The 60,938-nt window shown below is 42.1% G+C and overlaps 1 protein-coding gene across 1 annotated transcript; it reads left to right on the top strand.

Moving 5' to 3' along the window:
* Positions 1 to 39,320: 39,320 nt before the first annotated feature.
* LOC139367611 (voltage-gated potassium channel regulatory subunit KCNG1-like) lies at positions 39,321 to 60,729 on the top strand. Its single transcript, XM_071105876.1, has 4 exons — positions 39,321 to 39,506; positions 40,198 to 40,268; positions 55,404 to 56,297; positions 57,602 to 60,729. Exons 3-4 carry the CDS (start codon positions 55,485 to 55,487, stop codon positions 58,373 to 58,375), a joined length of 1,587 nt encoding a protein of 528 aa, XP_070961977.1. The 5' UTR covers positions 39,321 to 39,506; positions 40,198 to 40,268; positions 55,404 to 55,484; the 3' UTR covers positions 58,376 to 60,729.
* The last annotated feature ends 209 nt before the right edge of the window (positions 60,730 to 60,938 follow it).

Raw genomic sequence — 60,938 nt, 5'->3', positions numbered from 1 at the left:
ACAGCGAAATGCTTACTTACAAGCCCCCAACCAACAATGCAGTTTAAAAAATACAAATAAGAATAAGAAATAAAAGTAACAAGTAGTTAAAGAGCAGCAGTAAAATAACAATAGTGAGACTATATACAGGGGGTACTGGTACAGAGTCAATGTGCCGGTTAGTCGAGGTAATTCAGGTAATATGTACATGTAGGTAGAGTTATTAAAGTAACTATGCATAGATAATAACAGAGAGTACCAGCGGCGTAAATGGGGGGTGGGGGGGGGGCAATGCAAATAGTCTGGGTAGCCATTTGATTAGATGTTCAGGAGTCTTATGGCTTGGGGGTAGAAGCTGTTTAGAAGCCTCTTGAACCTAGACTTGGTGCTCCGGTACTGCTTGCCATGTGATAGTAGAGAGAACAGTCTATGATTAGGGTGGCTGGAGTCTTTGACAATTTTTAGGGCCTTCCTCTGACACCGCCTGGTATAGAGGTCCTGGATGGCAGGAAGCTTGGTCCAGTGATGTACTGGGCCGTACACACTACCCTCTGTAGTGCCTTGCGGTCGGAGACTGAGCAGTTGCCATACCAGGCAGTCATGCAACCAGTCAGGATGTTCTCGATGGTGCAGCTGTAAAACCGTTTGAGGATCTGAGGACCCACGCCAAATATTTGTGGCTACTTGAGTTTGTTGCTTTTTAAAAATATATTTGTAATTGATTACCAGATGCCATAGAGGCGGTGCAGGGGAAACGGAAGTGTGGTGAATAAATGTGTCTGTTTGCCAATAAGTTTTGTCATCCTCCAAGTAGTGCACAGTAATTCTGGCATGCACTGTAATAAGGAAAGTGGCGTCGGCATGAATACAGATGTGGGATCTTAATTTGAGCCAAATTCTTTAGCAAGAATATCATTCTGCATGAACAGGAAATGTGAATTATTATGTGCATTAATGTCACGGGCGTCGTAAGAAGTGGACCAAAGTGCAGCGTGGTGAGCGTACATTTTCCTTTTTATTAGAATGTCGCCAACAGAAACCATACAAAACTACCGTGAAGCTTACCAGGGCTATGATGCCTCTAACAAAGTTAACTACCCACACTGAAAGGAAGGAAAAATGGCTACCTAAGTATGTGTCACGAGTCCGACCGAGGGTGGTTTCCCTTCCCGGGCGGGTGGCGCTCGGCGGTCGTCGTCACCGGCCTATTAGCTGCCACTGATTGTCTTTCCTCCCCCTCCTTGTATGTTTATTGGTAGCACCTGTTTATGAATGATTAGTTTGTCTTTATTAGACAGCCGACCCGCCTGGTTGTTGTGCGGAATTATTCATTGTAAACCTTCGGCTCTGTTGTAGAGGTACGTGTTAGTGCCTGGTCGTGCATTTTCAGTTGTACATTTTCATTCCCTGTGTTTGGGGCCGTTACTATTGTGAGCACCCTGTGGTGCGTTGGTGCTATTAAAGAAGCACATCATTGCACTCTCTGTCTCCTGCGTTTGACTCCACACCCGGAGCATTACAGAATCCCGCACCAGCAAATTGAATGGAGTCCGCAGGAGCAGCAGCCAACCCTCTCCCATCGATGGAGGAACGGGTTCTCCACCACACCACCGTCCTCCATCGGATCGGATCCGCGATCAAGTGATGGAGAGAATGGACCAATGGGAGAGGAGTGGTCTCCTCTCTCCACCTTCGGCACCCCCGGCTCCGGACTCCCCATCTCCCGACTCCAGCACCCTCCGTCTGACGCTACCGAGGGCTTATGATGGAGCGGCATCGGGTTGCCAGGGTTTTTTGCTTCAGCTGGAGCTATACCTAGCCACCGTCAGACCCACTCCCTCGGGAGGGGAGAGGGTGAGTGTCCTCATCTCCTGCCTCACGGATCGTGCTCTGGAGTGGGCGAACGCAGTCTGGAATGGCCCAGACTCAGCGCGGGAGCACTACCCAGAGTTTTCCCGCCGCTTCCGTGCTGTGTTTGATCACCCTCTAGACAGCCGAGCGGTGGGAGAACGACTATTTCATCTCAGACAGGAGAGGAGGAGCGCCCAGGATTACGCGCTGGAGTTCCGGACCTTGGCAGCAGGGTCTGGGTGGAACGACAGGGCCCTTATGGACCACTACAGGTGTAGTCTCCGAGAGGACGTCCGCCGGGAGTTAGCGTGTCGGGACACCGCTCTGTCACTGGATCAGCTGATTGACATGTCCATTCGACTGGACAATCTGCTGGCTGCCCGCGGGCGTTCAGAGAGGGTCCTGTGCGTTCCACCACCCAGCCCCTCCGCTCCCATTCCGATGGAGTTGGGAGTGGCTGTGCCGAGGGGTACCGGAGAAAGAGGCCTCCACTGCACCAACTGTGGTCGGAGAGGACACACGTCTGATCGGTGCTGGGGGGGTCCGTCTGGGAGTAGAGATGGCAGGCGGAACGCTTCTCGGTCACCCCAGGTGAGTCAGCATCAAACTCACCCAGAACCCCCTGTTGGCCACATGTTTGTCTTAACCTTTTTTCTTCACTTTTTTCCCTCTTCCCAGCATAGGGCGCTAGTCGATTCAGGCGCAGCTGGGAACTTTATGGATCGCAGACTCGCCCTTAAGTTAGGGGTTCCGCTGGTGCCGATAGATTCTCCTTTCCCCGTGCACTCCCTAGATAGCCGGCCATTAGGGTCAGGGATGGTCAGGGAGACAACGGTCCCACTGGACATGGTGACGCAGGGGAATCATAGGGAGCGTATCAGTTTTTTTTTTATTGATTCGCCTGCGTTTCCAGTGGTGCTGGGGATTCCCTGGCTGGCCCGGCACAATCCTAAAATTTCGTGGAGACAGGGGGTTCTCCAGGGGTGGTCAGAGGAGTGTTCTGGAAGGTGTTTGGGAGTTTCCATCGGTGCCACGTCGGTGGAGAGTCCAGACCAGGGTTCCACGGTGTGCATTCCCCCGAGTATGCCGATTTGGCAATCGCTTTCAGTAAAGTGAAAGCGACTAAATTACCACCTTATCGACCGGGAAGGGATTGTACGATAGATCTCCAGGTAGACGCTGCGCTTCCCAAGAGTCACGTGTACCCGCTGTCCCAGGAGGAGACGTTGGCAATGGAGACATATGTCACGGAGTCGCTGGGACAGGGGTACATTCGGCCCTCCATCTCACCCGTCTCCTCGAGTTTCTTTTTTGTGAGGAAAAAGGAGGGAGGTTTGCGTCCGTGTATTGATTATAGAGGTCTAAACGCCATCACAGTGGGGTATAGTTACCCTCTACCTCTCATCACTACGGCGGTGGAATCATTCCACGGAGCGCAGTTCTTCACAAAACTGGATCTCAGGAGCGCGTATAGTCTGGTGCGTATTCGGAAGGGAGACGAGTGGAAAACCGCATTTAGTACCACATCCGACCACTATGACTACCTCGTCATGCCGTATGGGTTAAAGAATGCTCCAGCCGTTTTCTATCCTTTGTAGACGAGATTCTCAGGGACCTGTGCGGGCAGGGAGTGGTTGTTTATATCGATGACATTCTGATCTACTCGGCGCATGTGTCTCTGGTGCGCAAGGTGCTTGGTAGACTGCTGGAGCATGACCTATACGTCAAGGCTGAGAAATGCGTGTTCTCTAAACGAGCCGTCTCTTTTCTGGGTTATCGCATTTCCACCTCGGGGGTAGTGATGGAGGGCGACCGCATTAGGGCCGTGCGTAATTGGCCGACTCCGACCACGGTAAAGGAAGTGCAGTGGTTTTTGGGTTTTGCCAACTACTACCGGAGGTTTATCCGGGGTTTTGGCCAGATAGCGGCTCCCATTACCTCACTGCTGAAGGGGGGCCCGGTGCGGTTGCAGTGGTCAGCAGAGGCGGACGGAGCATTCAACAAGTTGAAGGCGCTGTTCACTGATGCACCCGTGTTGGCGCATCCGGACCCCTCTCTAGCATTCATAGTGGAGGTGGACGCGTCCGAGGCTGGGGTGGGTGCCGTGCTATCACAGCGCTCGGGTACGCCACCAAAACTCCGCCCCTGCGCTTTCTTCTCAAGGAAGCTCAGCCCAGCGGAGCGTAACTATGATGTGGGGGACCAGGAGTTGCTAGCGGTGGTTAGAGCTCTGAAGGTGTGGAGACACTGGCTTGAGGGGGCTAAGCACCCTTTTCTCATCTGGACCGACCACCAGAACCTGGAGTATATTCGGGCAGCTAGGAGACTTAACCCACGTCAGGCAAGGTGGGCCATATTCTTCACCCGGTTCCGGTTTACTTTGTCTTATAGACCGTTCTCCCAGAACGTAAAGGCTGACGCACTGTCCCGCCTTTACGACACAGAGGATGGGTCCACCGAACCTACTCCCATCCTTCCCGCCTCAAAACTGGTAGCACCAGTGGTATGGGAGGTGGACTCGGACATCGAGCGGGCGTTACGGGCGGAACCCGCGCCTCCTCAGTGTCCAGCGGGGCGAAGGTACGTGCCGCTTGGTGTTCGGGACAAACTGATTCGGTGGGCTCACGTCCTACCCTCCTCGGGTCACCCTGGGGTGACGAGGACAGTGGGGAGCCTTCAGGGGAGGTATTGGTGGCCTACTTTGGCTAAGGACGTTAAGGGTTATGTCTCCTCCTGTTCAGTGTGCGCCCAGAGTAAGGCTCCTAGGCACCTTCCTAGAGGGAAGTTACAACCCTTCCCCGTTCCACAGCGGCCATGGTCACATCTGTCCATAGATTTCCTGACCGATCTTCCGCCGTCTCAGGGGAACACCACGGTCCTAGTGATTGTGGATCGGTTCTCTAAGTCCTGCCGTCTCCTCCCGTTGCCCGGTATCCCTACAGCCCTACAGACTGTGGAGGCGTTATTCACCCATGTCTTTCGGCACTACGGGGTGCCGGAGGACATCGTTTCTGATCGGGGCCCCCAATTCACGTCTCGGGTATGGAGGGCGTTCATGGAACGTTTGGGGGTCTCTGTCAGCCTGACCTCCGGTTATCACCAAGAGAGCAATGGGCAGGTGGAGAGAGTGAACCAGGGGGTGGGTAGGTTTCTGCGGTCGTATTGCCAGGATCGGCCAGGCGAGTGGGCACGATACATTCCCTGGGCTGAAATGGCCCAGAACTCACTACGCCACTCCTCTACTAACGTGTCTCCTTTTCAGTGTGTGTTGGGGTACCAGCCGGTCCTGGCACCATGGCATCCGAGCCAGACCGAGGCTCCTGCGGTGGAGGAATGGGTACAGCGCTCCAAGGAGACCTGGAGGGCCGTCCAGGAATCGCTACAACAAGCGAGTGGACGGCAGAAGAGGAGTGCTGACCGCCACCGCAGTGAGGCCCCCGTGTTTGTACCGGGGGACAGGGTCTGGCTCTCGACCCGAAACCTACCCCTCCGCTTGCCCTGCCGGAAGCTGGGTCCGCAGTGTGTAGGGCCCTTTAAAGTCCTGAGGAGAATAAACGAGGTGTGTTATCGATTACAACTCCCTTCCTATTATCGTATTAACCCCTCGTTTCATGTGTCTCTCCTCAGGCCGGTGGTAGCTGGTCCCCTGCAGGACAGTGAGGTGCCGGAGGTCCCTCCCCCCCCTCTGGACATCGAGGGGTCCCCGGCGTATACGATCCGGGACATTCTGGACTCAAGACGCCGGGTGAGGGGCCTGCAGTACCTCGTGGACTGGGAGGGGTACGGCCCGGAGGAGAGGTGCTGGGTACCGGTGGGGGATGATCTTGGATCCATCCACGTTGAGGGATTTCCATCGCCTCCATCCGGATCGCCCTGCACCTCGTCCTCCGGGGCGACCTTGAGGCTGGTGTCGGCGCGCTGCGGGAGCCGCGCGTCAGGGGGGGGTACTGTCACGAGTCCGACCGAGGGTGGTTTCCCTTCCCGGGCGGGTGGCGCTCGGCGGTCGTCGTCACCGGCCTATTAGCTGCCGCTGATTGTCTTTGGTAGCACCTGTTTATGAATGATTCGTTTGTCTTTATTAGACAGCCGGCCCGCCTGGTTGTTGTGCGGGATTATTCATTGTAAACCTTCGGCTCTATTGTAGAGGTACGTGTTAGTGCCTGGTCGTGCATTTTCAGTTGTACATTTTCATTCCCTGTGTTTGGGGCCGTTACTATTGTGAGCACCCTGTGGTGCGTTGGTGCTATTAAAGAAGCACATCATTGCACTCTCTGTCTCCTGCATTTGACTCCACACCCACGACACCCGGAGCATTACAGTATGATTCCCAATCAGAGACAACGACAGACAGCTGTCCCTGATTGAGAACCATACCCGCCCAAAACATAGAAATAAAGAAACATAGAAAACAAAACATGGCGTGACAATCAGGGCGTGACAATTAAAGTTAATATACATTTTTGTAAGGGTTGATACATCTTTCATAATGGAAAATGAAGTCTGAAATTTCTAATTGGAAATTACAAACTTCAGAAGCCTTTTTGAACCTCAAGTTGCATTGCAGGAAATGTCTCCTGCAACTGGGTGATCAAATTAAGGTCCTACATCTGTGACAGCACAAAGTGCCCAGTATTACATTATATAAACTCTGCCACATCCTGTCAGGCTCTCAGATTTCAGATGCACTCAGGCCTGTGGGAGGGAGAAGTCAGTCTGTCCAGGAAATGAAGGTGACAACAACAGAGACTGACTGTATCTTCTATTCCAGCCACGTGCTTCCCAGCTAACCGGTAATGATGGCCATTGTCTACCGCCCACATACTTAGTCTTCTCCTTTCTGTGAAATCACCATGCAATGTAGTATATTGAACTCCATGCATTATTAAAATATACCATTTATATGCATACCCAGATGCTGTTAGCTGAACACCAAAAAGGAAGATTCATTAGTGGTTGATAGCGGATGGTTTGACAATTTGTCATTTTTCACTTGACTGATTCTGAACTAAATTAAATGTGTTGACAAATGTGTTATTGGCTGTCCAATTAGTGAGAGAACCCCATGTAGGCCTAATGGGACAACATTTCCATTTCCTTTGGTTTTCCTACTGTTGGGGGGTGCAATGCTCTGTGTATTCCTTGCCTGTTCTATTTAATTAATCAACCTAGCAGAAATTCTTATATAGTTTATATGCTCTACATTACACATTATAAACGGTATAATATAGTTCACAGCTGTAAAGGAATACAAGGGTTAGGGTTGAACCAGGATGTGGACATGAAGCTAGGCCTATGGTTGGGTTTAGGTTTAGGGTTAGAGTTGAGGTTAGGGTTGAACCGGAATGTGGACTGGGAGTTAGGGTTAAGGTCACTAGCGTCCCGCATCCCCCTGCAGACTCTGCAATACGGGGGGGACCCACAATCCCCTAGAGGTCAGGCCCACCCCCAGATATCAAATGAACACGTAATAAGCCAAGGCTTAATGTATAGAATTGCAGGTCATTAGCTTTAACCCTGTAGAGTCGATTGACATACTGGTGCATCAATATAAGTTACAAAAACAAAAATCCCCATCAAAATCCATAATTTTAAGTTAGAAATTCAATTTTTTTTTGCGTTGGAAGCGTCTGAATCCACCGCATCTGCCAGTGTTTCACTTCCGCATCTGCGATGAAAGGTGACAGAGCTAGAGCGTTGTCTGTCAGACCACGAGACACCAAAAATTGGTCTTCTCACAAAAGAAGATGGATTTTTGACCCATAAACTATTATGACCACAGCTCTATGTAAAGAGGAGACACATTTTTGCTCTACAACCACCACAAGTGTCAGAAGACTTGTCTGAAGTTGGTACCGTTGGTAGAGCGTTGTCTGTCAGACCACGAGACATCACCAAAAATTGGTCTTCTCACAAAAGAAGATGGATTTTTGACCCATAAACTATTATGACCACAGCTCTATGTAAAGAGGAGACACATTTTTGCTCTACAACCACCACAAGTGTCAGAAGACTTGTCTGAAGTTGGTACCTTTATTTGTACTATTTTCTACATTGTAGAATACTAGTGAAGACATCAAAATTATGAAATAACACATATGGAATCATGTAGTAACCAAAAAAGTGTTAAACAAATACAAATTATTTTAGATTCTTCAAAGTAGCCACTATTATTCTACAATGTAGAAAATAGCAAAAAGACATATATATATATATATATATATATATATATATATCCTAGATTTAGGACAGACAGAACCTTGTTTCGTGTGATTTATTTTATTAACTGTCATTTTTGCCATTTATGAATGTGTTATTCAATGTTTCTTTGGGCTTTGGGAGTAAAGGCCCAAATAACTATGTTATCAAATTATTTTTTTATATATATATTTTTATTCCTTCAAGGGGTACTAAAATTCAAAATAAAGTAGATAAATTATCTATAGTATGACCATCTTAAAGCAATTGTCAGCTAGAAAACTGAATAATCAAGATGTTTTCCCCTCAAGAGATTTAAATTCTAAGTTGAGTGCAACACCTGAGGTGAAAAAGCAGATACTATTGCATGCATTTTCACATTTTCTCTCTTTGGTTTGTACATTCTTGATATTTTGACTCAATGGGCTTTACTCATTTACATGAACCACGACTAATGCCAAGTTGGCTCTGCATTGAGAATCTATATTTTCTCTGATCCTGACTTTATTAAAAATAAAAACATACTTGTGCCGAGTTGAAAGGAGCCAGTCACCAAAGGCCTCCTGTTTGGTTTCATCTTCCATGCCCCAAAAAATGCAATTTGCACTGGCTGTTGCTGATAGTGTGCGAATGTGCATGGTGTGAATAACCTTCCTCATCATGAGATATACAGTATATCAAGTTTTAATGATGGCCATGACTTCTGTTATTCCATCAACCACAGAACATAGTCAAATCTCCAATGATTCACTCTCTGTTGGAGATCGTTATCATTTACATTACCCAGTTTATCAAATTAACGTTAATGTTACACTGTATCATAAATAGATTAATTGATTGCTATGTTACCATTATCCTCGTCCATGGTCCCTTGAACCATAACATGCAGGTCAATGAAGCTAAACAAAGTGAGCCTCAACACAATAAAACATTTACTACATCATTTTGGAGCGAAGATTGTATTATGTTCCATGGTCAGAAACTTGCATCGATTGCTTTGGGGAGGGACATGCTATTTTGCATAATAGAAATCAACATGACTGCTGAGTTTTACCCATGCCAGCTCCATTCTCAGAAAATATTAGATATATACTCTAACTGAACCACTCTGACCTATATTTCTGTTGTTTTAGTCATTATTTAGTATGGTCAGGGCGTGAGTTGGGGTGGGCAGTCTGTTTGTTTTTCTATGATTTTGGGATTTCTATGTTTCGGCCTAGTATGGTTCTCAATCAGAGGCAGGTGTCATTAGTTGTCTCTGATTGAGAATCATACTTAGGTAGCCTGGGTTTCACTGTTTGTTGGTGGGTGATTGTCTGTGTTAGTTGCTTGTGTCAGCACAGTTCTCATTATAGCTTCACGGTCGTTATTCGTTTATTGTTTTGTAGAGTTTGTATTCAGTGTTCAGTGCTTTCTTTAATTAAAAAATCATCATGAACACATACCACGCTGCGCTTTGGTCCTCTTCATACGACGATCGTGACAGGTTCATTGTAACAAATTCATATACTCAAGTATTTCGATCTATATAGATTTGTCTCAGATTTTGTGAAAAATTACTTTCATCATAGCTAATGTTACTAACTTCATGACAAATAACTTACTATAATTGTATGTAATGTCTAAATAGAGTACCACAGAATGAGTCATAATACCCATAAAACCCAGCGGTCGAACAGGGAAATGGTTCCAATCGTTTTTCCACAATTCATTTTTCCCATGGGGGATTAAAAACACTTAAAATAAGGGCTGTGTTTTGTGTAGGCTTATCCTGGCGTGACGTTTTGATAACCATGCAAATCTCTCTCGGACAAATATATTCATCACATGCACATGAAAAAGTATATAAAATATATAAATATATTCTCCTGTATTTACCCCCAACAAATTAAATGCAAATTAGCTGCTAATGCGTCTATCCTACAGAATTACAAATGCCACTATGATCTGGACAAGACTGCTGAATTGAGGCAAAGGTAAGAACCTTTGGATTAATTATCTAAATGTAGTAATTAATACATTGGCAAAATGTCTTTAATTTACAATTCTGTTAGCTCAAGTGTCAGCTAGAGATGTAGTGCAGGAGTATACTTTGATGCTAATAAGCATTTTCAAATCTGAGAGTAAATAGAGTTGAATTTATTAAAAAAAGTCACCTTGTCCGAGAAAGATTACATGGTTGTCAAAACGTCAAGCCAGGGTAAGCTTACATGAAACACAGCCCTTATTTGAAGTGTTTCTAAAATCTCCTATGGGAAAAATTGTCGGAACCAGTTCCCTGTTATGACAGGGGTATTATGACACCTCCACTGTGGGGCTCTATAGTCTTTAGTTGTGGTTCACAGCATATATAGTAGATTTGTACCTATCATCACACTACCTATTAGCCTATATCAGTACATGGGTAAATGAATTGACTTGCCAGTGATGGTGAATGATATTCTTGTATCAAAACCTCCATGTAGCTTTTGCATGGCAAATTCAGCAAATGTTATACTTTTTTTTTTTAAACAGTGTTCTTGAAATTCACATGATTCTGATTGAAATTGATAAACAATTGTCAATTGATTGAAACCTACTCAACTGTAAAGATACAAGATGTACACCATACATGGAAAACACAGTCTCCCCACTTCATGTCTCAACTCTGTCACATAGCAACAATATGGTATCCATAGAAACTGCTTCAAACTAAAGTATATATTTATATCTCTTTTGTTAGCATAAAAGGGTTCTCTAATTAGGGGTGGATTGATTTACAGTGCCTTGTGAAAGTATTCGGCCCCCTTGAACTTTGCAACCCTTTGCCACATTTCAGGCTTCAAACATAAAGATATAAAACTGTATTTTTTTGTGAAGAATCAACAACAAGTGGGACACAATCATGAAGTGGAACGACATTTATTGGATATTTCAAACTTTTTAACAAATCAAACTGAAAAATTGGGCGTGCAAAATTATTCAGCCCCTTTACTTTCAGTGCAGCAAACTCTCTCCAGAAGTTCAGTGAGGATCTCTGAATGATCCAATGTTGACCTAAATGACTAATGATGATAAATACAATCCACCTGTGTGTAATCAAGTCTCCGTATAAATGCACCTGCACTGTGATAGTCTCAGAGGTCCGTTAAAAGCGCAGAGAGCATCATGAAGAACAAGGAACACACCAGGCAGGTCCGAGATACTGTTGTGCAGAAGTTTAAAGCCGGATTTGGATACAAAAAGATTTCCCAAGCTTTAAACATCCCAAGGAGCACTGTTCAAGCGATAATATTGAAATGGAAGGAGTATCAGACCACTGCAAATCTACCAAGACCTGGCCGTCCCTCTAAACTTTCAGCTCATACAAGGAGAAAACTGATCAGAGATGCAGCCAAGAGGCCCATGATCACTCTGGATGAACTGCAGAGATCTACAGCTGAGGTGGGAGACTCTGTCCATAGGACAACAATCAGTCGTATATTGCACAAATCTGGCCTTTATGGAAGAGTGGCAAGAAGAAAGCCATTTCTTAAAGATATCCATAAAAAGTGTTGTTTAAAGTTTGCCACAAGCCACCTGGGAGACACACCAAACATGTGGAAGAAGGTGCTCTGGTCAGATTAAACCAAAATTGAACTTTTTGGCAACAATGCAAAACGTTATGTTTGGCGTAAAAGCAACACAGCTCATCACCCTGAACACACCATCCCCACTGTCAAACATGGCGGTGGCAGCATCATGGTTTGGGCCTGCTTTTCTTCAGCAGGGACAGGGAATATGGTTACAATTGATGGGAAGATGGATGGAGCCAAATACAGGACCATTCTGGAAGAAAACCTGATGGAGTCTGCAAAAGACCTGAGACTGGGACGGAGATTTGTCTTCCAACAAGACAATGATCCAAAACATAAAGCAAAATCTACAATGGAATGGTTCAATAATAAACATATCCAGGTGTTAGAATGGCCAAGTCAAAGTCCAGACCTGAATCCAATCGAGAATCTGTGGAAAGAAATGAAAACTGCTGTTCACAAATGCTCTCCATCCAACCTCACTGAGCTCGAGCTGTTTTGCAAGAAGGAATGGGAAAAAATGTCAGTCTCTCGATGTGTAAAACTGATAGAGACATACCCCAAGCGACTTACAGCTGTAATCGCAGCAAAAGGTGGCGCTACAAAGTATTAACTTAAGGGGGCTGAATAATTTTGCACGCCCAATTTTTCTGTTTTTGATTTGTTAAAAAAGTTTGAAATATCCAATAAATGTCATTCCACTTCATGATTGTGTCCCACTTGTTGTTGATTCTTCACAAAAAAATACAGTTTTATATCTTTATGTTTGAAGCCTGAAATGTGGCAAAAGGTCGCAAAGTTCAAGGGGGCCGAATACTTTCGCAAGGCACTGTAATTGCCAGTGAATTGTTCTTGTTTATTTGTATTTTACCTTCTGTAAGACTTTACAATGCCTTTGTCTAGATAACATGTGCCCAAAGGCACTATTTATAAGGTAGGGGAAATAAGCATTACGTACCATGTGACAACAAATGTCTTCAGGAAAAGTGTACAAAAAGTGTACTGGATTTTCTCCACTGTGACAAAAGAGAGCCTACATACTAAAACCTCCACAGGCATCACTCATACAGTACCCTACATTCATACTCTATACATGTGAAATAGCTGTTTTCACAATTTGAGCTAAAATGAAACCATGTTTTCACATGTATTACATTTAGAGTTCACATGTTAACACAATCTTTTTACATGACAAATAACGTTTGCACCTCACATGTGAATTGCAGTTTCACATGTTAAAAACGTTCACATGTGAAAATTGGATAGGCAGTTTTACATGTGGAAGTGCATGCACATGAGAGGTAGACTCAGCAATATAATGTACAGTAGATGCAGAAAGTCAACAGCATACTTAGTGGGTGCAAGGCTCAACTTCTCCACTGCGCAAGGCTCAACTTCTCCACTGTTTTGGTCCCATGGCTAACACGCTGTAACAGTGTGAAGTGAACCAGTGTACATGCACAGATACTGTGTGAGAGGGAAGTCTTACATCTCACTCATCTCAATATCTGCAGTTTCTGCTCGTGGCAACGTAATTTCGCTGATTCTACCTTTAACATGTTGCAGTAGCAATGTTTCCACCGGTAGAATTAGTGTGACCACATCTAAAAAGCCCAAATGCAGGACAAGGGAATTCATTTTTGGGACATTCACTCCAACGGTGCAGTAGTATCTAACAATTCACAACAATACACAGCTAATGTTAGCCACCTAGCTAGCCTAGCTAACGTTAGCCACACAAATTGGAATTTGTGTCATTTACACAAATGCATTATGAAGAAAGAAATGGTGTAATACACACAAACTGTGTTATGATGAAAATCGTATAACATACATAAACATGCATGGACATGTGCATGTGATGAATTTCAAATAAGTAATTTGTGTCTATTTCACATTAAACTGTGATAATGTGTTAAATTTTCAATTTCTTTGATTATTGTTACCCAGGCCATTTTACTTTGCTGCCTTGTTTCCAGTCTGAAGCTAAACGGGAACAGTCCTGGTCGGTCCCTGGATGGGATACCAGATGTAGCTGGAAGTGGTCGAAATAAATCTGTGGATTTTTTTTTTTTTTACATGTGGGGATTTTTTTTTTATTCATGAGGGAAAAACATGTCAACTGTGAAACATAAAACGTGTCCAAAAAAAACCAAGTGTCTGACTCATGTTAAAATAAAATGAAAGAAAAAAGTTTCACACGTGTCTGAAAACCACATCTGTTCTTTTCATGTGAGTTTTTTTTATATGTCAATCATTTAGGGTTATCAAAAACCCCCCAAAAAAGTGTTTAAATAATCTATACAGTTGTCTAATATGATTATATCCAGCCTAAATGGACAGCATACATCTTCACATGTGGCATTTGTTCTGAGGTAGAATACTTTTAGTTGGTAGCAGTATTTCTTCATCACATCATCCCATCAGTACTGCTTTTTTTTTCAATTATTCTGAAAGCCAGATTCCCAATTAAAAAGGTACTTCAACTGAAACACTATGCCGTCCCCTATCAACAACAACACTGGCACCCGCAATGAAATTACATTTGAATTGCAAATCTGGCTGCCTTTTGTTTGCTTTGAATAAGATTTGGATGTGCATTTTGTTTGTTTTGGGTGTGCATGGGAATTAAAATGGAGTCCTGGAAGAGTGACTGTGTATTGTAATAGATCTGTACTCCTCGTTAGTATAACAGGTCGTGTATTAGGCTGGTTAATGTTGCTGCAAAGGTCACATCACTTCATTGATCAGAGGAAAGCATTTGTAGATGTTGTGCATATGTTGTTACTATGAATGAATTGCCAGACAAAAACGTTGCCAGTCAAATTATTCACACAATTGTCATGCAGTCTATGTGGACTTTTTGACTGTAAACATCAACCGTGGATATATGCGATTTAAGTTATAAACAGACCGAACCCAAGATGTGTATGCTGCTCACACCGACAGGACCATGAGACATTAAAGAACCGTCAAGTACATTTACTTCAGCCGTTAACCTGGAGCTACGCCTTTGAACAGTCATTTTTGAATCTTTTAATAGGAGCCTCTTGAGTTTGTTTTCTCGTGTGCTCCGGTCACTAACCTTCCCTCCAGGACAATGCATCACCATCATTTTGCTTTGTTGGAGAGAGACATCCTCAATTCCCACAGAGTTGGAGAAAGAGACGGTATGCGATTTCCACTAGGATGAGGCGATGAGGTGATGAGGCTTGGAGCTGTCTGGAAAATACCAAAGGTCATGAACTGCACAACAACAATCACCAGGTTGACCAGGTTCCTAAGAGCTTCTCAATGCGGGCTGGCTGGTCACAAGTGTTGGGTTTGAGCATCAGTGTTCTCCAGTTGTATTTGAGGGGAAGGAGAGTGGACAGGTGTATATACTGTACCTACTGTGAGATCTATTAAATGGTTTGTGGCGCAACCAAGATCACCAGTGTGCTGTGGTTTCTACCTTTTTATTGACTAACCTGGCTTTTTGTAGACACCTATTAAAATCTATGACAGTAATCTGCTGTTGAATAAATTCACAATCATATTGTGCAGTGTAAATTTCAACCAGCGCATAAATAGAGATGTGGCTCTGATTTGAACTCTGGCCAGTCAGAGCAATCGACCACTCTCCAATAAACAATGGAACAACAAAACGTTGAAGCTCTCAGGAATTCAAGCGATATTCATTACAAAAAGGTATGTTTTAAGTGAAATATTTAGCGTATGTCAGAAGTCGAAAAAGACAGGAAATTCAAATGAGCATCAAAAGTGAATTTGACCTATGCATTAACAAGGTTTTTCAGCATATGCAGCTTTGACACCTGCTAGAGTACTGTAGCTGACCTGCTGCTGCTAATGTGGAGGCTGGGTTCCAGCAACATAGTCTGCATCCCAAATTACACCCAATTCCCTATATAGTGCACTACTTTTAACCAGAGCCCTATAGGCCGATTCCAAGCCAGTGGCAGTGGAATATATTTGGGTATCTCAGATTGTTATGGCAATTCTCACATAGAATTTCATTGGGAAGAAGTACTGTTTGTTTAACATTTTTTTAAAGTTTGTATCACTTCATTTGTTTTGGAAAGTCCTAATAAAAGTGGCCATTTTAGGCCCTTTACATGCCTCCTGTAAGACCCTACGATCCAGTAACCGTACTTGATACAGACAACATCTTGGTGTCATTATACTCCTTATAGTGTGCTCTCAAATATGAAGTATTTTTTTATAGATTCTGAAAAAAGGTTTTACATTCATTTATTCAAAATAAAAAATATGAAAACAACTAATCCCTTTGAAAACAGCCCATATGGCATCGATATGAGTCAAACATTTATTCAAGTGTCAGAAACAAAATGATGCCCCCCTTTTCCCAAGCTCCACGTGCAAATTGCCCCTCAGCCCACTTCGCTTATAAAAATGTGAAAGCAACGATAAGGTTGGTTCCACCAGGCTAATCATAACCACCATTGATAATGTAATCAGTGCTCTCTCTGTGTGTGTGTTTGTGGGGGGAGGCTCTGGCACAGACCTCACCTCCAGCCTGACCTCTTGTCTATTCACCAATATTTGTCGATGGGGAGAACAGAATTAGGTAGGTTTAGTCTGACTTCAAACTTCAACATGGTATCTGTTTGTGTGTCAGATATCACTTATCCTAACTGCAATTGGTAATATAACTTGGACTATGCGTGTATGTGTTCACAGAAACATGTACGGAGCCAGCACATGGAGAGGATTGTGATGAATTCCCGACTGAGCGACGGGTTTGATACCGATGTCTCTGAATGGAGAGAGACCTGGCACTCGGCGTAACATTTTTACTAGACAACTTTTACTTTTATTATTGAATTGAATGGTATCAGTCAATATGGGGAGGGAAAAACCCTGTGTATTCTGCACCAGGTATATGGGACACCACACAGGAAGGAATGTTGCTAAGGTAGCCCCATTGCCACCAGACAAAATGCTGCTAGGAAAAGTATCTGTATCAGCTGGGAATGACAATGAAAGGGGAAACGTGCACATTGTTATATTAGCAGAACACTGCTTCTATGGAATTATGTAAAGGGTCGTTTATTCTAGATGGACTTGTTACTACATTTGAAAGTTATCAAAACCCTTATTTTAATATATATCTACAGAAATTCAGAAATTGCATTCTTCTAATATTACTCTGTAGGCTACTGACCTCTTCAAAGCTTCCTCTGGCATCTCCACATACATTTGCCTGTAGTTATTGAACTCAACGTTCTGGAGGTTTGTTTGTTGTGATTGAGTGGGGGAAAACAGCTGCGAGCAAGGTTCTGACAGATGAGCGTGTCTTGGTGGTGGCAAGAATCACCCACATCAAACCACACCCCCAAGCCAACTCACGTCTGGCTTCAGTCATGGCCGCCAAAAACGAGGCCAATTCAGCGGGTGCAGTTCCCCTTTAATTTGAATATCTCAAAACTACCCTTTTGATTTTACTTATTTTTAGACAACATTTTTATAACAATATACTCTTCAAACACGTACAATTTCCAGAGTGGTGCTCTGGTACGTTTAATGATGACCCATTTTAAACATAAACATTTACATTATAGGTCATTAACCAATCACATCCCTCCTTTAGGATTGCACATTAAGCAAATCACCAGCAGAGGGAGTTCCCTTGGACTCTATTTACCATTCACTGTATTGGTGGTACTCGTAAAATGTATCATAAACTCAGAATTAGCAGAGAGCTCACTCTCTAAATTTGATGTTCTTGTAGAGTATATTGTTCCAAACGATGTGTCTTAAAATTACAAAAATTATAAGTTAGTTTTGAGATATTCATATTTTTTGTGTTGAATATATGAATGTGAACGTTTGTATTTCAGAATCTAAACATACGTCATATGTTAGAGCAAGTTCCCATGTGAGAATTGCCAGAACAATCCAAAAATATTGTGCACTCCCTCTGGCGTGGAATCGCCCTAAAGTCTTGGAAATCCCTGACCTAGGGCAATGTCAGAACATTGTTAATGTGGGAGGCAACCCGTCTTCCTAGGGCGACTAAGAGCCGTATGGATCTAGGTCAAAAGTAGGGCACTATATAAGGAATAAGGTGCCATTTTGGGACACAGACACATTGTACCAGTGGACTAATATTAGCATGTTAAGAGAAACAGAGTCTAACAGAGTCACACTGTAATATGGTCTCCGGAGAGGAATACACAAGACACTTATCCATGGCAACAACACAATTATCAACACAGTGCTGAACATTAAAACCTCCCCTTCAACAGCTCTGTTCCCCCGTGTCATAACTCAATTATCACACTCATTCTGGTAGGAATGTGAAAATTAAGCACAAATTTGTCAGGTATATGCCAAGCCAAATGTGTCACAGTCACACAGTGAAGTGTCAGCATGCCACTCGCTACTTTATAGATTATATCTGATTATAATTCATGTAACTCATATATATTATACATTTTCAACTTTGCAATACGACGTCTGTATCAAATAATGTAATAATTTGGAAAAAAGATGGACTGCATTTAGCAGAGTAAAATACTGACACTTCAAGTACTGTATTATCATAACGATTAAAGGTATATAGATCAAATCTAATCGGATCCAGTGTCCTCCACGTGATGGATGAGGAATGCATTTCAATCGTTAGTTACTGGTCGACAGAGCGATCCAGGAAGCTTATGCTCCCTCAATCTGTGATCTATTAAACTCTGCGGCGCTAATTGTTTTTAACACATCATTTTGCTCTCTGAATATAAATTAGTAGGCTTACCCTCACAGTCAGAGCATTATAGGATACGTGCAGAAGAAATTGCACTCAAGCAGATCAATGAAGTGAACTCTTTTTTATGAACTCTTCTATGTTTCATTTATTAGATTTAGGTCATGTGCAAGAAATACAGTATGTTGAGTGTGAATTTACATTGAGACTTGCCCGCTTCATGAGTTCCTTATCCAAATAGGGTACTTATGGGATTACACAAATGTGAAATAAATAAACATTCTGACAGGATTTTCATGATTTATTCCACTGACTGGCATGTAGATGAAGATGACAATTACAGGGAGGGAATAGATGACCCTTTTAAATGATGGAAATTGAAGGTCAATATTTCTTTCGATTACTGTCTCTGAACCTTTTTCCATTATCATCATTTTGACCATGTGTTCAGAAATGAATTCCAATGCCGTATTCTCTCCCTTCATGACATTTTATGGATTTTCATCAAGGAAATTCAACCTATAGGTACTGTTGCATGATGATTTTATCAGAGAAAAATATGAAGCTTTTCATGAACATAGCTAGCTAAAGGGATGCAAGATCCACAGCTATTGTACTCGTCCTGGCCTCAAAGAATAACAGAATATACTATTACTGCAAACTGTACGCATTGTTAATTTATCAATTAAAGGCCATTTGATCCACTTGGGAAGAAGTGAATCTGTTATGGTCACTCTATTCTACAGTGAGGCTAATGGGGATACTTAGCCCAGTTCTGCAGCCTCTCACTGATACACTGAAATGAATATGTCGGACAGATAAATGATCACCAAATTGTACATAAAAAGCATTTTGAGTGTGTGCCATAGTTGTCAATTGTAGATCTGTGGGACCATTCTCTGATAATGTTCTGTTCATAAAAGGGGATATCCTGGTCCATAGCAAGGTTGGGTCATCCCATTTAAAAAAAATATCCTCTCAGGGTGAAAAGGCCAGTGTGAAAACACCTAGCTACCAACTGACAAACCCCTTGCGTAACAGACATGCTGTTGTTTCTGTGATCAGCAAATGTTGTTTACTATCCCTTAACTCTAAGTCATACCCAAACATTTGGAAATGAATGTTATGTCCTGAAACTAGATAAACAAATCCATTTGGACATGTAGTCAATAATAATGACTTCAGCCCAGGTGTCAATTGGAAACGGAAAGCAGACACAAACAGTGTTCCTCAATACAAGATTTAGGGCTAGATAAAATCTAATTTACATTTGCATAGTGTTTGGTGGTTTCAGAGGTGGAACTGAGCTGTCAAATCCACAAGTGGCTTGTTACGTTACCTTACACTGCCATCGGATGCAGCGAAACCACACCAGACTGTAATCTGACAAATCCCATATAACCTCTTTAAAGCGTCTGCATACATAGGTTGGTGTGCTTTTAGCAGAACTTGGCTAGGCGAAGTGAACTTCTGTGCTTGTTGATGTGTGCAGAGGGTCCCTGGTTCGAGCCCGGGTATGGGCGAGGGGACGGTTTAAAGTTATACTGTTACACATACTCCCTAAAGACCTACGTTTGTCCCTCTTGATCCATCGTAGCAACAGCATAGCTATAACACTTCCTCAAAATAGTCAGAATTAATCTAAAATACGTTTTTGCAGAGGATGTCTTAGTCACATGCAATTTTACATCTAACTAAGATGTTTAACGCAAATTGCATTAGAACTAGTCATCTGTTGTTGAATGACAACAAACAGTTCATTGAAGAATCCCGTCCATAGTTCCCACTCCTACCATTAGTTTTACTGTTGACCAATCACCGACAAAAGGGTGTAGACTTCGGCTACCGAACACCGACTTGCCTCAAGAAAAAGAATGTGTGCAGGAACAGCCAAAAAACCCACCAAAACGAAGAAAAAAAACCTTTGTTATAATATATTGTATGAACTGTTTCAACTGGGAATCATGGGACAGGTTTTAGAAGTTCACGCAGCCACGTTACAAGTTCAAACACTCTAATTAGGCATAAATCCCCCCCCCCCCCCCCCCCCCATCCAAATTAACATGAAAACATGCATTAGCCTAACATCATTGGTTTGATATTTGAGAGTCATTCTTTTCTAACATTGATGGAGTTGGTCTGTGACACACAAGAGCAGCCACTCACCAATAGCCTATGTCAGCTCATACTGCAGTTACACCTCCATATCCGTCGAAACATCTGCTATGTGCCAAGGATGGTTAACACTCAATCTGATTGACTAGGTCTAATGCTAATCCGTTGACTGACAAGACAGTTCCACCATATACAGTTTTCTTCAATAAGGTCCTGTGATGATACGGTGCTATAACAAAGCAATGAGACCACAAAGAAATTCACTCTTCTAGTTCAACACTTTCTTCTGCTGTCAAAGGCATGTTGCTTCTGATGATACCTCCATCCAATAAGAGCTGGACGAAGTAAACACTTTTCATGTCCTTTTACATAGGAACATACAGTCTCATTTATTTGTGCTGGATTGAAGAGAAAAATAATTGCGAGACCAGCAAGCAGTGGTGGCAGCCTAGACCAGCTGGACCAGGACTCAGGAGGGTAAATGACAAACTAATAACTTGTTTTGCTGTCGGGAGCTAGCTAGCAATATAAGCTTTCTTTTAACCGAGACAGTGTTGTTCAGTACAGTACACTTTAGTGATCGATTCAGCCATAAAGGCGCTTGCTAGAACCACTACAAGCCAAGCTAGTCAAGTTTAGATAGCTAGCTAGCTGTGCTGTTTATCTTGTTCACTCATATTAATCTTGTAACTAAAGTAACTATACTTGAATGTTGTAGCTAGCTAGCTAACGTGTGTCTGAGTTTACTCATATTTTACACCATGCTGCTACAATTGGAATACAGACAGTACACAATGATTGCCATGAATGTGTAGCGTTTTCGTCTTTCTGTCACAGACAAAACAGCTTGGCTACAAAGAAATTGATGACTCTCAAGAGGAGATGTAAGAGGTCACGTAACCACAACTCTCCTTATATAAAGGTGATTCTGAACACCTCGCTGCACCATCCAAACATACCATTTTCAAGTATTCCCTTTGTACTACTGTAGTATTTACAATAAGCGTTAGTAGTATATTTGTTTTGAACTGTATATACAGTGCATTCGGAAAGTATTCAGACCCCTTGACTTTTTCTCCCCACTTTGGTATGTTACTGCCTTATTCTGAAATTGATGCAATTGTTTTTTCCCCTCATCAATCTACACACAATAGCCCATAATGACAAAGCAACTGTAATGGAGGAGGTTTTCATCAAGGATACTTTGCTCCGTTCATCTTTCCCTTGATCCTGACTAGTCTCCCAGTCACTGCTGCTGAAAAACATCCCCACAGCATGATGCTGCCACCACCATGCTTCACCGTAGGGAGTACCAGATTTCCTCCATTCAGGCCAAAGTGTTCAATCTTGGTTTCATCAGACCAGAGAATGTTGTTCTCGTGGTTTGAGAATCCTTTAAGTGCCTTTTGGCAAACTCCAAGCGGGCTATCATGTGCCTTTTACTGAGGAGTGGCTTCTGTCTGGCCAGTCTACCACAAAGGCCAGATTGGTGGAGTGCTGCAGAGATGGTTGTCCTTCTAGAATGTTCTTCCATCTCCACAGAGGAACTCTGGAGCTCTGTCAGAGTGACCATCGGGTTCTTGGTCATCTCCCTGACCAAGGCCCTTCTCCCCCGATTTCTTAGTTTGGCCGGGAGGCCAGCTCTAGGAAGAGTCTTTGTGGTTCCAAACTTCTTCAAATTTAACAATGATGGAGGCCACCTTAAATGCTGCAGAAATATTTTGGTACCCTTCCCCAGATCTGTGCCTTGACACAATCCTTCGACCTCATGGCTTGGTTTTTGCGCTGACATGCACTGTCAACTGCGGAACCTTATATAGACAGGTGTGTGCCTTTCCAAATCATGTCCAATAAATTGAATTTAGCACAAGTGGACTCCAATTTAGTTGTAGAAACATCTCAAGAATGATCAATGGAAACAGGATGCACCTGAGCTCAATTTCGAGTCTCATAGCAAAGGGTCTGAAAAGCTATTTTGTATTTATTTTTTACACATGTGCAAAAAATTCTAAAAACCTGTTTTTGCTTTGTCATTATGGGATATTGTGTGTAGATTGATGAGGAAAAATTTTTTTTTTTTTTTTTTCATACATTTTAGAATAAGGCTGGAATATAACAAAATGTGGAAAAAGCGAAGGAGTTTGAATACTTTCTGAATGCACTCTATGTGATGCATTGCCATAATTGTTCCTGCATACTGTTGTGTAAACTCACCTCTGTCTCCAGAGCAAATAACCTTTGTCTTGAATACAAGCCATGCCTATTTCTTTGCTATATTGACAGACGAATGTACTGTTTTATTAAAGCATGTTCACTTGCCAACAAATGACTGTAAATGATACACCAACTCCCAACTCCTCATCATTTGTTTTAGCAGTAAGTCTAAAGCTAGTTTATCTAATTACAATTCATGAATATCACAATGAATTGATCAAGAAGTTGAAGTCAACACTTTAGTCACATGTAAAAAAAAATAAAAAATTTAAATAATGATGATATAAAACACCATTATAAACATACATATGTACAACAGCTAGCAATATCTATACCACAATGCAGTTGTGAGCATACTAAGCATTCTACATTATACTACAACATCAAATCAAATCACATTTTATTGGTCACATACTGTACACATATTAAGCAGATGTTATTGCGGGTGTAACTGAATATGGATGTTGTGTGGGTTGAATGTTCCAGGCAATTTCCAGAATGTTCTTCAGCTGGTGAACCTCTTCTTGTGTTGGGTAATGGCAGCTGATTTAGCAAGCTTTGTCACCGTGGCAATGTTGGCAGTGATGTTGGGTTAAAGGGGCTGTGGTCTGATCCTTTCTAAACTCTACAGCCAGGTGGACAAACCTCTCGTACACTTTCTTCACCACCCACTGCTTCGACCTCTTACAGAAGATTTGTTTGTAACGCAAGTCTCCTGGAAAGACATGAAGACGGATCATGAGGATGTGTAACCATACAATAAACCATGTGTAACCAAAAAAAGGTACAGTAGACTGGTATGTGTTTTGTTACACTCTGAGTCAATAATGCGGAATTGCGATTGGCTTTTAACAAAGAAGTGAAAGGTTTGAGGGGGGGCTTGACTTGTAGAAAGTCTAGTTATGTTTGGTTGTGTATGAGCACCTACAGTTGTGCTGTTGAGTAGACAAGCACTGCCAACAATAGAGTGAATATGCTAGAAGAGTACACTAACAGCCCCTCTCCTGCATGCCAAAGAACTGACTGCAAAGGTGTGAAAAGTTTGAGGAGCACTCATCTTCTAGACAGTGTATTGATGATTTTGTTTTCTCAAGGGGGTATTGTGCTTTTAAAAATATTGTTGGGGGTACAAGTTAGGGATATTCAGCTGTGCGGTTACATGTGGCCATTACAGTCTTCACATACTAAGTAAACTCATAACATTTCCCAAAATCAAATACAAATTCATCACACAGACAGTACAATAATGATCTGAGAGGCATGTACTGTAGGAGTTCTTGCCAACATCAGTCAGTGTCTCTGGTTATGACCGGTTACAATTATGTTCCCAGTTCCCCCATGTTGTTTCTATTAGATTCCAACCTCCGATGGTAGATAATGGCGGGTAATGGGACAGAAGCACAATCAACCTGTCATCTGACTTCAGCGTGAATAGATCGTACTGCTGCCTCCACTTTCCCCTGAGGCTGACAGCAGCAAGCAAACAGAGTATTCCTTCCCACGGAAATGTAAACAATGCTAGCAGGAGTGTTGTGAACCTCTTGTTTGTTTTCTTTAGGAAAGTGGCACAGATGGGCAAATTCCTTCTCTTGGACTAAGTATGTGTAAAACAAACGATATCTTCTGTATTTTAAGTGAAAAAATAAGGGACTAAGCTCAATGGACTTGACATTCCTTAAGGCTAGTACACCAACTAATCTCAGTCATACACCAACATCTGAAACCAGAAAGACGACACAAATAATCTGCTCTACGGCAGAGTTTAGAGTATGATGGTGAGATATGCCTTGGTAATTATCGGAAGGTAGTCTACCAGTTGATATTGCTACTGTAGCTAGGTAAACAAATGGTTTACAAGGACTTCTGCAAGGGTTAAATTAAAAATACACATAAAAAACTATATTTTGGTTTTTGTTTCATTAGTCCACTGTTAATATAGTCCCAAAATGTTTTGCACTTTGGCAATCAAGTTTTCAAGATATAGAACGTTCAAAATAGAGAAAGTGTAATAGCATGGTGCGTTTTGCATCATACGATGATCCGGCTTTGCGTTATAGCACTGGGAAAATGCATTTGAGTCATTTGCTTTCTTGTCCAAAGTGACATGTAGACCACATAAAAAACAATTGATGAAGCAATTGCGTTTTTCTCTTCCTTCCAGTGACATGATTATTAATTCAAGCTTAGTCTCTGGCCCTTGATATCTGTTATCAAGCCTGCTCAGCTTTTTTTGTAGCAAGCAGAGCCGTGTTGCAGAGCCGTGCTGGAAGTTATACTGTGACAAATGAATAGGCCTACTGTACATTCTTCTACAAAAACATCCCAGATGGACTAAGAATCTATCAATAAAAGGATTCGCTGATCCAATGAACGTACCGATTAGACAAGTAAGACACAAATGGCCTACGTTTCACATCCTGCGAATGTGCTCTTATCGCTTTGTCTTGGAGCACCTATAGTATTTATGTGTGCCATTGTCTTGACTCTCTGTTGCGACTAAACTTGCGGTAACACCTTCATAGATTACCCCCTGAAGAGCCCATAAAAGTAATTCAAATTTTAAAAAGCAGCAACAAAAAAGTCTCCAACAGCAGAGTGGAGCAGTCAAATTCATCCTCTCCTTATTCACAGATCTGTGATCACCTGGCCAGAATTACAAAACAACCTAAGCTACTGTAGTTGACAGATAGAGATGAGTGTTTTATTGATCTTTCCATTAGTATTACTTTAGTGTTAGTATTGCCCCTGACAGCATAAACAAAATGGCCGCCGTTAGATTTGTATTTTTTTAAAGGAAGGCTACAATACACAGATGTTATTGTGATAAAAGCCACAATAACACATCTAGGTTTCTCCAGTTTATTGTGAAACTGATGCTGGATAGAGAGGTCTAGGTATTTTCCGCATATATTTAAACTTTGATGTGTTTGTTGTGTCTCAGAATTTGAGTGTGGCCAGGCTGAGGCAGGATGGGTTTTCCGACATGCATAATGCATGTTCACAATGGCTAGATACAGTGCCTTGAGAAAGTATTCGGCCCCCTTGAACTTTGAGACCTTTTGCCACATTTCAGGCTTCAAACATAAAGATATAAAACTGTATTTTTTTGTGAAAAATCAACAACAAGTGGGACACAATCATGAAGTGGAACGACATTTATTGGATATTTCAAACTTTTTTAACAAATCAAAAACTGAAAAATTGGGCGTGCAAAATTATTCAGCCCCTTTACTTTCAGTGCAGCATACTCTCTCCAGAAGTTCAGTGAGGATCTCTGAATGATCCAATGTTGACCTAAATGACTAATGATGATAAATACAATCCACCTGTGTGTAATCAAGTCTCCGTATAAATGCACCTGCACTGTGATAGTCTCAGAGGTCCGTCAAAAGCGCAGAGAGCATCATGAAGAACAAGGAACACACCAGGCAGGTCCGAGATACTGTTGTGAAGAAGTTTAAAGCCGGATTTGGATACAAAAAGATTTCCCAAGCTTTAAACATCCCAAGGAGCACTGTTCAAGCGATAATATTGAAATGGAAGGAGTATCAGACCACTGCAAATCTACCAAGACCTGGCCGTCCCTCTAAACTTTCAGCTCATACAAGGAGAAGACTGATCAGAGATGCAGCCAAGAGGCCCATGATCACTCTGGATGAACTGCAGAGATCTACAGCTGAGGTGGGAGACTCTGTCCATAGGACAACAATCAGTCGTATATTGCACAAATCTGGCCTTTATGGAAGAGTGGCAAGAAGAAAGCCATTTCTTAAAGATATCCATAAAAAGTGTTGTTTAAAGTTTGCCACAAGCCACCTGGGAGACACACCAAACATGTGGAAGAAGGTGCTCTGGTCAGATGAAACCAAAATTGAACTTTTTGGCAACAATGCAAAACGTTATGTTTGGCGTAAAAGCAACACAGCTGAACACACCATCCCCACTGTCAAACATGGTGGTGGCAGCATCATGGTTTGGGCCTGCTTTTCTTCAGCAGGGACAGGGAAGATGGTTAAAATTGATGGGAAGATGGATGGAGCCAAATACAGGACCATTCTGGAAGAAAACCTGATGGAGTCTGCAAAAGACCTGAGACTGAGATTTGTCTTCCAACAAGACAATGATCCAAAACATAAAGCAAAATCTACAATGCAATGGTTCAAAAATAAACATATCCAGGTGTTAGAATGGCCAAGTCAAAGTCCAGACCTGAATCCAATCGAGAATCTGTGGAAAGAACTGAAAACTGCTGTTCACAAATGCTCTCCATCCAACCTCACTGAGCTCGAGCTGTTTTGCAAGGAGGAATGGGAAAAAATTCCAGTCTCTCGATGTGCAAAACTGATAGAGACATACCCCAAGCGACTTACAGCTGTAATCGCAGCAAAAGGTGGCGCTACAAAGTATTAACTTAAGGGGGCTGAATAATTTTGCACGCCCAATTTTTCAGTTTTTGATTTGTTAAAAAAGTTTGAAATATCTAATAAATGTCGTTCCACTTCATGATTGTGTCCCACTTGTTGTTGATTCTTCACAAAAAAATACAGTTTTATATTTTTATGTTTGAAGCCTGAAATGTGGCAAAAGGTCGCAAAGTTCAAGGGGGCCGAATACTTTCGCAAGGCACTGTAACTCAAACTGGAGAGAGAAAGATTGTTTATCCACATTACAGGAGTTGAGTTATAATTTGAGATGTATTGATCCATTATTGATATATCGATGTACAGAGAACCCTCCAATGCACACATCTCAGTTTATTGCCCAGACCTCCATCGTTACAGTAAAATTCTGACCCATATCTAGAACTGCTTAATGAGATGAACACTCAAAAAAGCGTTAACTTTATACCTCTGCTCTGCCCCTGGCTAATGTTCATACTTCAGACCATTGGTTGGGGGGGGTATTTGGGAGAGTGGAGAGGACACATCTTCAAATCTTAAAAAATGTGGTTAAAAAAATCATAGTTATATTTACATGCTTTGGGACATTTTGTATGCTGTTGTTTTTGTGCGCAGAGCAGGTTATATTACGCCAGCACGGTCAGACATATGGTTCTCAGACATGTCACTATCTCCACGCTGCTCAAATGAGATTCTGCTCCAGCCCCGTTGGTTTGGAGGGGAATTGAGTTTACCACTGGCTCCTAATTTTGTCATTAAAATTGCAATAAAAAGGGAGGGCAAATGGCAGCGAGTCAACGTGCCAATAAATCTCAAATAGAGGCCTCAAAACAACCAACTTGTAACTAATTGATTGTTTTGTATTTCAGTCTAGAGAAAGCTTGATAAACAGACTTTCGTTTGTCGTTTTTTTTGTTCTGTATGTTAGACAGAAAATCCCTGCTTATTGAATGTCCAATTGAATTATGTAGAAAAACATGTTCAAAGCATTCTTGCTCTTTAATATTCATCTGTTTGTATTAGAATTAGCCCTATATGTAATACATGTGTCAATATACATTTACTTTAGTGTACTGAATAGTTTTATTATATTCATTGTCAACATGCATAAACATTGAGGAATAAAGATAGGTGGAATTTGATTTCCAGGATATTTTGTTATTGTTGTAATGAACACGAGGGGAGACAGAGAGCTGGTTTCAAAAGCAGGGCGCAGCAGATGTTTATTACAAAGTACCACAGGAGGAGGCAGGTAGCTGGGTCCAGGGGCAGGCAGAAGCTCATACACAGGCGATCCAAAAGGGCAACAGTACAGGCAGGGAAAATGACAGTAACGTAGTCCGGGAGATCAGACAATAGGTAGATAACAAAAAATCCGTCGTTAGTGAGGCAGGCAAAAACGATCATACACAGGAGGAGTAAATCACGGGAAAAGACGTGTCACAAAACAAACAATACCTCACAGTGCTGGGGTGCAAAGAACAGAACTAAATAACTAGTGGTAATTACATATAGGTGTGTGAACAGGTGATTAGAATTCAGGTGAATGGGATCTGGAGAGTGACCTGCGTTTAGGGGATCTAGGTGTTTGAGAGTGAGCTGGAAAGTGGGCTGGAAAGTGAGCTGCGCTCAGGGGATCTACGTGTTTGAGGGTGTGAGTTGGGAGCAGACGTTACAATTGTAAAAATGAAATAATATAGCCAGTGCATGCACACATCCAATACACCACCTACAGAATTTAAATCATTGTTCACGGTAAGTGATATGAACAATATGTTATTCCCATGCCATGGTCAAATACACTAATTAGGAACATTTGATTTTGGATGATTCATAAAAAGCTTTCATGCTGTTACTGTAACCCAAACTGCTTGAACAATTATCAAGTCTCTTTTTAATTCATAGTGGCCATTGCCCCAAGAGGGTGATCTGATCTGTAAGCGACTGTTTCTTATACGTTGGGAGACTTACCCTTTAGCAAAATGGTTCTCACATATACAAATGCTAGCGTTTCTGCCAGGAAGTCGTTTCTAGTACAAATGAATGAAATAGATGCTGCTTTCAGAGCTACCAAGAGAATGGCTTAACATTTCATGAGGTGGGAGGGGAAGTGTGTCGAATACCAAACACTGTGTTTGAGTTCATACTCTTAGATTTGTGTTGTGTGATGATTTTTTCCCCCCACAATGCTGGCCCTACAGAGGAGGATGTTATGGGAAGTGAGTTGAATACCAAACACTGCAGAATATAGTTGTTTGAATTAATCCTTTTTTTTCTTCGAGTGGAGTAGCTGCAGGTGTCCAAAATGACTGCTAACTGATTATGATTATTTTTTAAATGCAATAATGCTGTGCGGCTGTTATCCACTGGTAAACAAAGAGAATGTACAGTACAATCAAGCTGTTATTCAGACCTGAATTACACAGGGATTTTGTCACAAATAGGCAGAGGTCACTGCCAATACAGTTGAAGTCGGAAGTTTACATACACTTAGGTTGGAATCATTAAAACTCGTTTTTCAACCACTCCACAAATGTCTTGTTAAACAAACTATAGTTTTGGCAAGTCGGTTAGGACTTCTATTTAGTGCATGACACAAGTCATTTTCCAACAATTGTTTACATACAGTGAATTATAAGTGAAATAATTTGTATCACAATTCCAGTGGGTCAGAAGTTTACATACACTAAATTGACTGTGCCTTTAAACAGCTTGGAAAATTCCAGAAAATTTTGTCATGGCTTTAGAAGCTTCTGATAGGCTAAATGACATCATTTGAGTCAATTGGATGCGCTCTGTCTCCTAGAGATGAACGTACTTTGTTGTGAAAAGTTCAAATCAATCCCAGAACAACAGCAAAGGACCTTGTGAAGATGCTGGAGTAAACGGGTACGAAAGTATCTATATCCACAGTAAAATTAGTCCTATATCGACATAACCTGAAAGGCCGCTCAGCAAGGAAGAAGCCACTGCTCCAAAACCGCCATAAAAAAGCCAGACTACGGTTTGCAACTGCACATGGGGACAAAGATCGTACCTTTTGGAGAAATGCCCTCTGGTCTGATGAAACAAAAATAGAACTGTTTGGCCATAATGACCATCGTTATGTTTGGAGGAAAAAGGGTGAGTCTTTCAAGCCGAAGAACACCAATGCAACCGTGAAGCACGGGGGTGGCAGCATCATGTTGTGGGGTGCTTTGCTGCAGGAGGGACTGGTGCACTTCACAAAATAGATGGCATCATGAGGTAGGCAAATTATGGGGATATATTGAAACAACATCTCCAAGACATCAGTCAGGAAGTTAAAGCTTGATCGCAAATGGGTCTTCCAAATGGACAATGACCCCAAGCGTACTTCCAAAGTTGTGGCAAAATGGCTTAAGGACAACAAAGTCAAGGTATTGGAGTGGCCATTACAAAGCCCTGACCTCAATTCTATAGAAAATTTGTGGGCAGAACTGAAAAAGAGTGTGTGAGCAAGGAGGCCTAGAAACCTGCCTCGGTTACACCAGCTCTATCAGGAGGAATGGGCCAAAATTCACCCAACATATTGTGGGAAGCTTGTGGAAGGCTACCTGAAACATTTGACCCAAGTTAAACAATTTAAAGGCAATGGTACCAAATACTAATTGAGTGTATGTAAACTTCTGACCCACTGGGAATGTGATGAAAGAAATTAAAGCTGAAATAAATCATTCTCTCTACTATTATTCTGACATTTCACATTCTTAAAATAAAGTGGTGATCCTAACTGATCTAAGACAGGGAATTTCTACTAGGATTAAATGTCAGGAATTGTGAAAAACTGAGTTTAAATGTACTTGGCTAAGGTGTATATACATTTCCAACTTCAACTGTACTTCCACACTGTGTGATGCTGCTGCTGCATGGTAGATCTACATTCCAATGATAACAATATAGTAAGGTAATCCAACCCTACTGTAGGAAGCTGAGTGGCAGCTGAGTGGCATTCAGTATCAAGTCTAGTGACCATCAACCAGTACACAAATTAGTATCACAAGTAGAACACTAGAAATCATATGTATTGCATAAATTGAAAACATATACATATGCTAAGCATTATGTTAATTACTCTTAACTGAATATTAACTTTATCTTATGTACTGTAGTCCAAATACCAAATGACAATTTTCTGTCAAAGGAAAACAAATTTAAATATCTACTCATGTCTCTTGTTGATAACTACGAGTAGCCACATTATTCAGTGCCTTGAATAAACCGTCTGTAATACCTAACACGTGAGAGACATTTCTTAGCCACTTCCTCTTTGTGTGTGATATTCAGTCGTGATATACAGTGGGGCAAAAAAGTATTTAGTCAGCCACCAATTGTGCAAGTTCTCCAACTTAAAAAGATGAGAGAGGCCTGTAATTTTCATCATAGGTACACTTCAACTATGTCAGACAAAATGAAAAAAATCCAGAAAATCACATTGTAGGATTTTTTATGAATTTATTTGCAAATTATGGTGGAAAATAAGTATTTGGTCAATAACAAAAGTTTTTCTCAATACTTTGTTATATATCCTTTGTTGGCAATGACAGAGGTCAAACGTTTTCTGGAAGTCTTCAAAAGGTTTTCACACACTGTTGCTGGTATTTTGGCCCATTCCTCCATGCAGATCTCCTCTAGAGCAGTGATGTTTTGGGGCTGTTGCTGGGCAACACGGACTTTCAACTCCCTCCAAAGATGTTCTATGGGGTTGAGACCTGGAGACTGGCTAGGCCACTCCAGGACCTTGAAATGCTTCTTACGAAGCCACTCCTTCGTTGCCCAGGCGATGTGTTTGGGATCGTTGTCATGCTGAAAGACCCAGCCACGTTTCATCTTCAATGCCCTTGCTGATGGAAGGAGGTTTTCACTCAAAATCTCACGATACATGTCTCCATTCATTCTTTCCTTTACACGGATCAGTCGTCCTGGTCCTTTTGCAGAAAAACAGCCCCAAAGCATGATGTTTCCACCCCCATGCTTCACAGTAGGTACAGTGTTCTTTGGATGCAACTCAGCATTCTTTGTCCTCCAAACACGACGAGTTGAGTTTTTACCAAAAAGTTATATTTTGGTATCTTCTGACCATATGACATTCTCTTCTTCTGGATCATCCAAATGCTCTCTAGCAAACTTCAGACGGGCCTGGACATGTACTGGCTTAAGCAGGGGGACACGTCTGGCACTGCAGGATTTGAGTCTCTGGCGGCGTAGTGTGTTACTGATGGTAGGCTTTGCTACTTTGGTCCCAGCTCTCTGCAGGTCATTCACTAGGTCCCCCAGTGTGGTTCTGGGATTTTTGCTCACCGTTCTTCTAATCATTTTGACCCCACGGGGTGAGATCTTGCGTGGAGCCCCAGATCGAGGGAGATTATCAGTGGTCTTGTATGTCTTCCATTTCCTAATAATTGCTCCCACAGTTGATTTCTTCAAACCAAGCTGCTTACCTATTGCAGATTCAGTCTTCCCAGCCTGGTGCAGGTCTACAATTTTGTTTCTGGTGTCATTTGACAGCTCTTTGGTCTTGGCCATAGTGGAGTTTGGAGTGTGACTGTTTGAGGTTGTGGACAGGTGTCTTTTATACTGATAACAAGTTCAAACAGGTGCCATTAATACAGGTAACGAGTTACAAGTCTGTGAGAGCCAGAAATCTTGCTTGGTTGTAGGTGACCAAATACTTATTTTCCACCATAATTTGCAAATAAATTCATTAAAAATCCTACAATGTGATTTTCTGGATTTTTTTTCTTCTCGTTTTGTCTGTCATAGTTGAAGTGTACCTATGATGAAAATTACAGGCCTCTCTCATCTTTTAAGTGGGAGAACTTGCACAATTGGTGGCTGACTAAATACTTTTTTGCCCCACTGTATAAAGACATGTAAACAAGATGGTAAACAAATATTCTTAAGTAGGCAATAAATGTATTCACTGGGTAACGAACCCCAAAAGTCACGTAGTGTGAGTTGATCAGAAACACAAATACAGAGACTCTTTGGCTCTCCAAGTGAAGTATAAGCATTACCACTATCAACATTTGTCGGTTGCCTGAGGGAGATGCAACTGTGTATTTTGGCTCCAGAATACCAATAGTATTTATCTACCAAGAGACAGCCCACTGGGCACACCACCTCATTTCAACGTGGAAATTTGGGTAATATTTAGTTGAGAGTTGGATCAATGAGACTTCAACCTTTTTTCACCCACTCAAAAAGATAGCCAGAATTTGAACACTGAATTCCCAAAGTGTTACCGCTAAGCTTTCAACCATCTAAGCACAGCCCGATTCCAATGGAGAAACAATGTCTGATTTTTTGGGGGTTTATTTGTTATTTAAATGTGTTTTCACTGCACTTTCAACCATTTAAAAACACAACAAAGATCAAATGGGAATGTAATGTCAGATATTTTGTATTTTACATCAACTTAATGTGTTATCACTGTGCTTCATCTAATAACACAACCAAATGACCTGGATTGTAGTTGAGATTACATTAAAAAGTACAAAGTGGAAGTGATCAATGCTGTTCGAGATTGTCCACAGATTATTACAGCAATTGTGAAGATATCCACAGACCTGCGACCTTTGCATGCTATCTTGAACATGCACACTTTCTATGCTTACAAAAGAAGACATTGATAGTTACAGTAAGCTAACCTCAAAACATGGCCATGGATGTTACTCCTTTTAATTAAGGTTGAATAAACACATTTACATTAGTTTACAAGATTGCCTTAACTTTAGGCTATTTACTGTATTACAAAAGTAATATTAAATTGGAGTCTCCCGTAAGTCTCCCGTCTGTCCTGAGCCGTCAGAGTCTCCCATCTGTCCTGAGCCGTCAGAGTCTCCCATCTGTCCTGAGCCGTCAGAGTGTCCCGTCTGTCCTGAGCCGTCAGAGTCTCCCGTCTGTCCTGAGCCGTCAGAGCCGACCAGTCTGTCCTGAGCCGTCAGTCAGCCAGGAGCCGCCAGAGCCGCCAGCCAGCAAGGAGCCGCCAGCCAGCCAGGAGCCGCCAGAGCCGCCAGCCAGCAAGGAGCCGCCAGCCAGCCAGGAGCCGCCAGAGCCGCCAGCCAGCCAGGAGCCGCCAGAGGCGCCAGCCAGCCAGGAGCCGCCAGAGCCGTCAGCCAGCCAGGAGCCGCCAGAGCCGTCAGCCAGCCAGGAACCGCCAGAGCCGCCTGTCACGCCGGCGATGCTGGAGTCGCCCTCCTGTCCGGAGCTGCCAGAGTCGCTCCTCAGTCCAGAGGCGCCTTTCCGTCCAGTGGCGCCCTCTACGATGATCTTCAGTCCGGGGCCCGGTGCGAGGGTCCCTGCTCCTGAGGCACCACCTAAGTGGGCCAAGACTGAGGTAGAGCGGGGTCCACGTCCCTCACCCGAGTTGTCGCCGTGAAAGAGGCCCACCCGGACATAGGCAGCCTTTTTTCCCTCTTTAGTTTGTGGGATCTTGATTTTGTATAGGTGCTGTGTAGCCTGCAGAACTGTACGTTCGTTTTGTATTTTGTTGGTTTTTCGGTGTTCATTTTAAATAAAGTAAGATGTTCGCCTACCACGCTGCACCTGGGTCTAATTAATCCAACAAATGTGACAACTACTGTATGTACTGGGTACAGATGTAGGATCTTAATTTGAGCCAGTTTGTACACAGAAGGAAAATAATCCAACAGCATCAGGAAATGTGAATTATTATGTGGATTGCAATTAATGCACATTTTTGAAGGGGTTGATAGATTTTCGTGAGAAGAAATCAAGTCTGACATTTCAAAATGGAAATTACAAACTTCAGAAGCCTTTTTGAACCTCAATCAAATACACTACAAGTTTAATATGTCCTGCATTGCAGCAACGTTCTCCTGCACCAGGGTGATCAAATGAAGATACTATATCTGTATAAAATGCTCAAAAGCTTACAACACATATATTGCACAGAAAGAATCATAAGACATGTTTTTCAATTTCTCGATCTCCCGCTTTTTAAGTTGCGTGCAACATCCCGTGGCCTGTATTCATGGATGCCAAGGGAAGCCAGGCTTCCCCAAAAACGTACAGAGAAAAAAATAAAAACTTTTCTCATGTTTATTTAGTTCGCAAGAGGCTGAATGTATGCCACCGGAGAAAGCATCCAACCGAGCAAAACACTACCCCTCTGTCTCTATGTGTAGCCTACAGCCTACCTGATGCCGTCTGGTCAAAAAGAGTATGGCATTGTTTCTGCCCATGGCATTGAATGCAGGGGAAGCCAGTGAGCATTTAGCCTCGCTTGATAATAAAAGTATAAAATAATAGCAAATTACCGTTGAGCTAAACTGTGAATGGGCCTTGCACACTAAGGAAACGTGTCAAGGGAACCCAGTTTGGATTTGGCTTCGCACCAATCACATCAAATCAAAAGCAAAACGTAATTGATAGAAAAAACTTGAATGCATCTCGTTGTGTCGTTGTCCTCCGGTGGCTAGCTACAGTAGCAAGCTAAAATTGTCCCTTTCATAAATTAGCCATGGATGGAGATAGGGAATTGGACTTTCTAATTGTCTGTACTGGCCAATGATTATAAGGATGATTCTGATCCAACCATAAATTCATACATCGTGCCCCTGGCTTGTGAGGATGGGAGGTTAATATGTAGCTAGATGTAGTAGACTAATGTTAACTTGCTGGCTCATCGTTACCCATGAAAGGATATTAGCCAGGTAGCCTAGGACAACAAAAACTAAAAGAGTGTACAGTATTGAGTCATAGACCGTTTCATCAACATGAAAGAGAGGAGGATGACATTGGCGTTTCTACGAGTAGGGTGAGTCATTATGTTTTTTCTACTTGCATGAATGCACACACACACACACACACACACAAATCAGAACCATGGACAGCCACATCATATTTATCTTACGTTGATTGGACTAAATAGTTTTTGGTATCTTTTAGTTGTCGCTGTAAGCATAGGGGATTTGATGATGTTGAAATGGTCCTGGAATAGTGGTTCTAAATCAATAGTTGTTGAGTAGTCCAACAATGTTGGAAACATTAACTTGCTTGACCATACTGTAGGTCATGTAACTGTTTGTTACATACAATATGCTTTGTGGACTTCACTGGACAGAGGTTGCTCTCCGGTTTTGTCTTGGCCTTAGGCCTACATATCACAGTCGCAAGGCATATTAACTAACATGTTATAGAGCAAACAACGCAATTATCACAACACATAGCCTATAATATGGCTTTTTTTTCCGGGCTTCCCAAGTGATGTTACCCACGCACCGCTACTGGCAACATTGGCACTTTCTCAGTTCTGTTTGGAATTATTCAATTAACCAAACACCAAAGCTTAGCTTTCGTCAAGCAGAGCAGAGAAAATCCATTGGAATAGGCCCAAAAAAGTATAAACATTTGGAACTATCTGCATTTTTGTCCACATTTTGTTATTGACATAGTCTTGTTCTGTTCGATGCTCTCTACCTACATTACCAGTCAAAAGTTTGGACACACCTACTCATTCCAAGGTTTTTATTTATTTTTTTACTATTTTTCACATTGTAGAATAATAGTGAAGACATCAAAACTATGAAATCATGCAGTAACCGAAAAAGTAATAAACAAATCAAAACATATTTTCTATTTGAGATTCTTCAAAGTAGCCACCATTTTCCTTCATGACAGCTATGCACACTCTTGACATTCTCTCAACCAGCTTCATGAGGTAGTCACCTGAAATGCAATTCAAAATACAGGTGTGGAATTTCTTTCCTTTTTAATGCGTTTGAGCCAATCAGTTGTGTTGTGACATGGTAGGGGTGGTATACAGAAGATAGCCCTATTTGGTAAAATACCAAGTTCATATTATGACAGTCCATCATTAGTTCAAGTAACAGACACATCTCAACATCAACTGTTCAGATGAGACTGCGTGAATCAGGTCTTCATGGTCGAATTGCTGCAAGGAAACCACTACTAAAGGACACCAATAATAAGAAGAGACTTGTTTGAGCTAAGAACCACGATCAATGGACATTAGACCGGTGGAAATCTGTCCTTTGGTCTGATGAGTCCAAATTTGAGATTTCTGGTGAGACGCATAGCAGGTGAACGGATAATCTACGCATGTGTGGTTCCCAGCATGAAGCATGGAGGAGGAGGTGTGATGGTGTGGGGGTGCTTGGCTGGTGACACTGTCTGTGATTTATTTAGAATTCAAGGCCCACTTAACCAGCATGGCTACCACAGCATTCTGCAGCAATACGCATCTAGTTTGCTCTTAGTGGGATCTTTTGTTGTTCAACAGGACAATGACCCAACACAGCTCCAGGCTGTGTAAGGGCTATTTGACCAAGAAGGAGAGTGATAGAGTGCTGCAGCAGTAGACCTGGCCTCCACAATAACCCAATCTCAACCCAGTTGAGATAGTTTGGGATGAGTTGGACCGCAGAGTGAAGGAAAAGCATCCAACAAGTGCCCATTCAAGACCTTTGGAAAAGCATTCCAGGTGAAGCTGGTTGAGAGACTGCCAAGAGTGTGCAAAGCTGTCATCAAGGCAAAGGTGGCTACTTTGAAGATTCTAAAGCATAAAATATATTTTGATTTGTTTAACACTTTTTTGGTTACTACATGATTCCATATGTGTTTTTTCATAATTTTGAGGTCTTCATTATTATTCTACAATGTAGAAAATAGTCACAAAAAAAGCAAAACATTGAATGAGTAGGTGTGTCCAAACTTTTGACTGGTACTCTATATAATACTCCAAGTTCCAAATTCATGTTAAGTTCTAAATGGCCTTTATTGTTTGAGCCCTTAATGCTGATTGGCTGAAAGCTGTGGTATATCAGACCTTATACCAGGGGTATGACAAAACATTTATTTTTACCGTTGTTATTACGTTGGCTAACCAGTTTATAATAGAAATATGGCACTTCAGGTGGTTGTGGTGTATGGCCAGTATACCACGGCTAAGGGCTGTACATCACAGGCATAGTAGGTACACTTTTCCTCAATAAAGTAGCTATCTGCAAAGTCAGAGCTAGGGGGGGTCCAAGTGCAATTGTGTTGGGGGGGGGGGGGGGGGGGGGGGGTCAGTTGAGGTGAGGAGGGGTATCTGCTGTCTTAGCTTCAGGGGGAAGATGGTTCCACCATTGACCAGGACAGAGAAGAGCTTGGACTGGGCTGAGCAGGAGCTGGGTGGGAGGGCCAAGAGACCAGAGGCGCCAGAACGGAGTGCTCAGGTATATGGTTTGAGCAATTTGAACAATTATAATCCACATAATAATTCCCATTTCCTGTTGCTGCAGGATTATTTTCCTGCTGAGAAACTGGTCAAATTAAGATAGTAGGCTACATCTGTAACATTTTGAGTGAATATATCTATACCATTTTGAAATGGACATAGAGAATAGGATGGAGGAAGAGGGTATCTGACAGTGAAAAAAGAACACTTTTTTTTTGTACTGTTAACGATTTTTTTGTACATTGACTGTACCTACACCAACCACTAACTCTGGACACAGTGACGGCTGTCGGAGTACACAAGAGTGATGAGGAACCACACTATGTGAACCTCAGGAGGGTGACTTCAGGGGGCATATATATATATATATTTCAAAATTCAAAAACCTGAGGGGAAATGTAAACTTGCAGTATATACGTAGCTACTGTACATGTGAAAATATCAATGTGTGCAAGAGTATCATTATAAAAACGTCATAATTCTGTCATCTGAATTACATCACATTCAGATGACAGAATTATGACGTTTTTATAATGATACTCTTGCACACATTGATATTTTCACATGGTTGACTAATTTTGTCAAACTAACTGTTGCTGAATATAAAAACATGCTCGTTAGATAAACATGATCATAATCATGGCAACTGTGGGGGTGATATATATATATATATCTTTATTTAACTAGGCAAGTCAGTTTAGAACAAAATTCTTATTTTCAATGACAGCCTAGGAACAGTGGGTTAACTGTCTTGTTCAGGGGCAGAACAAAATATTTGTACCTTTTCAGCTCAGGGATTCGATCTTGCAACCTTCACGGTTGCTAGTCCAACGCTCTAACCACTAGGATACCGGCCGCCCCGAGCTGTATAAATATAAACTGTCCACATGAGTGATTATTCCTCTTTCGAAGGTGGAACCCTCCGCCATGCACACCAGCTAGATGCTGGTTGCTGTGGATTTCTGTGAAAAGCTCTCAGAATAATGGCAGAATAGCACATCCCACCTGTGATGTCAGAGCTGCGAGACTAGCTGTTGATGTAGAGAGGAAGGGGGAGCCTATAGCCTGTTGCTCATGATCATCAAATAGCCTGCTAGTACTCTATAAGCCTTGTTCCTGTGCGCAGAGAGAGCAGAGTTGGTGTTCGATGCAGAAGCGACAGCAACCGTTAGGACTTCAGGTTTTCTTGTATTTCTGATCACTTTGTACGAACTAAAACTCACAGCTGTGGGAAGAACTGATACGCAACCACAGTGAGTATTTCATCATATTTGTTCTTATTTACCTCATCTCAGAGGATGTTAATACACATACTGTACCGTATATCAATCCCTTTTGACAGCTCATGTAACAGTAAAATGCATGGCGGTATCAACTAAGTGCTGTCAGTATTCACCAAGACTTCAGTAAGTGTGCATCTGTTGATGCTGACCACCCTATCAACATTTTAGGGGCTGTCATTTGTTGTAACTTTCAGTGTAACACATGATAAACCATTGAGTGGTGTAATATTAGAATTGCTAATGTACTAATCACCCCCACAGTTGTCATGATTATGATCATGTTTATCTAACGAGCATGTTTTTATATTCAGCAACAGTTAGTTGGAAAAAATGAGTCAACCATGTGAAAATATCAATGTGTGCAAGAGTATCATTATAAAAACGTCATAATTCTGTCATCTGAATGTGATGTAATTCAGATGACAGAATTATGACGTTTTTATAATGATACTCTTGCACACATTGATATTTTCACATGTACAGTAGCTACGTATATACTGCAAGTTTACATTTCCCCTCAGGTTTTTGAATTTAATATGAATGATATACTATTCTTCCAGGGCCATGAACATTTTAGCTACTGTCCACTCTGATTGTATCCAATGGGTCCCATCTGTTCATTTATTATAATGTTATCGCTCCATCTCCATGTCTCTGACAGATGACTATGATTAGCATACCGTAGATCACTACATGGGAATAGAGTGGCCGAATTACTACATATGGTACATGGTAAGTCACTTTAAAAAAATATATATTTGCCAGATTTTGTTGAACTTCCGTAGCTGTAGCATCCGAGCAACATACAGAAAATATAGTACATGTTCTATTCAAAAGGGGCAAAAAGACTTTAAGCTTCAAATCAAAATAAAATCAGAATTATTTATATAGCCCTTCTTACATCAGCTAATATCTCAAAGTGCTGTACAGAAACCCAGCCTAAAAACCCAAACAGCAAGCAATGCAGGCGTTGAAGCACGTTGGCTAGGAAAAACTCCCTAGAAAGGCCAAAACCTAGGAAGAAACCTAAAGAGGAACCAGGCTATGAGGGGTGGCCAGTCCTCTTCTGGCTGTGCCGGGTGGAGATTATAACAGGACATGGCCAAGATGTTCAAATGTTCATAACTGACCAGCAGGGTCAAATAATAGGTCTGGGACAGGTAGCACGTCCGGTGAACAGGTCAGGGTTCCATAGCCGCAGGCAGAACAGTTGAAACTGGAGCAGCAGCACGGCCAGGTGGACTGGGGACAGCAAGGAGTCATCATGCCAGGTCTGGCCACTGAGACAAGGTCCTACGGCTCAGGTCCTCCGAGAGAGAGAAAGAAAGAGAGAAAGAGAGAATTAGAGAGAGCATACTTAAATTCACACAGGACACCGGATAAGACAGGAGAAGTACTGCAGATATAACAAACTGACCCTAGCCCCCCGACACATAAACTACTGCAGCATAAATACTGGAGGCTGAGACAGGAGGGGTCAGGAGACACTGTGGCCCCATCTGATGATACCCCCGGACAGGGCCAAACAGGAAGGACATAACCCCACCCACTTTGCCAAAACACAGCCCCCACACCACTATAGGGATATCTTCAACCACCAACTTACCATCCTGAGACAAGGCCGAGTATAGCCCACAAAGATCTCCGCCACGGCACAACCCAAGGGGGAGCGCCAACCAAGACAGGAAGATCACACCAGTGACTCAACCCACTCAAGTGACGCACCCCTCCTAGGGATGGCATGAAAGAGCACCAGTAAGCCAGTGACTCAGCCCCTGTAATAGGGTTAGAGGCAGAGAATCCCCGGTGGAAAGAGGGGAACCGGCCAGGCAGAGACAGCCAGAGCCTTTCCGTTCACCTTCACACTCCTGGACTAGACTACACTCAATCATATGACCCACTGAAGAGATGAGTCTTCAGTAAAGACTTAAAGGTTGAGACCGAGTTTGCGTCTCTCACACGGGTAGGCAGACCATTCCATAAAAATGGAGCTCTATAGGAGAAAGCCCTGCCTCCAGCTGTTTGCTTAGAAATTCTAGGGACAATTAGGAGGCCTGCGTCTTGTGACCGTAGCGTACGTGTAGGCATGTACGGCAGGACCAAATCAGAGAGATAGGTAGGAGCAAGCCCATGTAATGCTTTGTAGGTTAGCAGTAAAACCTTGAAATCAGTCCTTGCCTTGACAGGAAGCCAGTGTAGGGAGGCTAGCACTGGAGTAATATGATCAAATGTTATGGTTCTAGTCAGGATTCTAGCAGCTGTATTAAGCACTAACTGAAGTTTATTTAGTGCTTTATTCGGGTAGCCGGAAAGTAGAGCATTGCAGTAGTCTAACCTAGAAGTAACAAAAGCATTGATACATTTTTCTGCATCATTTTTGGACAGAAAGTTTCTGATTTTTGCAATGTTACATAGATGGGAAAATAGCTGTCCTTGAAACAGTCTTGATATGTTCGTCAAAAGAGAGGTCAGTGTCCAGAGTAACGCCGTGCTTCACAAGACACAATGGTTCCAGCATTATTGGTACCTAGTAATTTCACAGTCTGACAGAAGTATTAAACATTAGAGAGTGAATACTATTGATTGACAGATAGGTCACTCAATATAATATATGTTTTTGGAGTCAAAAACTCATAACAATGTTTTATCATACTCCTTGCCCACAGTTCCCCATATTTGGTTGTAAGTGTAGAGACCCGCTACATTAATGTATTCAGGGCTTGGAGACACAAGTTAGACAGACATTGATAGCTATATCAGTCTGACTACATGGATGTCGAGTCTATGCATAAGGAGCTAAGAGACTTTTGGCTGCTTTAGGCATTTCCACACTCTACATACAGTACCTAACATATTTCTGCTCTACACTGTAAACCCCTACACAGATTTTCTATATTTAGTTGCAACCGGCAACACGAAGGAAGCAATGCTCAAAACCTTGATTACATCTCTGAAAGCCACTACTGGAAATTGATTCATGGCAAATTAGGAGCAATACCAGACCTAAGAAGGGAAGCACTATGAGCTGCGTTGATTTACTAGCGCCACTGTTGTTGGATCACATATGTAAGAGGGTCATTAATCAATTGTGATACTACCAATAATCTGACCTTGGTTTTCCTCAAATGCAATCGTGCACAGAATGCAAGTTATTTCTTCAGACCCCTTTATGATGTATGTTGTGTAATCCATAGATCTATTTCACCCACTCTGCAAGGTCATTCCGATTGGAATGAGATGAACTAATGACTTTCTTGTATTTACATCTCTGGCAGTCATGCTCCCCCATTCCACTCCGACTGGGCTAGTGCCAGAGTAAATATCATCTGTTTATTCCCAGATGTCTTTAGAAGTGGAGGACCTGAGCGACATGTCCTTGCATGTCATTAGATCAGACCGCAGAGTCGCCATTTTAACGGCATTAATTAACTTACATTGTCAATGCACCTGAGGAAAATAGTCTACAGAGCCCTTTCTGCTCTCTGGTCAGGGCTAACTGTCGACACAAATTAGGCTGGGATAGGTGGTGTGTGATTGGAGAGCAAAACACTTCACTTTCCCCCCATTTTCACATAACTTGAGTTGAGTGCCTTAAAACGTTGGCTAGTTCCAGCATTAAATATTCAATAGCAATTGATGTACAGTACAAATCTCCCATCTAGAATGATTTAGATATTTTGGGTCTGAGTAATTTGGGCAAACCAACACTGGCTGAACAGTAAGCAGACAGACAGAAGCTTACATAAAAAATGATGTGCATTTAAACAGCATTAGACATTTAGACATTAAACATTAAACAGCATTAGACATCTCCTTTTCTACAATAACATGTTACGTACAAATCCTTGCTGACAGCAGATTATAATTGACAGAGGAACCTACTGTCCATCTTTTTGAGTCACTAACCATTCTATCAAAACGATCATATTGGCTACCAGTACCACTGGTGAAAGTACCAGTCTTCACTCAACACCACACAAAACAACTTTTCCCTTTGACTCACTACCATTCTATTTGCTACCACTGCAGAAAATACTAGCCTTCACTCAACTCCACACAAAACAACTTTGTCCCCTGTTGTAATTTCCTAGAGCCCAGATCTGTTAATCCATCCCATCAACTAAAGTAGTTTCTCCTCTCTGTTCAGGCTGACACAAATCTAATAAGGGCTTCCAGAAAGACTGGATGTTGTTTTTTTCTCATTTTTAGTCCAAAACGATCCATCTCTCATCCCCCCATCTCTCTTTTATCTGTCATTCAATGTCCTCCCTGCCAGACCATCCCAATGAGGCCTGTAGTGGGGTCTGGTTTGGTCTCGTAGCCACTCAGAGCAATCCCTTCAAACACTCTGTCCCTGCAGTGACAGGACAGACAGGGCAGGCAGCTCTCTTCATGAACATCAAACATCAGACTGTCTGTCTGTGCACATCCCTACTGGGACTCTTTTATCGGTGAAGAGCAGGACTAGGGTCAATTGAACCTTAATTAAACATGCATACCCTGCGCCGTCCGAGACAGGTATGGACAGTACTATAACAGGATACTAATGTGTGGTTATGTAATGCACACAGTCTCACAGCTGAGATCTTGCGTAATCATTACGCAATCTAAAGTTGTGTTCTGTTCCATCTGTGAGTTTACTTTCCAACTCAGAGAGTGTGATATCAAACAAAGAGATCACAGAAAATGTGGATGGGCAAGAAAGAAACCATATGCATAAGAACCAAACCCATGAGAACAAGATAAGAATACTTACCTCATATAGCTAGATAGAAACTACATTTTGCTTTACAAATGTCCTTTTACGGGCATAATTAATCTAAATTATGAAGATTGAGAGGTACTCTCTACAATTTACAAGAAAATCTAAGTTCCTTGGGCAGAAAGATACAGTAGATTGTGAGCAGAATTCCCCAAGTGTTGTCCATTAGCCAATTATGTTTCCAGTTCTGTAGCCTAATGATCACTTAAATATGACAGGGAAAACTACTCTCTATTCCAAACCAGTGCCGTAGTAAGTCAAGACACTTCAGAAAGAAGAATATGGAGGTTACGTTAAGGTGGAGGGTGGAAGGTGAAGGGTTGAGGGTGAGCATTTGGGTGCTACCCGAAATATTGTCAGTCACGGTGTGGTGGCTTAAGGGGATGAGGAGGAGTGATGAGGCATAATATGGAGCAGCCAGGCAGAAAAGGAGGAATTGGCAGTGTCTTCTCAGTTTCTGTCTGGGTAGTCCAGAGGGCACGAAGAAGGACAAGGACGGAACACTAAGATTAATGGAGAAAATGGTAAAAGTTCGATAATTCCCATTAGCGGCCTGACATTTGCTGAGAGTGGAAAGAATCTACCGAAGGAAAGACAACTGCAACTGCAAGAAAGGACATCTCCATAGGCTGGCGTCGAAAGGTTCTCCACTACACACATAAATTAGAAAGATGGCATAAAGGATTTTCCTTTAAAAAAATACTTTTCTCCCCAATTTTGTGGCATCCAATTGTTGTTAGTAATTACTATATTTTCTCATCGCTACAACTCCCGTACTGGCTCGGGAGAGACGAAGGTCGAAAGCCATGAGTCCTCCGAAACACAACACAACCCAACCAAGCCGCACTGCTTCTTAACACAGCGAGCCTCCAACCCGGAAGCCAGCCGCACCAATGTGTCGGAGGAAACGCCGTGCACCTGGCGACCTTGGTTAGCGCGCACTGCACCCGGCCCGCCACAGGAGTCGCTGGTGTGCGATGAGACAAGGATATCCCTACCAGCCAAACCCTCCCTAACCCGGACGACGCTAGGCCAATTGTGCGTCGCCCCACGGACCTCCCGGTCGTGGCTGGCTGCGACAGAGCCTGGGCGCAAACCCAGAGTCTCTGGTGGCACAGCTAGCGCTGCGCTGCAGCCACCCGGGAGGCCCCAGGATTTTCTTTTAAAGTAAGAGCGACAGGAAAGATAAAGATGGTAGTACAGTATGTAAAATATACGATATACTGTATGAAACCAACTGTTGGTTATATGAAAGATATAAAGTAAAAGTGTTCAAGTATGGTGTGGATTAAAGTAAATCACATTTGGATATTGTGGACCACGGTGAGGGCTAGCAAGGCAATTACATCCCTTGAGATATTTCTTGTTCCAATGTAGTCCGTATTTATTAAATCCACCCACTTACATCAGAAAAGGGTCTTTTTTTCTATTCTGCAATTCCTGCCGGAGTTTCTGTTGGCATAGGTCTTACAATGTAAGGTTTGCTCCAGGCATTGAATCTTGCCTGCATAAAAAAACAGATTTGAAAACAGAGAGGGAGAGAGCGAGCAAGAGAAACAGAGACAGAGTATTGGCTCAGTATTTCTGTGGTCAGAAGTCCATTTCAACACTACCCACTTCGAGTTCATTAAGTTAGATGGGTTTCTAAAGGAAAACAATGTTGTTCAGATGGTCATTATGTGGTCTGAATGGTCATTAGAGGAGACTGTAAGACTCCAGGCCAGGCTGTATACTGTTGTCATCTTGAATAGCCTACTTGCACCACACATTTGAGATCGGGGTCAAAAACAAATGGTTTTCGGTCGACAGTAGGTAGACACTGTTACGGGGTTCATGGGAAGGATAGTCCTCCCAGGAGAGGAGAGCACACAAGCCATTAGAAAAACAGGGACCCAGTCCTCCAGGCAGACTTGTTTTGATCAATTTTGGCAAAGTCTGTAGTAGAGGGTGAAAAATAGTTATCACTCTACTCACACCACATAGACAGGATTATTAAATAATGACAGAGAATACAAAATGAATAAAAGTAACGAACGATATTACTAAAGAAATATACAGCACCACTCAAAGTTTGAACACACCTAATCATTCAAAGGTTTTCTTAATTTTTTACATTTTCTACATTGTATAATAATAGTGAAGACATCAAAACTATGAAATAACACATACGGAATCATGTAGTAACCAACATTAAACAAAGTGTTAAACAAATCAAAAGATTTAGATTCTTCAAAGTAGCCAACCTTTACTTTGATGACAGCTTTGCACACTCTCGGCATTCTCTCAACCAGCTTCACCTGGAATGTTTTTCCAAAAGTCTTGAAGGAGTTCCCACATATGCTGAGCACTTGTTGGCTGTTTTTCCTTCACTCTGCAGTCCAACTCATCCCAAACCATCTCAATTGGGTTGAGGTCGGGTGATTATGTAGGCCAGGTCATCTGATGCAGAACTCCATCACTCTCCTTTTTGGTCAAATTGCCCTTACACAGCCTGGAGGTGTGTTGGGTTATTGTCCTGTTGAAAAACAAATGATATTCCCACCAAATGCAAACCAGATTCTTTTAGCACAGTTCAAACACAGTAAGGCAGTTTGATTATGCTTACTATATAACTAAAACTCTGTTTGCTGCAGAATGCTGTGGTAGCCATGCTGGTTAAGTGTGCCTTGAATTCTAAATAAATCACTGACAGTGTCACCAGCCAAGCACCCCACACCATCAAACCTCCTTCTCCATGCTTCACAGTGGGAACCACACATGCAGAGATCATCCGTTCACATACTCTGCATCTCACAAAGACACGGCGGCTGGAACCCAACATCTCGAATTTGGACTTATCAGACCAAAGGACAGATTTCCACCGGTCTAATATCCGTTGCTCAAGTTTCTTGGCCCAAGCAAGTCTCTTCTTATTATTGGTGTCCTTTAGTAGTGGTTTCTTTGCAGCAATTCGACCATGAAGGCCTGATTCACACAGTCTCCTCTGAACAGTTGATGTTGAGATGTGTCTGTTACTTGAACTCTGTGAAACATTTATTTGGGCTGCAATTTCTGAGGCTGTTAACTCTAGTTAACTTATCCTCTGCAGCAGAGGTAACTCTGGGTCTTCCTTTCCTGTAGCGGTCCTCATGGGAGCCAGTTTCATCATTGCGCGTGATGGTTTTTGCGACTGCACAAGAAACGTTCAAAATTCTTGAAATGTTACAGATTGACTGACATTCATGTCTTAAAGTAATGATGGACTGTTGTTTCTCTTTACTTATTTGAGCTGTTCTTGCCATAATATGGACTTGGTCTTTTGCCAAATAGGGCTATCTTCTGTATACCAAACCTACCTTGACACAACACAAGTGATTGTCTCAAAAGCAATATGAAGGAAATAAATTCCACAAATTAACTTTTAACAAGGCACACCTGTTTAATTGTAATGCATTTAAGGTGACTACTTCATGAGGCTGGTTGAGAGAATGCCAAGAGTGTGCAAAGCTGTCATCAAGGCAAAGGCTGGCTACTTTGAAGAATCTCAAATAGAATCTCAAATGATTTGTTTAACACTTTTTTGGTTACTACATGATTCCATATGTGTTATTTCATAGTTGTGATGTCTTCACTATTATTCTGCTATGTAGAAAATAGTAAAAATAAAGAAAAACCCTGGAATGAGTAGGTGTGTCCAAACTTTTGACTGTCACTGTATATGATTTGCATATTCAAATTCAACCTGAGTTTTGAATTTCATAGACCTTGATTCTGTATTGAATTGTAAATATTTGACTTATAAGAGATTAGCAAAATGTGGACATTGGATTTAAACTTAACATATAATTGTATAGATCAAAAAGGACTCGATAAGATGAATTTAAGCATTGTATAATTAGTCAACTATAATGTACTTGTTTTTACACAGACTTATCTGAAAACAAAACATATTTTACTCATGACCAAACCAATGGCCTCTGAAAGCTAACACAAACTTCAATGTTTATTTAAAGTGTGCCAGAATTGAGAAAATATCACCAAATAAGGATCACCCCTGATCAACTTTATATTTGGTCCATTACCAAGCCGTGAACGACACGACTCCAGGATCTCAGTTATAGCCTTTCTCAGACCCTTGAAGTGAGTTTATCACTACATTTCCAAAGCAGTTTAAGTCAGATTCTCATGGCGCTGTAGGAAATCTGCTGTATTTCTGTTACATTTCGAAGCCACAGACAACTCTTAACATTTCAGTAATAGCCTTTCTCAGACCCTTGAAGTGTCCTGTGTAATCTGGTAGTGCTTTTCAAAGACAGTTAGTGTCAGTTTCTCGAAGCACAGTTGGAGACGCATGAGCTCTGCAGATAGAAAGAATCACAGCCCAGGCCAGTGACTCACAAGCAATCTGGAGAGAACATGCCCTTTGGCAAAGCTGCGATAGACAGCACGGCATAGCACCGGCACGGAGAGGCCCATCGACAGAGGGCCAGACCTTAGGCGATCTGGTGGAGACAGAAACATTATCTGGCTCCGTGTTGTTTCATCTCTTCCTCAGAGATTTCTGGGAGATACAGCTCTCCCTCAAGGAGGTGTCTAAAGGCACAGTAGAGTTCTGAAACAACTATTTCACGGGTGTGACTGGAAACGGGACCACCTGTTACTACAGGCCCCAGAGAGAAAACAAACGGTGCCAGAGCGATTGAAGGGTTTTATCTGTCCGGTCTTTGCCATCCATGTCTTTGGGCGAAGAAGAGGAGAGGAATTTAAGATGATTTATTTGATCATTTTATCTTTGGAGCATGAAGAAGACATAATTGTTCTGCAATTTAGAGTGGAGTGTTCTTTTTACTGTCTTTGGGCAAAGAAGTGGAAAGGGTTTTAATAATGTCTCACAATAATGTTTCTTCCAGATTGGTATCTATCAGTATAATATCCTTGGAGCATCAATAAATGAGCCAATTTAATGGCCATTTCGTTTTACTGGATATTTAGGATTTTGTAAGCAGATAGGACACTGTTTGTTGAAACTAAAATGGCCTATTTATCACACCATTGGTGATATGTTTTGAGTACTCCATCAAGATACAGAATGCTGTTGAGAATAACTGCAGTGTCATTGGCCATCACAAAAGTGGCCTGTATAGTTTGTTCAAGTGGTTGAGCAGATTCAAGCTGCTGTTCATTGTGACCGAAATGTTTCTCCTCACCCCATCTTGTACATATCCAGATGTACACTTTTCATTTCCATTTGAGTCATCTATCAGACCCTCTTATCCAGAGGGATTAATCAACAATCCCATCCTTGCTGAACTCCCCTGGTTTCCGGTCAACTATACGATTAACTTTAAAATAATCCTCGTAGTGTTTTAAAGCCTTGAATGGATTGAGGCCTACCTACATCAGTGACCTCATTTCTATCAATGAGCCACCTCGGACTCTCAGCAACTCCCTACTGCTTCAATTCGACACGTCTCCGTACTATGGGGGACCGAGCCATCTGAGAGATGCTCAATCAATCAGAACTTTTAAAACAGCCTTAAAACACATTTCTACATACTGTCATTCATATAGTCCTCATCTGGAAAGTCCCTTTAGGACATATTATTGCCACTTCCTGCCTTGATTCAAAACATAGAATGTTTATTGTCAGGAAGAGTGGGGTGTGCCCAACTACACAAGCGGCAGTGAGTAAACACACAACAAAAGAGTTGTGACGCTTTTACTTTAGCTTTTAGTTTGACAGATATTACTTGCTAAGCTTTTTAGTGTCTCTGTAGTTTTACTCCACAAAGTTTCCTAACTGCTTCACTTGAGTGAGGTCCAGCCTGCACTCTTGTGCCAGTCAGTTGATTAGGGAATGCCTTGCAGGTGTGCTGATTAGTAATCCTGCACAGGTGTGTTGGATGAGCAGAGCCGAAGGCAGTGCAGCTTTCCACAGTGCTGCTGACCACTATGCTGCAGCCAGGGCCGCTGCCCATGGTGCTGAAGTGAGCACACCTGTCTCCTGTGCTGAGGTGGCTGGCTCTGTTCATGGTGCTGAACTGGGCATCCTTCAGCCACATCTATGCCCATGTCTCTCACGGTGCCACATGTACTGCATATTGTATTTTATTATAATTATTTATATTTTTGCCTATATAGAACTTTAAGACAACACTGTAATGAAAAGCACTATACATATTAAGTGCATTATTATTAGTATTATTAACCTCTCTGGTACAAGTGGGATGCTAGCGTCCCGTCCCACCTCGACAACAGCCAGTGAAATTGCAGGGTGCCAAATTCAAAACAGAAATCCCATCATAAAAAATCCTCAAACATACAAGTAATATACACCATTTTAAAGATAAACTTCTTGTAAATCCAAACACAGTGTCCGATTTCAAAAAGGCTTTACTACGAAAGCACACCATGCGATTATGTTAGGTTAGCATCTAGTCACAGAAAACCATACAGCCATTTTCCAGCCAAGGAGAGGGCTCACAAAAGTCAGGAATAGCAAATAAATTAATCACTAACCTTTGATGATCTTCATCAGATGGCACTCATAGGACTTCATGTTACACAATACACGTATGTTTTGTTCGATAAAGTTCATATTTATATCAAATAATCTCAGTTTACATTGGCGCATTATTTTCAGAAATGTATTGTCTCAAACAAACATCTGGTGAAAGTGCAGAGAGCCACATCAAATTACAGAAATACTCATCATAAACATTGATCTAAGATACAAGTGTTTAACATACGATTTAAGATAAACTTCTCCTTAATGCAACCGCTGTGTCAGATTTCAAAAAGCCATTATGGAAAAAGCACACCATGCGATTATATTAGGTCAGCGTCTAGCAAAGGAAAACCATACAGCCATTTTCCAACAAAGGAGAGGTGTCACAAAAGTCAGAAATTGCGTTAAAATTAATCACTTACCTTTGATGATCTTCATGTGATGGCACTCCCAGGTCTCAATGTTAGACAACACACTTTTGTTTTGTTCGATAAAGTTCATCTTTATGTCCAAATACCTCCTTTTTGTTTGCGCGTTTAGTCCAGTAATCCAAGTGCACAAGGCGCGGGGACTAAGTCCAGACGAAAAGTCAAAAAAGTTCCATTACAGTTTGTAGAAACATGTCAAACGATGTATAGAATCAATATTTAGGATGTTTTTATCAAAAATCTTCAATAATATTCCAACCGGACAATTCCTTTGTCATTAGAAATGAAAGGGAACGGAGCTCAGGCTCACAGCCGCGCGTGTGACTAAACTAAAGGCTTTCAGCCTGACCACTGGTTCAAACAGTTCTTATTCGCTCCCCTTTCATAGTAGAAGCCTGAAACAATGTTCTAAAGACTATTGACATCTAGTGAAAGCCTTAGGAAGTGCAATCTGACCCCATAGACACAGTATATTGGAAAGGCAATCACTTGAAAAACTACAAACCTTAGATTTCCCACTTCCTGGTTGGACTTTTCACAGGTTTTCGCCTGCCATATGAGTTCTGTTATACTCACAGACATCATTCAAACAGTTTTAGAAACTTCAGAGTGTTTTCTATTCACATCTACTAATAATATGCATATCCTAGCCTCTGGGCCTGAGTAGCAGGCAGTTTACTCTGGGCACGCTTTTCATCCGGACGTGAAAATACTGCCCCCCTACACCAAAGAAGTTAAGATACTTTTTCCCTTCTATTTAAGATGGGGCCCTCTGTTCTTTAGAAACAACCAGTGGCAAACCAAACACAGATTGCTCCCATGGGAAACCAAGCAGGCTAAATGAGAGGAATAGGTGAATGTCAATGTACTACATCATCTTTGGCTTCGCTTGGGGTGGTTCACTCTAATGTGACAGGTGGGAAACAGAGAAGTAATCATTGGCCCGAGGCACTGACAGTGCAAACACCTAATAACCACCCATTGACCGTGACGCACTCTGATACATACATTTTTATGCGTTTTGTCATATGGGTTTTTTATTCACAGCTAAAACGTGTGTTGTATTGTGGGATTGGTAGTCATTTCACACACAGCAAGATGGAAATTGGAGTGTTTCAAAAGGCTATTCTTTATAGTTGCAGAGAGTGCGGCTGTATAACTAAGAGGTGATCGTATTGTAAAAAGTGTTAAGTATCACATGCAATCAATCCATCCCTAAGTGCTATAGCTACCATATAGGCTGAAAAAATCAAAGCAGCACTGGAAAAACTACACTGCAACTGTTACGCAATGGATAGCAGATGTTTTCTGACATAAAATGGTTGGCTATGTTTATATCAATTCATCTAGATGAGTAAACGTGTTCAAATATGTGTGCATGGTATCTTTATGTAACAGGGACCAACAGTGTGGGTTTAGTGTTGCATCATTAGACGATAATGATCAGTTTGTTGTGACAGAACTGGGTACTGGGGTTGGGGTTGCCTCTGCTTAGCTGCCTAAAAGTTATTGGGGTCCGCCATATGATGTACAAGTAGGGTGACATCAAGAACAACTACATTTGTCCAATGTTGTTGAACCAAGGTGGCAGGAATGTTCATATTGGGAAGAGCCAATATTGGCAGTCTTGGCAGATTAGAAATCCATTTTTGTAAGCAGGAAGTCACCCTGCTCTTTATGATGATATCACATTGCTGAGTCTAGGTCTACCTGCCTATGTGTTTGTATCTGTGTGTGTGTGTGAGTATGTGTACTGTGTATGCAGTGTCATTATGCAGTAGTCCTGAAATAGAAGTTTGCTATAAGATCTTGATTCCCATGTACTGTAAATGTAACTATATCACCTTCGGCTATGAATTAGTCTTGCCAAGTTCTCACCAGTGTTTTCGTTCCAAGTACATTTATCATCTCACCCCAGTGTTTATCATAGTTACATGACTCCTCTACATGATACATGGTTGCCCTACGGCTGTAAAGAATCAACATTATGTGTGGCATCCACTACAATTACATCCACTAGACAACCAGACCCCAGATAATTTCAGGTGTTGTCCATCGAGCATCAACATCACAGTGAAATCATATGTTGCCTATCCATTAGACAGAGTTTTTAAGTGCATTACAGGGGAAATCAATCACAATCAGCAACCGTTTCAAGCATCTAAAATCAACCAATACATGTAACAGGGTTTATTTTATTGAGGCTTTTGCCTATTAGTGACATATAATGAGAAATGACAGGGAATCAATGATTTATTAATGTTTTTAGTTTTTCATATGATTCCACATCTGTTATGTGTTAACTGTACATTATGGTCACATCAAATCAAACCAAAGTTTATTTGTCACGTGCGCCGAATACAACAGGTGTGTTTCACCTTACAGTGAAATGCTTACTTACAGGCTCTAACCAGTAGTGCAAAAAAGGTATTAGGCGATCAATAGGTAAGTAAAGAAATAAAACAACAGTAAAAAGACAGGCTATATATAGTAGCGAGGCTATAAAAGTAGCGAGGCTATAAAAGTAGCGAGGCCATAAAAGTAGCAAGGCTACATACAGACACCGGTTAGTCAGGCTGATTGTGGAATTATGTACATGTAGATATGGTTAAAGTGACCATGCATATATGATGAACAGAGAGTATCAGTAGGGTAAAAGAGGGGTTGGCGGGTGGTGGGTGGCGGGACACAATGCAGATATGATAAACAGAGAGTAGCAGCAGCGTAAAAGAGGGTTTGGGGAGGCACACAATGCAAATAGTCCGGGTAGCCATTTGATTACCTGTTCAGGAGTCTTATGGCTTGGGGGTAAAAACTGTTGAGAAGCCTTTTTGTACTAGACTTGGCACTCCGGTACCGCTTGCCATGTGGTAGTAGAGAGAACAGTCTATGACTGGGGTGGCTGGGGTCTTTGACAGTTTTTAGGGCCTTCCACTGACACCACCTGGTGTAGAGGTCCTGGATGGTAGGCAGCTTAGCCCCAGTGATGTACTGGGCCGTACGCACTACCCTCTGTAGTGCCTTGCGGTCAGAGGCCGAGCAATTGCCATACCAGGCAGTGATGCAACCAACATGCTCTCGATGATACAGCTGTAGAACCTTTTGAGGATCTCAGGACCCATGCCAAATATTTTTAGTTTACTGAGGGTGAATAGGCTTTGTCGTGCCCTCTTCACGACTGTCCTGATTACATAGTAATCCTTGAAATGGAAAAATATGTTATCCTATTTAAAAGTCAAAGGATTTAGGCCTACTTCATCTGTGACATGAACAGACCACTTGAATGAACTTCTAAATTAAATTGCAGGATACATAAAGTCAATTAAAAATTCTAACTAGCAACAAAGATGCTTTGCCTCTTCCTCTCTGTTAGCAAGTACATTCCCCCATATGTTCAGTACATAGAAAACTAGCTAGCTAGCTACCATTATTACATTAACCAACATTATCTTCGATCTTAATCAAGATATTGTGGATGACTGACTGACATCAGAAATAATAATGGGTAGTCATTAAACAAATATGCCAAGAATACCAATGCTACTAAAAACAAGTTAGCACAGTTAATAAAGTTACTAAAGAGAAATGTCCACCGAGTTGTGTGGACATAGGACGAGCAGCTAGCTATCTTCCCAGCTAATTTTTATTTGCTACCAGCCAGAAAAGTCAAAGTAGAGACGTTATTTTGTAGCTAACTACCAAGCTACACTACCAAAGTTATGTCGGTAATTCAGTTAAATGAAAAGATGTAGTGTTAGGAAAAAGTCACTCACCAAAACAGTGAACTCTGGAGTCACCGGTTTGTTTTGCAGACAGAGTCTGACTTCAACTCGAGTGCTTTTACCTCAGAAAAAAAGACACAATATTTTTGCTGGGGTTGGGGTGGAGGAGAACTTGGAGTTTGATGTATACTACATCCTACATTTTAAAACATAATTTCAAGCAAAAGTATTTTTCAATACTTAATGTCTAATATGATCAGTTGGTGGCTTTAACACTCAAAGAACACAAAGATCTTAATCAGGAAAGAGTTCAACCTGGTCCTGGAACCCACAATCCAACAAAGAACAATCTACGAACGTTCCTTTGTGGCACATGTAGTCCTACCCAGTACCTGTACCCTTTGCATATGAGATTATGAAATAATGATACATAGAATTTTGTGTTTGTCCTTTCCTCTCCTTCTAAAGGTAAGCATGTGCCAGAGAAAGGTCGACCACAGGGATGTGACCAGCGATGGAGGTAGAGGGGTTGTTCCTGTATAGGTAAAGATGACGCTGCTGGCAGGTGATGGCTCGGACTACGACTACAGCGCTCTGAGCTGTGCCTCTGATGCCTCCCTCCTCCTCCTCCCTCAACCCCCGCCCCTGTCAGAGCAGGAGGCCCTCAAGGGGGCCTACTACAAACGAGCCCAATTACTTCCCGAGGACTCAGACCACCTCCTCACCAATGCTACCTCGCTCTTCGCTACCCATAAACTCCACGTCATCATCAACGTGGGTGGGCTGCGTTATCAACTACCCTGGACCACCTTGGAGGACTTCCCCCTGTCCCGACTGGGCCAGCTGCGCCTCTGCAGCAGCTTCGACGAGATCATGTGCGTCTGCGATGATTACGACATCGCTCAAAACGAGTTCTTCTTCGACCGCTCGCCTTGTGCCTTCCGCACCATCCTGACTTTCCTGCGGGCTGGGAAGCTGCGGTCCCTCAGGGAGATGTGTGCCCTCTCCTTCAGGGAGGAGCTGCACTACTGGGGGGTCCCTGAAGAGAACCTGGAGTGGTGCTGCCGTCGCCGCCTCATCCAGCGGGTGGATGAGTGTGACGAGTTGGAGCGGGCTGCCCAGGAGGACGAGGAGGAGGAGCTGATGATGGACACGGCCAGCGGGCACCGAAGGGGTTCCACCGCCCTGGCTACGGAGACCCGGATGGGACATTGTATGAACAAGCTGAGGGACATGGTGGAGCGGCCCCACTCGGGCCTGCCAGGAAAGATCTTTGCCTGTCTGTCGGTGCTGTTTGTCACCATCACAGCTGTCAACCTGTCCATCAGTACCATGCCGGCTATGAGAGAGGAGGAGGAGCAAGTAGGTGGAAATTTTGAGGACCAGGAGGCCTCAGTACAGGGCAACAGGTCATACACTCTGTACACTTCCCAGACACTTGATAACAAAACTTGCACTTTGAAATTGTAAAAAAAAAACATTTTGAATATCAGAGCTGTAATGTAAAGCAGAAAGAGCATTTGTCAAGTTAAAGTAATAATGGATTATGTGCATGGGCTATAATTTGCAAAGAAAACACATCTGAAAAATTTGGAAAAGTCTTGTTCGAATTGAATATACATGCTCATGATCATGGCTGACTTGAATCACTGCAGTAATTCCTCTTTTTTTGGCCTCGGTAGCCAGAGAAAAAGAAAATTGGAGTGACACACACACACACACACACACACACCACTGCACTTCTCTGGTTTCACTGTGAGTTCTAGGAGAGTACTTCCAGGAGCAAAAGCAATTAATTCATTTTTAGCCTCCGTTATCTGGTGGTAACCATCATGGAACATATTTTGTAACCCAGAAGGTAATTCATTACCCCAGAGGTGATGGACTTTAGATGGTGCACCTGAGCACAGCATTCCAAAATTGCATCCCTGATAGATTCTATTGTTAGACGGTTAGAATCAATTGAAGAAGAGTATTTTGCTATCTAAACGCTGTTCTGTCTGAGAACAAGCTTATTGTACACTCTGTGTAGAAATGATACACTGCTATAAGTTGTTTCCTACTCTGTGGGAGTGTTTCGTGATAATACTGCATGTTTTCTTCTGAAATAGAATCAACTCAAAGGCCACTTTATATCATACCGTATGTGCTTTGAATTGGTTAATAATTTAATATCCACAATTGAAAAACAATTTCTAAGAAACAATCTCCCAAATAGTACATAACCTTCAGGAATTTGTTTATGTTTTTGTTTCAGTACATAGATTTTTAAAAATATTTGATGTAGCTGAATAAAGCAACACAGACTTTCACAGCACCTCACTCTGTGCAAGAACCGTCTGAGCAGAGAACAGAGAACATAAAACATATTGGTAACAAGCTGTGAACATAAAATATTTGGGCTGTAATGAATGGAGTCTGTGTTCAATGCCCTGCAGTCTACAATTTGACATTTGAGGAATAGAATTTGGCATACCTCAATGACGTACCTTCTATTTTAGGCAGCACCATAGCTCCCTCTAGTGTCAAACTACTCTTGCAACAACCAAAAGTCAAGAACGAGTTCAGAGCAAAAGCCTATACACCTTGTGGCTTGGTGTATAGAACACTGCTGTATGTGCTAGATGTTTATACACAGGTGGTAACCAGTATCTCGTGTCTCTTAGGGCAAGTGCTCCCAGATGTGCTACAACATCTTCATTGTGGAGACGGTGTGTGTGGGCTGGTTCTCCCTAGAATTCACCCTGCGCTTCATCCAGGACCGAGACAAACTAGCCTTCCTGAGGCGCCCTCTGAACCTCATAGACGTGGTGGCAATCCTGCCCTACTACATCACCCTGGTCGTGGACAGCTACCAGGGGGAGAAGAAGCTGGGCTCGGGAAGTAGTTACCTGGATAAGGTGGGCCTTGTGCTCCGTATCCTCCGCGCCCTGAGGATCCTATATGTGATGCGACTAGCCCGCCACTCGTTGGGCCTGCAGACTCTGGGGCTGACGGCGCGGCGCTGCACACGGGAGTTTGGGTTGCTCCTCCTCTTCCTCTGTGTGGCCATTGCCCTCTTCTCCCCGCTGCTCTACCTCATCGAGAACGAGATGGCCGCCACCCACGAGTTCAGCAGTATCCCCGCCACCTACTGGTGGGCTGTCATTACCATGACAACGGTGGGCTACGGGGACATGGTTCCGAGGAGCATCCCGGGTCAGGTGGTGGCGCTAAGCAGTATCCTGAGCGGGATTCTTCTCATGGCATTCCCAGTCACCTCCATCTTTCATACGTTCTCCCGGTCCTACGTGGAACTGAAGCAGGAGCAGCAGAGGCTACTGCAAAGACGGACACACTTCCTGTTACGCAGGAGGATGGGTGGGCTGGGAAGTAACATGTCGCTGGAGAGTGACTACCCCAGCTGTGGCTCCACTAAGACCAGGGACCGGGATGACTGAAGAGTAGGAGGAGGAGGAGCAGTAGGAGAAGCAGTAGGTAGAGTAGGGAGAATTAAAGGACATGAAGCACAGAGAGAATAAAACAAAAGAGGGGTTAGGACTTGTCAACTTCATCTGTGAACAGCGACCCAAATGACAGTGGATGATGAGAGAAAGAAATCAAGGACACAAAGCACAGAGACAATGGAGAGAAAATCTGAGAGAGAAACAAATAAGGGTTAAGAGGACCTGGCAATGCTCTGCTAAAAATGTTTTAGTTTATTATTCTTCTCTGGACGATGTCATCTCTGTCTGCTATTATGCGGTAATAGAGGCCAGAAATATTCCCATAAACCAGAAGGTCTGCACAATAACAGAAAGAAGATTGTAATGAATCCTATTAGATCATTGACATTTTGCTGTATAACAGTACATTATATTCCATAAATGCATAAATCAAAAATAACCTACAGTATAAGCTATATGTAATATGTGATCGATTTCTTATTCATTTTTGTGTCTCAATTGTGAAGAGTCCAGTCCATAACCGTATTTCTTAAAAGAGTTAGATGTATTGGAGGTGTATTGGTGCTCAGCACTGTTAGGGGTTGCATATGCAATTTTATGTATGAAACATTGAAGAAACATGTATATGTCTGTAGTTGTTGTGTGCTCCGTGTCTTGAAAATGTGTTTCTAAATAATGCTGTCGGTTGCTAAATATTTACAACTGAACTGAAGCTGATCTGCCTCATGATTGCTTGGACTTATTTGTAATTTCACTGACTTTGTTGCTATTTCCCAAACAATTATATGTCTATTGGGTCCTACTAATCACCCCAAACATCCCAAAACAACCCAAAAGTACCAACAAGTACCTAAAAGTACCCAAAATAACCCAATAATAGCCAAAAGAACCCAAAAGAATAACAAAAAAACCTAATCAGGTACCCAAAATAACTCCAAACAGAAGTGGAGGCTGGTGTAAGGAGCTATAGGAGGACTGTCTCCCACATTGTAATGTGGTTTCTATATATTTGATGTGTTTGATACCGTTCCATTATTCCATTCCAGGCATTACAATGAACCCGTCCTCCTATAGATCCTCCCACCTGCCTCCTCTGCCAACCCGGTACCAAAAGAACCCATAAACAAACCCAAACAGTTACTCAAATGATCAGTTCAGGTTCACGTTTCTGATGTTTCAGGTGTTACGCCACATGCTAGTCATAACTAGGAAACTCTGAAATGTCTGACTTGCTGATTTGTTGAATGCGGCACGTCTATAACTACAATCAATTAGAATCTTTTGGGTTCTTTTGGTACCCGGTTTGGCAGAAGAGGCATGTGGGAGGATCTATAGGAAGATGGGCGCGTTCACTTTTGTCAAGATAGTGACCAACGATGGTCACCAACTTTCAAAGTGTGTTGCAATAATGGGCATAAAAATTGTCTGACTACATCGGCTGCATGACCTTTACAGCAATCATACGATCAAAGGTCATGAACTTCGACTGCAGTCAACTGAAGATTTCTTCAGTTGCTCCTCAGCAACTGAAACTTGAATTTGAAACAAAAGCATTGTGTGAGATGAGCCTCTTCAATTTTTTTTTATGTTGCCACCTATCATTGGTTATTATCAATGCATGTTTACTGTTTTTGGGTGGATGACTATTTAGAGTATAAATACATCTTTATCTTTACATCCTAACAATCTAATTACATAGGCCTACATGTGATCCACATTTCTAACATAAGATAAATGAAATATCCAACTAGATGCTACTGTAACGTTGTGTCCCATGTTATATCCTGCAATTTATTTGTTCAGTCTGTAATATTGTTGTCACCAAACAAATGCAAATGTGTTGATTGTCTATTACGTGTGAATAAAATTGAATGCATATTGTAAGCTACACATGGCTTATTTTAGGGGATTTCTACACTGGCAATTTTAGAGGCTTAATCTGTGGCCGGGAAACCAGCCCTTAATGAGCAAGTATCCCAGACGCCAGTCGCGGGGTCAATACCAACTGCGTTTGACTGCTTGGCATGTTGTTTGGCATATTGTTTGCCAAGTAATTTATGTGAACTGATGTACATGTATAGTCTAATCCTGTTCATATTGTTTACCCAGTACGTGAACTGATGTACATGTATAGTCTAATCCTGTTCATATTGTTTACCCAGTACGTGAACTGATGTACATGCATAGTCTAATCCTGTCCATAGTGTTTACCCAGTATGTGAACTGATGTACATGTAAATTATTCCTTTTCTGTACAGTGAGTGTTTTATCCTTCATGCGCTTGAATCAAATTCTGTTCTTTACATGCTGACAAAAGCAACATAAAGGTTGAGAATTAAAGAAATTACACTCCCGGCTGTAGCGATGCTGCCATTCAATCAATTACCATACAGTAAGAATCTTTGTGGACTAGGTTTAATCACATCTGTTACAACTCCATGCTGCACAAGCACAAATAATGAGGAAGGTGCAAGGCCATGAAGAAATTGCAAACAACACATCATATCTCACATGATGCAAAAAACACCGATTCTCATTCTAGTAGCCTATGCACTCA

The sequence above is a fragment of the Oncorhynchus clarkii genome, chromosome 16, assembly GCF_045791955.1.
Source record: "Oncorhynchus clarkii lewisi isolate Uvic-CL-2024 chromosome 16, UVic_Ocla_1.0, whole genome shotgun sequence".
NCBI classification, from domain to species: domain Eukaryota; kingdom Metazoa; phylum Chordata; class Actinopteri; order Salmoniformes; family Salmonidae; genus Oncorhynchus; species Oncorhynchus clarkii.
This window is presented reverse-complemented; position numbering and strand designations above follow the sequence as displayed.

Bases quoted from the DNA above. Each gene is read 5' to 3' on its own strand.
- LOC139367611 (XM_071105876.1), top strand. From the start codon at position 55,485: ATGACGCTGCTGGCAGGTGATGGCTCGGACTACGACTACAGCGCTCTG. The intron at 56,298-57,601 runs GTAGGTGGAAAT...CGTGTCTCTTAG, and splicing joins TGAGAGAGGAGGAGGAGCAA to GGCAAGTGCTCCCAGATGTG.